Source organism: Camellia sinensis, chromosome 9 (assembly GCF_055761805.1).
Source record: "Camellia sinensis isolate YWXY chromosome 9, ASM5576180v1, whole genome shotgun sequence".
Taxonomy (NCBI): Eukaryota; Viridiplantae; Streptophyta; class Magnoliopsida; order Ericales; family Theaceae; genus Camellia; species Camellia sinensis.
In genome coordinates, this window is record NC_138969.1 from 150,026,435 (window position 1) to 150,098,523 (window position 72,089).

At 40.5% G+C, this 72,089-nt stretch overlaps 1 protein-coding gene and 1 pseudogene across 1 annotated transcript; both read left to right on the top strand.

The window, feature by feature from the left end:
• Positions 1-14,292: 14,292 nt before the first annotated feature.
• Positions 14,293-36,620, top strand: LOC114315517 (trans-resveratrol di-O-methyltransferase-like; annotated as a pseudogene).
• Positions 36,621-62,312: 25,692 nt separating this feature from the next.
• Positions 62,313-67,076, top strand: LOC114315516 (trans-resveratrol di-O-methyltransferase). The gene is made up of 4 exons (XM_028262125.2): positions 62,313-62,782; positions 63,569-63,572; positions 65,647-66,021; positions 66,621-67,076. The coding sequence occupies exons 1-4, from the start codon at positions 62,388-62,390 to the stop codon at positions 66,921-66,923; spliced, it is 1,077 nt and encodes a 358-aa protein (XP_028117926.2). The 5' UTR covers positions 62,313-62,387; the 3' UTR covers positions 66,924-67,076.
• Positions 67,077-72,089: the final 5,013 nt, after the last annotated feature.

The following is a 72,089-nucleotide window of genomic DNA, read 5'->3' on the forward strand; positions in this document are numbered from 1 at the left end:
CGGTCCTGTGAAGACTTGTGTGGAATCGCTCTTGAGATTGTGCTGCCTAGGATCACTCTCAGCCTTAAGATTCAATCCATTTGTTTTCGAACCTTGAACCCATTCAGAACGTTCAACGGTCAACCGCCATGTGAGGCCTGTGTGGCCAGATTCAAAGCAGCCCTCGAACAAGAGGCAAGAAAGTCAGATCAAGAAGATCAGATTTCATCAGAAGAGGCTTGCGAGGCTAGATCAGATGCCCCCCCTCAAACTAGGGGCAAAAATGTCAGATATGCTCGAAGAGCCGAAGATGGATCCCTCAGTAAATCAATACAACAGCCACTCTCCTGGATACGAATGGCTTCAAAACCCTAAAACCATTTGGCATGGACTTGTTACACTTTTACCCTTTGAGAAGCTCGCTGGGCCGAAAACCCGGAAGGGCGACCGAGGCAAAAGTTAGAGCAAGAGAAAAATACAAAAAAAAAAAAGCAAACAAATACAAAAGAAAAGAAAAAAAAATGCAAAAAAAAAATAAGAGAAAAAGAAATGAAAAAAAAAATTGAAAAGAAAAGAAGAACAAAGCTCGCAAGGTCGAAAACCCGCAACGGGCGCCTTGGCAAAAGTTAGAGCCTAAAAAGGAGAGGATAATACCCGAGTGTACCTTACCGGAACTACGTAAGGCTTGATTCCCATGTTTGGGATACGTAGGCAACTTCATTCTGAAGTCCAGCCACAAACACCTCTAAAATCGATTGTGTCCATGTAATGGTTTTGATTGTCTTTGCCTTCTCTGTATCCGAGAGTTCGGTTGTGATCGTCACTCTGAGGATTGATTGCAATGCGCTGCGGTGCCATTCAAACAAGGGGCAACTTTCCGTTGCCAATGCATTGCGGTGCTATTCAAACAAGGGGCAACTTTCTGTTGCCATGCAGCTCTCCTCAAGCAAGGGGCAATTTTCCTTGGGATCTGAGGTCGTGTATCTCAAGAGTAAGTTCCGTGCTCGTTGAGCAGTAGCTGTTTGCAAAAACAATTTTTGAGAATTTTTACTGAGGTTGACTGATCCCTCGAAAATTATTCCATCTTTTCCAAAACTGGACCATTTCTTAGACCCAAAAAAGGAAAATTTTCAGTGCTCATAGCCTGACTTGCATGATTTCAAATCAAAAATTGAACAAGTGTGTTAATCTAACTCTCATTTTGATCAAAATTGTTTTAGAAAGCCAAAACAAAAAATGGTCAAATTGATGAACTAGGGGCACAGTTGAGTCAGGCTTCTTGTCTTTTCCTCGTTGTCAATGCATTTGCCAGAAAGGGCACTCTACCTGCCAAGAAGGGCACAACTGAGGTTAACAATAAAAGGGCTGAAAGCTCTCTCATCCTCCAGGCAATGAGGTATGAAGTCACGTGCGAAGCACGAACCGGAATGGGACAAGATATTCCACTCCCTTATCTGGACAGATCTGATCACGTCCAAACTCCCCAGCAGAGCATCATCAACCGATGTCTGCTACAGATTTGCTACACACCCAATTGTAGCGCAGCCCCTCTGTGGAAGAAACTCACTGTTGCGAACAAGAAGAAGAATCTAGCGGAATGCTAGGGGCAAGAGCCCACAATTTTCTGTTTATCCATCAACTACCCCGGGGAGGGACAAAAAAAAAATGAGAGATTGAAGAATAGAGAGATGTGTGCTGAGAGAAAAAGCGAGGAAAAGGGCTTTTTCAGAAAAATAGAGCTTGAGGGCCGAGTGATGTGAGAATCACAAATGAGAAAGGATGGGAAACAATACCCAGAAAAACAGGCTCCCTGTACACGTCTGGGTGTCGTGTCTTTTTGTTTTATCTCGATTCTTGTTTTGAGTCGTTTCGAGTGTTATTCGATGTGTTTAGGTTGTTTACCTTTTGTTTTCCGTTGTTGAGTCGTAGTGCACTGTGTTCAATCGTAGGCTCAATACCCAGTAGATAACTTATTCTCACTCTTAATTTCAAAAAATTGTGTTGTGCTCGGAGTGCTGTGCCATTCTCCACATTTGTGCAAAACAAGAATTTGTTCTTTCTTAAAAACGCAGGGTTCAACCCAGGTCATGCAAGAACAGTAAAACAAGGACCTATTTGAAGCTATATAGGTTCCAGACTACAAAGCAAAAGAAAAGAGGGAAAACCTAAGCATCTGAGTGTGTTTCACCTTCAGCAAATTCCGTGATCATACTCCAGATGTACCTCTTCAGGCCTTGTCAATGCTCTGAAGAATGAGTGTGCCTCTACTCCGAGCTTAAGCCTGCTTCAAGTCAGAATGGCAATTAAAGCAGCAGCAGATGTTATCTCTTACCAATATAAACAGGGTGTACCCTTTTCAAGCGGAGTGTGTTACAAAACCCTTCGAGTGGTAATTCGGAGGTCGCGTTTGGATTTGGCCTCGTTAAGGCTTGTATTTCCTCATTCGGCATTTTGTTTCAAACGTGCTTTTGAAGTTGAACATTCGTCGCATTGTTATGCACACCATTTCTCGCATCGTTACGCACACCATTCGTTGCATTGTTATGCACATCTATCTAGCATTGTTATGCTCGTTACTTGCATTTTTATGCACATCTATCTAGCATTGTTATGCTCGTTACTTGCATTTTTATGCACATCTATCTAGCATTGTCATGCTCATTACTTGCATTGTTATGCACCTTTTCACTTGCAATTATCATTCTTTCTCCTCGCGCGTGCGACGGGTTAGACCTTCTCTGGTTAAGAGCATTTGGAATACGTTTCAATGCTCACACCATTCCGAAACACCGGGATACGTCCCTACGTTTCTTTTCCTTTCTGAAACACCAGGATACGTCCCTACGTTTCTTCTCTCTTTTCGAAACACCGGGATACGTCCTTACGTTTCTTTTCTCTTCTTTCTGAAACACCGGGATACGTCCCTACGTTTCTATTTCTCCCTTCTTTCTAAACACAAGGATACGTCCCTACGTTTCCCTTTCTCCTTCTTTTCCGCAACACCGGGATGCGTCCCTATGTTTCTCCTACCTTTCCGAAACAACGGGATACGTCCCTATGTTTCTTCCTTCTCTTCGAAACAACGGGATACGTCCCTATGTTTCTCTTTCCATTCCGAAAGAACGGGATACATCCCTATGTTTCTCCTCCTTGTTCGTAACACTGGGATACGTCCCTAATCCTTGGGATACGTCCCTAATCTTTGGGATACGTCCCTAATCCTTGGGATACGTCCCTAATCCTTGGGATACGTCCCTAACCTTTGGGATACGTCCCTAATCCTTGGGATACGTCCCTAATCTTTGGGATACGTCCCTAATCTTTGGGATACGTCCCTAATCCTTGGGATACGTCCCTAATCCTTGGGATACGTCCCTAACCTTTGGGATACGTCCCTAATCCTTGGGATACGTCCCTAATCTTTGGGATACGTCCCTAATCCTTGGGATACGTCCCTAACCCTTGGGATACGTCCCTAATATTTGGGATACATCCCTTCGTTTCTCCCTCTTCAGTTAAAAGCATTCGGAATACGTTCCAATGCTCACCCCATTTCGAAACACCGGGATACGTCCCTATGTTTCTTTCTCTTTTTCCGAAACACCGGGATACGTCCCTATGTTTCTCTCTCCTTTCGAAACACCGGGATACGTCCCTATGTTTCTTTCTCTTTTTCCGAAACACCGGGATACGTCCCTATGTTTCTCACTCCTTCCGAAACACCGGGATACGTCCCTATGTTTCTTTCTCTTTTTTCGAAACACCGGGATACGTCCCTATGTTTCTCTCTCCTTCTGAAACTCCGGGATACGTCCCTATGTTTCTTTCTCTTTTTCCGAAACACCGGGTTACATCCCTATGTTTCTCTCTCCTTCCGAAACTCCGGGATACGTCCCTATGTTTCTCTCTCCTTCCGAAACTCCGGGATATGTCCCTATGTTTCTTTCTCTTTTTCCGAAACACTGGGATACGTCCCTATGTTTCTCTTTTTTCGAAACATCGGGATACGTCCCTATGTTTCTCTCTCCTTCCGAAACTCCGGGATACGTCCCTATGTTTCTTTCTCTTTTTTCGAAACACCGGGATACGTCCCTATGTTTCTCTCTCCTTCCGAAACTCCGGGATACGTCCCTATGTTTCTTTCTCTTTTTTCGAAACACAGGGATACGTCCCTATGTTTCTCTTTTTCCGAAACACCGGGATACGTCCCTACGTTTCTCTCTTCTTTTCGAAATACTGGGATACGTCCCTATGTTTCTTCTCCCTTCTTTCCGAAACACCGGGATACGTCCCTATGTTTCTCCTTCTTTGGTTAAGAGCATTTGGAATACGTTCCGGTGCTTGAACCACTCTGAAACACTGGGATACGTCCCTATGTTTCTTCTCCTTTCCGAAACACCAGGATATGTCCCTATGTTTCTCCCTCTTTGGTTAAGAGCATTCGAAATACGTTCCAATGCTTGAACCATTCTGAAACACCGGGATATATCCCTATGTTTCTCCCTCTTTGGTTAAGAGCATTTGGAATACGTTCCAATGCTTATACATTTCCGAAACACCGGGATACGTCCCTATGTTTCTTGCATGATCATATGTTATGCTCGGCTTTGTGCATTGTCTTGCATTTTGCCCCTGCCCTCGGGCGCATACCTTTATTTGTAGCTTGTATGCTTTTGTCTAAGTCTTCGGCCTTGTCAAAAATGGGTCGTCTCTGGGCTTTAACATTCACTCCCGTCATTTTTATGACTTTCGAGTTCTGTCAAAGAGGGGCAACTGTAGACACCCCATTTTTGACCGTCCTTAAGACTTGGACGTCATCGTTTGAACACTCGATGATTACCCTTGTTTGTGTTCATCTTGAGTTCTTGGAGGTTTTGGCTATGCGCCTTACCTCAGGACCTCTCGACTTGTTTGTTTTGTGTTTGGTTTTGTATCAAACACTTGTGGTTTTGCTTCTGAGGGTGGGAAGTAGCTTGTAGGCCATCCCCACACCTCACCGGCCATGGCTTGAGGCCACCGGCCATTGGTGATGGCCGGTCGGCACTATCGATGGTCGGTCGGCATTGTGTTTGGTCGGCTGGCCACTGTTTCTGATCAATCGGCCACTTTTCCTGGCCGAGACCTTTTCTTGAGGGAGCTTGACCCTTTTGAACCTTTTTTTAGCTTCTCCAAGAATCTTGACCCTTTTTTAGCTTCTCCAAGAAGCTTGACCTTTTTTTAGCTTCTCCAAGAAGCTTGAACCTTTTGACCCTTTTTTAGCTTCTCCAAGAAGCTTGACCTTTTTTAGCTTCTCCAAGAAGCTTGCCCCTTTTTTAGCTTCTCCAAGAAGCTTGACCTTTTTTTAGCTTCTCCAAAAAGCTTGAACCTTTTGACCCTTTTTCAGCTTCTCCAAGAAGCTTGACCCTTTTTTTTAAAGTTTCTTGAAGAAGCTTGAACCTCTTGACCCCTTTGCCTAGCTTCTCCAAGAAGCTTGGCCTTTTTGCTCCAAGCTTCTAAGAGAAGCTTGGCCTTTTTCCTCAAAGCTTCTAAGAGAAGCTTTGCCCCCTTGGTTTCTCTATAAAAAGAGAGCCTCTCCTCCCCTTTTAGGGGTTAGAAAAATCTGATATATATCACATATATATCACTTCCTCTCTATATCTCCCTCTCTCTCTACATTTGGGTGGGTTAGAGGGTCCAAAAGGGTCTAGTTCTTGGCTATTTGAACTACACCTCCTAGCACAACACTTCCATCATCACTTGGAGGTCCTTGGGTCTTGTTTTCAGAGGTTGAGGGTTGCATTTTTGGGTCTAGAGGCTGCTGTCCCCTTTTGGCTACAAAGGTAACCCATTTTCCCTCTTTATTTCCCGTTTTTGCACACCCTTTTAGCCTATCTTGCTTGCTGATTTGAAGTTTGTGTATAACATAAAAAAGTTCTGTTTTTTTTTGTATTTAAGATACTTCATTAAGGTCACTTTTGTGTTTGGGGTCGTTTACCCCCACTTAGGCCTTGTTTGGCCCCATTTTGTGCTATTTTTGGTGAGTTTCGGGACCACCTTGTTTGGGCATCCTCACCACTAAAATCTTGAGGGCTTTCAATGGTGAGGATGGTGGTTTAAGGTCCTAGGAAGGAGAGGGTCATCCCCTCTCCTTGTTGTCTTCAAAAAGTGCCATTTTAGCCTCATGAGTGAGCACCATTTTTAAGTTCATGTTGGCCATGTCTTAAATGTTATTTGTGCCTATTTTTCCATGATATAGCACTGTTTTTACTTGGTTTAGACACACCATGCTTGCTTTGCATACTTGTCTTGTAATGCCATGAAATTGCCTTAACATGTATCTAGCATTTAGACCACTATGCTTACTTGTTTTGACTTAGCTTTGTGAAGCTTTTATGCATGTTTTAGTGTGCTTTAGGTCTGATTTTGGTCGTTCGGGTCATCCATGACTTGCTTTGTATAGCTACCATGCAATCTAGCTTGTATGCTTTGAGTGTTGGCTCCTCTACCATGCTCTATTTGCATCATTTCAGTGGTTTCGCACCATTAGCTATGATATTTCAGTCCTTTCTCTATGCTTGTATGCTTGCATTTGATGCCTTTTTAATGCTTTAAAAGGTTGGTGTTTCGTGCCCCATGTTTCGACCTTTGTGTATGCTTCCTTGTGTAGGCCATTTAGATGCCATCTAAGTGTGTTTTGGGCCTTGTCTCGACCTACATTGGGACTGTTTTGAGTCCCCTCGGCCCTTTGGGACTTGTTTCATATAGCCATGGTTTAAGCCCCTTGGCTTGCCTTGAGTTTTGAACATAATTGCATGCCTTGCTTCCATTGATAGGTTGACTTGGCATCATCCCTCATGTATTTTTCAGAGTTTAATGTGCTTGCCATTTGTCCATAATAGTCTCTTTTAAATGTGTTTAAAAGTTGCTACTTTGTGCTTAAGTGTTGGACCATGTGTGCATGCATGTTTGTATGAACATTCGCCCTCATTTCCATAGCATTTGGCCACTGTTTTGGACCTAGTAGAGAGCTGTCCAAATTAGTTTAAGACCATCCCTTTGGCATGTTGTTGCATGCTATACATGTTTGTATTTTTAGGTACTTAGCCTATTAACATGTAGCATGCTTAAGTGTCATTGCATTTGGCATGCTTCTTGTGTTAAGTCGCTTTGCATATTTACATGTGTTATGCCTTTCATGTTGTTGCATGTGTGTCATTAACATTGATGTTATATGCCTTGCATGCTTACTTGTTTAGTTCATGGCCCATTGCACATGGTTTTGTTGTTTGCATGATCATGTTTCACACTTAGCTCACATGCCTAGGTTGTATTCCATTTGCATGCATGCTTGGCCTCTTGAAATGCTTGTGATAGAGGTTGAGTCCCATTGGTTTGTTCATATGCATTGCATTCCATATAAAAAATGCATAACTTGGTCTCTTGGCCCATCACGCATTGAAATGCGCGATTGATGGTCCAAGAACCAAGGATCATGGCCCTTTGAGTCATAAACATGATAAGGGTGTGATTGGTGCATACATTGCTTGAATTGCATTGCCATGCTCTGCCTTGCCCTCTGTTGCTGTCAATTGCAGATTCTGCAGGAACTTTCTGCCGACCGGCAGTGTTCAGTGCCGACCGGCAATCCTTCCTGAGCCGATAGCTTCATCAACAGCCGATGATTGCACACTACTGCCGGTGGTCATTATACTCAGCCGGTGGTGTCTCCCAATGTCCAGGGAAGCAATCCTGAGACTTTGGCAGTCTTCAAATAGGCAGAGCAGGGAAAACAGAGGCAGCTTGTGTATGGCAGTGTAATTCTGAGCAGGACCGAGCATGCATTGCATTAGGCTCTCTTCCCGAGGCAGTTTATCTGTTTTCCCTAGATTAGTTAATTTGTTAATTAATTAGGTGATTTGTATTATTTAATTAGCTTGTAGGTTAATTATCTGTAATATTTATTCGGTCCCTCCGAGCGAGGGCTAATTTGTAATAAGTGTGGGTGCGTGTGTGCATGTCTTCCAACCCCCACTTCTTTCTCCCTTTTACTTACCCGCTTTGATGGTTAGTATTAGGACACGTTTAATTTAGCATACCTTATGCAATGCATGCGTGCATTCATACATTTGTCTTGCATGCACCAGGCCCGGCGCATCATTCCAACTGCATTTGTATTTCAATTCCAAATTGAATACGTAATTAGTTGTAGCATTTCACATGTCATTATAGATTAGCCGAGCCTATCTTAATCACATTCTGTATGCATTGCATTAGCCACTTTAACATGAACTAGGATCACGCATGTTTGCTAACTAGTTTATTGTTTTGGCACGGAGTACATTGTAAGTATTTATGCTTTAGCATACCGCATGCGTGTGAGTGTTGTCATAACAGCATGATTACCATGAGGCTAGCTGCTTTATGTGATATAACTGCTTGGATGCCTGTGGATGGAGGTTGAATTACCTAAATTGGAATAATGCATTAAAACTGTGAGTTTTAAGCCCACTAGATAGTGGCAAAACCATCTTTTCTAAAGCCCACTTGAGGGTGGCAAAACTTGCATTTTAGCCTACTTGCGAGTAGCAAACCATTTTCAAAACAAACATGCAATGTTTTGTTCCAATTTAGGCGATTTGGTCTATACTTGTTTGCTGTGCGCATAACATAGTAAATCTAGGCTAATAACCGGAATAAGAACACATAATGCTTTCAAAACAAGATATCACGGTTAGTAGAGGCCGATCTTCAGATCGGGCGAGAGGGGGTGCTCATAGCTGACCTTCCCCAATCGTACCCAAGTTCCCGAACCGAGGCAACTCTGGTGATGACGGACATGTGGCCTTCCCCACCGAGTCAGGGTTTCCTAAATTCCCCCATAAAAAAATATTTAGGTGGCGACTCTGTATCTGGCAAAGCAGTCCATGTTTGGCACTTCTTTTCAAAAGATCTGTTTTCTCAAAACGATTTGCCAGATTTGGACTCTTTGGTTCAGATTTAGAACCGTGACACAAATCGAGTCCGAACTGTAGTAGCGAGGCTCGCGGGCGCGTCTACACTTCCTCAAAGGCCAACTTCAAAGCCTCGTCTACTTCGGCTTCAAACTGGTTTGGTGACTCAGCGACCTCAGCTACCTCCGCCTGCTCCAAGTCAGATCTACCCAAACCAAATTGCCTTAAGTTTTTGAAGTTGGTTAAGATGAGGGTCGTAAGAAACTCCTCGCCCCTCGGAACTGGGATGTTTTCTGCCATCGAAAACGTCGTGTACGTTGGCTCATATCGAAGAAAAATGTGGGCCGCCCTCCCTTGTTTCTAAAGGCTCGGACAACCAAAGTATTGGAGTGCGACTTTAATTTCCGCAAGAACGGTGTCGTCGGTTGAAACCAAAACTTTTTTCAAGTCGTTTCCTGCACAAGTAAAACCATGAGACCGCAAAGCTAAAGCCGCGTAAATATAAGAAAAATAAACGCAAGGGGCTGTGGCCACCTGGTTCGCTTCTCCGTCTAGGTATAGGATCTAGGCGGTCCTCTCCTTCATCGAATTCCCAGTTACCTCAGACAACGACCATGATGTCATCGACTCGCTTGCCAGAGCTAGAAAGCATAGTCACTAATTGATGGTCGATGTCCTTGGCGCTAAGGAAATAGCGCCCATGCCTGCCAGAAGACTTGGCCAAGGCATAACAGTGCTGAATAGCAAGTATGCCGAGATTAATCCTAAGGTGACGGTTTAACCCTATAATTCCCATTATGATTCGAAAAAAGTTTACATTAGGTTGGGAAGGGATTAGACCCCAATGGCGAAGGACAGCTCTAAGGAATGGGTGAAGGGGGAAACAGACTCCACCCTCTGCAATTGATAAGAGAGGGAAGACGATTGTGCTTTCATCAGCCCTCTCCATATCAAGGGTGCTGTCTGTCACAAGTGACAGACGGACGTCATCGGGGATGGAAAAATGGCGTCGAAAGCCAGAGACTCGATCCGCAGAAAGGAGGTCTTTCAAATGCTTCACCATTTTTGTCAGTTTATGGAGTACGTTAAATTACAAACAAACCCGGAAAAGGGATTCGAAGTAGAGAGGAAGAGAACTTACGAGAAGCGAAGGAAACAATGAGAGATAAAAGGAGGTTGTAGAGGCGAGTCGGAAGGCACACCAAGAGCTTCAAGTATTCAGAAATGAGTGTGCATTCGAAAAGATAACAAAATTTTAAATCACAAAAAATAAAAGGAGCGTACAAAGGGGCAAGAAGTTGTAATGATGACCAAAAGGCATGTGAGCTTTGACATTCGCATTGGAATGAGGTTAGCCGCTGAATTTTGGCTCTGACTTTTCGAGTTCGAAACCAAACACACCAGCTAACTGTTGTTAGTGGAGTGTTTGGGGGTCAATTGTGGGGGCCGAGTATCAGGGGATGCAAAAAGGCCGAATAAGTGAACTTGGGGAATCGAGATATATACTTTTTGTTCGGCCTCGTCTTATACAAACCCAGAAGTATCCTAATTGGCCGTATAGCCAGTTGAGCAAGGAGCCGAATGAAGAGCATTTTGCAAAAAAAAAGGGGTCGAGTAAATAATTACATGATGGATTAAAGGTGGGCCCAACCCTGAGGTCCAAGAAAAGATATAAATAGAAGGACATCAACCAAAGAGAGGTATGTGAGATCTAGTAAACTTAACGTAAGAAAAAAACAACCAAGAGAGTAGATACTGACTTAACCGTCGGAGTGCTAATTCCGGCACCCCAGACTAGAGTGTTCATTCTTTTTCAGGTGACTAGCTGTGGATCACAAGCGCCCTCCAGGAGTATTTCCAAACTACATCCCCACAAGAACTAAAATTAACAAGGAAATGTACCGTTGTACAATGCACACGATATACAATCTTATTATAAAATTACGTAAATTTTCATGAACTTACATAATTAATCTTATAAAAATCCATAAATTGAACACAAATTCTCTTTAAAAAAATTTCAAATTACTTAAAGAGCAATGCTATATTCCCTAATGATGTGGCAAACAATACTAATCAATTGCGAGAAACGGGGAAAAAGTTACAAGGTTTGGCCTTTTTGGTTGTGTTTTCATTTTCTGAAATATACAAAATTTAGATAAAATTACAACTCATTGCAATTAATAAATATTTTTTGGAAGATAAATTATTCTTAGAAATGGCCAAGTTAGGATAGAGTTGGTTGGAACGAACGAACTAGAGCACTTCGAGAATGAGCAGAACAAGTAAACTCAAAGATCCGAACTAATTTTTTGTTCAAATTGAAGATTTGAAAAGCCAAACTGGGTCAACGTACAATTCAAAAAATGTAGACCAATCACTCCTAAAAATTTGTGAATGTGAGACATGATCCCACATAAAGCAGAACAGACGTGAAGAGTGGTAAAGAGATCTCAACCACCTCCAATGGTCACATTTGAGCATATAAGCACAGTTCACCAACATAGATAGAGGTACACAACAATTCTGACTATTACATTCAAACTTTGTTGCTCAAACTCTTACTAACTTAGGCATCGGAGATTTTTCTGAGTAGCAAAATTAGTTGGGATAAGTTATCTGAAGATTATAATCCCAAAATAACTTTTTCGTTGGAGAAAATTTATGAAGTTTTGCAATAAAAAGTGTTATTCTAGTATAAGTTGTCATACCCCTTCTCTTAAAGACAAAATAATCTCGTATATGTGGATAAAAGTCCCTTTCAGCTATTATTTGTAACATTTAATCACCATACTAAGGAAAGGAAAATGAAATTTATGTCTCTCTTCTATAAAGGGAAGTAAAGTGCATGGCACTGAAGTAAAGAAACGTCAATAAACACAAGGGATTATTTAATCCAATCTCCGCTCTTATCCACAAATCAATCGAAACCTGAATGACTACTCATTCCTAATTTAGGTTCTCATATCTTGAATTGTATTTTACAATTTTTTTTTTGTTGGTATCAATCAGTAAGAGAGTATTTACATTTATACAAATATAAAGACAATTATGTGGAAAATCAACTATTTAACAAAGTCAAACAATATAATTTCACAAATCAAACACCAAGAAGTCCCACTTACAACAGTATTTGGGCCCTAATCAAATCAGCAGTTCTTCAAGCCTACAAGGTGCGCACCTGGTTTTGCCTCTACGTAGTCACTCGAATTTAACAGAGAGTTTGCAATTGAGGGTCATGGCTTGCTTTGTGTTGCGATTGTAGAATCTAAATCTGGAGCCGACGATGCACTGGATAGAGGGGAAGTGATCGGAGGTGAGAGGAAAGGGACTGAGTTAGATGAGGAGCTGTACAGATGAGACCAAAGATTGGGTCTATGGAGAGGAGAAGGAGGGATAATACAATGACAATCATCATGATCACTGCTCCGATTATGTAGCGAAGAGGGCTCGGTGGTTCAATAGCTATCACCATCCTGAACTGAAAACACACACCCAATCACAAACATGTATGTAATTTAACCCTAGACTCCTCCTATTGATCAAACAAGATCTACATCCAAATTCACAGAGAGAGAGAGAGAGAGAGAGAGAGAGAGTTATAGGCATCATTGGTGTTACAGCAAGAAATAGAGATGATGGAATTCCAGTGCTAGTGTAGCGATGGTTGGAAAGCGACCATCTGATTCCCAAATTCAAGTTTGGAAGGGTAAATTGGTCTATTAAAAATTAATGGGATTGAAAGGAGAAAATATTTATCTAGGACTTAATGGATTATAAGTTCACAAAATGGGACTTGTATGTAAATGCCCCTTAATTTTACTATTATTATATTCTTTTGCTAATCGTTACTTTCTATGTAGTTATAATATGCCTGAATAAATAATTATACATCAATTTGACAAATTCTATTACTTTAACTTACTATGTTCTTCTTATCAAAGAACTAAACTAAGTATTAGAAAATATTCATGTATTTATCTTTACAATTATATTATATTATGGCCTCGTTTCTTTTGGGAGATGGAGAAGGGATTGGGATTGAGATGAAAGTGAGATCCACTAATGTTGTTTTTGTTTTTGGAGATGGAAAGGGAATTAAGATGGGTCTCCGGATTAGGATGAACCGTGGAGAGGAGATTGAGATGGAGGTGGAAGAGTTGGTATTAGAAGTTAGTCCTCCTGCTTAGTATTATTATTATTTTTTTGGAACATTAATGTTTAATGTTTTTATTTTTTTGTTAAATAAAAATCATAGTTTTGCTTGTTTTAATATTTTATATTTCTTTTACAGAGTAATAATTTAACAATTCTCACACTAACAATTATCATCAAAGCAAACACAATTTTACTTAATCCCCTCACTATCAATCACCTCATTATCAACCCCCTCCATTCTACCTCTGAAAAAGGGCCCTATAATGCTATGTAATAAATACTACAATACTAATTTTGTAAAAGAAGTAATATGTGACTTAGAGTATCTGATACTTCAAAATTAAGTATCCGATACTCCAAATTTAATGAAAAATTAATTAAGAAGTATCCGATACTTTTAACAAGTATCTGATACGTATCCGTGAGTATCCAAAGATTATCGATATCTGATATGGATATGATACAGAGATATCTCCCTTTTTGAAGTATCCGTCCTTTATAGTGAGAAAAAAGTGAAATGATTATAAATTAAATATGACATTTTGTTTTATTAATTATTTTAATCTATTTTACCATTATTAGCTATTTTAATCAAATAACCTCTAGCCAAAGAAGGCTTATATATATGTTGTGAGAGTACTTGTACTATATTTGATTATGATATAATATAATATGTGATAAGAGGAGAAGAATTATTTTTTCACCAATGATGTGACTAATCCCATGGCTATGGGATTAGGAATACCTATTAGGGTTGTTATTCGTAATCTCCCACTGGTGGAGTAGCAATATCATGACATTATCAAGCCTATCCCTTTTAGCCAATCAAACACAGTGTAGGAACAAGAAAAAAAAATAAAAAATAAATAAAAATTAAGGGGGAGGGGGGGGATTACCTATCAGTGTTAATTTGAGAAAATTATTACATATGTATGGAAAATTTTATAATTTTAATTATTGATATTGATAAAGTTTACCATTAATTTATAATTATTTTTCAAATTCTACACTAATATGAAATTTTTCACAAAAAATAAAATAAAATGAAACCTATTTGGACTCTGCGTTTTATCAATCCCAATCCTCTCCTACTCTACCAAACAAACAAGGCTATAAAGTTCATCATTTCTCTTCATATCCTGCCTAAAATTTGTTCTTCATCAAACACTGTAATACCATTACTCATCCATCCAAGCAAGATCTACAAGGCTAGCTAGCTATCTTCATGGACCTCCATAATGGCCAATTAGAAGCAAGAGAGTTGTTTCAAGCTCAATCCCACATATACAAACATGCATTCAGTTTTGCAAACTCCATGTCACTCAGCTGTGTAGTTTAGCTAGGCATACCAGACATAATTCACAACCACAAAAAACCCATCTCTCTCTCTGACATAGTCTCATCACTCCAATTGCCTCCTGTAGACAACCCATTTTTTACCGTCCTCAAGACTTGGACGTCATCGTTTGAACACTCGATGATCATCCATGTTTGTGTACATTTTGAGTTCTCGGAGGTCTCGGTTGCGCATCTTGCCTCAAGATCTCTCAGCTTGTTTGTTTTTGTGCTTGGTTGTGGACCAAACACTTGTGTTTTTGGCTTCTGAGGAAAGAGGATGGCTTGTTTGCCATCCCCTCAACCCACCAGCCAAGGCTTGAGGCCATCGGCCATGATTCCTTTCCACCGGCCAAATGTATTGGCCGATCGGCACTTTACTTGGTCGGCCGGCCCTTGTGTTGGTCGATCGGCCATTTTTGCTGGCCAAACCCTGTTCATCTGCTTTATGCAGATATTTTATGCCAGCTGGATTAGCTGGCATGCACATTAGTTCCCTTCCATACACGTGTATGGAAGGATTTGCCTCTTGGGTTAGCTTGCTTTGGAAGCTTCGTTATTGAACTTCTATAAAAAAGGGAGCTCCTCCTCATTCCTGAGGGGTTCAAAAATTTGTCTTAGAAAAGATAGATATAGTATTGTTTCTATACTTCCTTGTTTAGTCTTGTTTTGTACTCAAAAGTGTAGTATTGTCTTACTATTGTACACAAACACACACTAGAACACCATCCTCTTGGAGCTGAGGTCCCTTGAGGTTGATTTTAGTGTTCTTGGGTTGGTTTGAACTCAGAAAACCTGCTGGAGCTTTGTTCTTGAAGAGGTTCTACAAGGGTGAGTTCCTTGCTTTAGATACCCCTTTCTTGCTTAAGCTTTTAGCCTATCTTGCTTGTTGTTTTAAGCTTAGTTTATAATTGATAAAAGTTCTGATTTTTAGTGCTTAAGACCTTTGTTTAAGGTCATTTTCGTGTTTGGGATTGTTTCCCCCACTCTTAGGCCTTGCTTTGCCTTATTCTTGTGCTTTATTTTTAAGCTTTGAGATCACCTTGTTTAGGCCTTCTCACCACTAAAATCCAGAGGGATTTCAGTGGTGGGGATGGTGTTTTAAGGTCTCAAATACGAGAGGGCCATCCCCTCTCCTTGTTGTCTTGAATGCTTGCATAAATGGCTTGTGTTGGTGGCTTGTATGCTTAGCTTGTTTTAGATTTATTTCAGTGTGTATTAGGCTTTGTTTTTCCCTAATACATCTCTATTTCAAGTTGGTTTAGACATACCACGCATGCTTCATGTACTTGTCTTGTAATCTCATGATTTGCCTTAACATGCATCATGCTTTAAGCCATGTTTCTAGCATGATTTTGGCTCGACTCCATGAAGCTTTTAGTCTTATTGTAACATGCTTAAGCTCTTATTTGAGTTGTTTTCACCATATACGCCATGCTTTGTATAGCCACCATGAAATCTAGCTTGTAGGCTTTGAGTATTGAATCCTTTGACATGCTTTACTTGGGCCATCTTAGTGGTTTGGCATCACTTCTTCTGTTATTTCAGTCCATATAGTATGCTCAAATACTTGCATTTATCACCTATTCCATGCTTTGGATAGTTTGTGTGTTATGCCTCATGAGTGTATCATTGTGTATGCCACCATGCCTAGGCATTTGGGATGCCATCTAAATGGGTTTTTGGGTCCGTTTTAGCATGTCATATCTCTGATTTTAGTCGCTTGAATCATGCCATGTTTGGTTGTCTTAGGTGTCGTGTAACACCTCTTTGGTAGCCTTGCATGTCTCATGTTGTTGCACCTTGTTGTCGCTTGTTTTGACTTTGGTCATTGCATGTTTTAGGCTCACTTTGGTATGCCTTAGGACTGTCTTAGGTTATGCTTGCCATATGCTCTTTGTCTTGTGTAGCTTTGGTTCAAGTCCCTTCACTAATCTTAGGCTTTAAGCCTTATGCATGCTATGATCATGATTTGTCTATGTGATTTGGCATCACTCCTAACATTATTTCAAAGCATGTAATGTTGTCACATTTGCACGCTTTTCATTCCTTTTAAGTGTTCTTGAAAGTTGCCTTTTATGCCTTAGTCTTTAGGCCAATTGGCATGTATGTTTGTATGTGCATTTGTCCTCATTTCCATTGCACTTTGGCCACCGATTTGGACCTATTTGAGAGCTGTCCATATCAGTTTAAGTCCATCCTTTCCATGTTGTTGCATGCTTGCCTTGCATGTTGTTACATACTTGGCCTATTAATATGTTGTTGCATGTTTAAGTGATATTGTATTTGGCATGCATCTCTTGTTAAGTTGCTTAACATGTTGTTACATGTTTGCCTCACATGTTATTACATGCTTGAATGTTGTCACATGCCTTGTATGTTTGCATGCTCGTTTAGGTCGCATTGCATTTGGCATGTTTGCTACCATTAGCCTTGTATGGCATTGTCATTAACATGCCCATGTGGCATTAGTTTTGCTTGCATGTTTGCATCCCTTGCCTCTTGATCAACCATGATAGAGGTTGGGGTCTTTTATGTGTTTTTATGTACATTTCATTTGACATTAAATGCATACTTGACTCCTTTGGCCACCATGCATTGAAATGCGTGATTGGTGGCCCAAGGGCTGAGAACCACACTCCCTTGAGTTCACAGCATGATAGGGAGGGTGGTCGTGCATACATTGTCTTGTAAATACCTTGCCATGCACTGTCTGTCCTCTGTTGTAGCAAAAACAGGATTCTGCAGGAAGGCATGGTCGGCCGGCCATCTTAAGTGTCGGGTGGCTATTCATCATTGGCCGATGGCTTCACACATGGTCGAGGACCAGTTCCACCTGGCCGATGGCCTCATCTCTTGGTCGATGAACTCTCAGCATGTCCCTAAGGTAGTTCAGAAGTGTCACAAAAGTTGGCACAGTTTCCAGAGGTGTAAGGCAGTGCAGACAGAGGCAATATGTAGCATGGTGATGGATTTCCAAGCAAAGCCGTCCGAATATGCATTTGTCCCTCTTTCCGAGGCTGCTTTACTGCTTTTATAGCTTAATTAATTTGTTTAATTAGTTAAGTATTGCGTAATAATTAATTAGCTAGGGTAGTTGATTAATTAGTTGGTTTGTATTATTTATTTGGACCCTCTGTCGAGAGGGCGAATTTTGTAATAAGTGTGCGTGAGTGTGTGAATGTCTTCCAACCCCACGTCTTTCTCCCTTTTACTTACCTATTTTTGATGGTTAGTTTAAGGTCATTTTCAATTAGCATCCTTATGCTATGCATGTTTGCATCATTCATCTGTCTTGCATGCACTGGGCTAGGCGCATCATGCTAACTACATCGTATTTCAATTCCAACTTGAATACATGTACTAAATCGCATCTCACATGCCATCTTAGATTAGCCGAGCCTATTCTAGCTGCATTTTGCATGCGTTGCATTAGCCATCTTAACATGAATTAGGATCATGTATTGATTGCTAACTAGTTCTTTGTTTTGGCTTGGAGTACACTATGAGTGTTTATGTTTTAGCATGTTGCATGTATGCAAATGTTAACATGAAAGCATGCTTGCCATGAGGCCAATTGCTTATGTGATATAACTGCCTGAATGCCTGTGGGTGAAGGTTGGATTGCTTGAATTGGAATAATTCATCGAAATCCGTGTTTTAGCCTACTTGCGAGTAGCAAAATTCAAAACCATTTCCAAACAAGCGGATATGTGATACTTTGTTCCAAGTTAGGCGATCTAGTCTATACTTGTTTTGCTGTGCGCATCACGTAGTAAAGATTAGGCAATTAACCGAAATAAGAACGCATGTGGTTTCAAAAACTAGATATCATGCTTAGTACAGGCCGATCTTTGATCGGGCGAGCGGGGGTGCTCATAGATGACCTTCCCCAATCGTACCCAAGTTCCTGAGCCGAGGCAACTTTGGTGATAACGAACACGTGGCCTTAGGCACGAGTCAAGGTTTCCTAAATTCCCCCAAAATAAAATATTTAGGTGGCGACTTTGTATTTGGCAAAGCAGTCCATGTTTGGCACTTCTTTCTTAAAAATTAGTTTTCCAAAACGATTTTCCGGATTTGGACTCTTTGGTGATTTATCAATCTCACATCGCACATTGTGAGATCAGATTAAGAACCGTGACATTTTGAGTCCGAACTGTAGCATGAGGCCCCCCGGGGCGCGTCAACAGTTTCTGGCGACTCTGCTGGGGATTTAGAGAACTTGACTCAAACTCATGATATCTTGTTTTGATTATACTTATGTGTTTCTTTGCATTGCATTTGCATTGGTGCGCCTAGGACACCGTGTTTGCCATTTGCTATTCCAGAATAGTTTGCCGGAGGCTGCGTGCCATAAGGCTGACCGGTTACGGGCTCTACCACGATGGGAACACAAACCCCAGTTTTTATCGGGGCACCCTTTTTGACCATTCGACCTAGTGCATATCGGAATCCGTAGTGACCATTCCAAACTAGGACAGGTTGCTTACCCGATTATAGGTTGTTTGAAAGCACTGTGTGCGTAATGAAACCCTAGTTCTTGACGAAACTAGGACAAGGAAACCCTACCCGTCCATAGGGGTGTTTTGGCTCTCACTTGCTTCCTATGTGCTTTTAGAGTGTACCTCTGCAGGAATGCACATATCAGTTCGCAAGTCTGGGTATCGGGCCTGCGGGCATTAATATTTTGAGAATCAGTTATATCTGTGGGTATCAGATCGATTTCGGGACAGTCATTTGGGGAGTAGTGATCAGTGGTCGAATACAGTTATTCAGCTATACTTATGTCTGTTCTGGTGAAACTGGGCTGAGATACCGCCTGTTTTCTCTTTCAGGGGGGGTTCAGAGATTCGGTTCAGAGCAACTAGTATTCTCCTTCACTAAGGCAAGGCAAAAAAGGGGCAGTTGAGGCTCACCAGTTCATCAGATCCATCAGCCACCTGTCATGTCCCCTCTATTCAGTTAAGCAAACCTGCAATGACATAGAATTCGGAGGAAATTATGGTCATGGTAGTGGCACTAAACCAAGGAATCATAATACAGGGCGAGACCGACGCTGAAATGCCGCACCCACCCAGGTCGCCTGCCGCACACCCGATCTGGGAACCCCAGGTGTTTCAAGCACGTGAGCCAACCACATTTGAGTTAATGGGAATGATTGGCGACCTCCAGAGATCTGTGGCTGATCTGGCCTATGGAATGTGATTGAGCTCAGCCAACCTGAAGTTGTCTCAAGCTCCGGCAATGACATGTCAACGACAACTGGGTTTCGCACTGAAATAGCAACCCAAACCTTCCACCAAGCTGAGACGAGTGATAAGGACAAAGCGAAGGTGGACACAGATCCCTATGAACAACTCCAGCAAGCTATTGAGGCCATGAAAGCCAGGGGTTGAATAAGCAACAAGTACTCGCAGTTGTGGCTAAGACTGTGGATGACATTTTCCCTGCTCAGACCGAGAGCAGTTCAAGCCAAAGGGAAAATCGGGATAGGGACCGTTGTGCCAGAACAGTTCCTTCCAATCCTAACCCTGTACTTGGAAAAGATCAGAGAGCCAAGGCAGCACCTGCCGATCCTTTTGCTAGTGCGTCCAGCAAAGGTCTACAGACTTCGAAGTATCTGCCCCGAGGTCGCAAGGTCTTTCATGCCCTCTACATGCCTTTGTCCAAGGCTCTTCGAATCCTCACTGAAAAAGGTCATCTCAAACCTCTTGAGCCTCGGCCTCTCCCAAGTAATCTCCCTCTTTCACATGATGCTACCCAGTGCTGTGCATACCATCAACAAACTGGTCACACCACCGACAACTGCTTCCGACTTCGCCACGAAGTACAAGATCTGATTGACAATGAGGTTATCCTCCCACCAAGCTCAACAAAGTCTATTGTTACTGGGTCAGTGAACCTTGAGGATAATGAAATGTGATCAGGGGATGAACCACCTGCAAGCGGTGCCCATTTTACTTCAGATGTGGCGTGTGGCACGCACTATTTTGAGCATTTGTGAATGCTGGTTTTTGTAGTTTCTGGCTTGGGTGTTGAGTCAGTTCTGTGGTTTTGTTTTAAGTCTGTCTCTTTGTTTTGAGTCAGTCTTTTTTATTAAGGATCTGTCTTGTTATATTGAGTCAGTCATGTTGTATAGGAGTCGGGTGATTTCGGGGGTGTTACCCCGGATATCACTTGCTTGTTTTGTGTTTGTCTTTTCGCTTTCTTTTGAGTCTGTTTCTGCCATGGAGCTAGTTGTGCCAACAGATTTGAATGAAATAGCAGTAATTTTCACACTCTTGTGTTTGCTTCTGCCTTGCGCCAGTTGTGCCAGAAGTTTAAATGAAACGACAGTGCTTTTCACCTACTTCTTCTGTGCCTCAAAATCATTGCATTGACCTAAGTTTTTCAAAAAAAAAAACTTTTTTTTAACAAAAAACGAAGAGGGAAGAATTCCTCAGGTTTTGCAAAATTTGATCAAATTGAGAGGAAGAGCGGCATGCTAAGCCCTTAATGAATGAGATCATGTTTGTTAACGTGAGTACTGAGAAGGATCCTGGCTTGATCCAGATTGGTTCTACACTGTCTGTAGCGCGAGCGATTTGTCGCTTTCTTAAAAAATTTCAAAAAAAATGTTTTGTACGGTCCTGCGAAAACTTGTGTGGAATCGCTCTTAAGATTATGCAGCTTAGGATCGTTCTCAGCCTCGAGACTCGACCCCTTTGCTTTCAAACCTTGAACTTGAATTCAGAATGTTCAACGGTCAACCATAATGTGAGGCATGTGTGACCAGATTCGAAGCAACCCTCGAACAAGAGGCAAGAAAGCTTGATCAAGAAGGTCAGACGCCGTCAGAAGAAAGCTTGCAAAGCTAGATCGGAAGCACCACTCAAATTAGGGGCAAAAGAACTACAGATATGTTCAAAGAGTAAAAAATCGGGACATTCCTCAAGATAACAGAGATCAACAAGAATTCCAAATCCCCGAAGGGAGGAAAGAAGAAAGTTTTTACTGAAGAACAACTGAGTTCCTATCCACAACACTAGGGGCAAATTCAGTCCCCATTGGATGGACTTCTACATCATCAGCGGACAACCGCCACTCTCCTAGATTTAGAGGACTTCGAGATCTCAAAACCATTTGACATGGAAAAAGCTACACTTTTACCCTTGAGAGGCTCGCTGGGCCGGAAACCCGGAAGGGCGACCCAGGCAAAAGTTAGAGCCAAGGAAAAGAAGAAAAGAAAAAAAGATGCAAAAAAAGAAGAACTGAAAATTCTGCAAAACAAAAAAAGAAGACGAAAAAAACAGAAAAGAATTGAAAAGAAAAGAAAAACAAAGCTCGCAAGGTTGAAAACTCGGAAGGGCGGCCTTGGCAAAATATAGAGCATAAAAGGAGAGATTAATACCCGAGTGTACCTTAAACCCGAACTACGTAAGGCTTGATTCCTATGTTTGGGATACGTAGGCAACTTCATTCTGAAGTCCAGCCATAAACACTTCCAAATCGATTGTGCCCATGTAATGGCTCTGATTATCTTTGTCTTCTCTGTATCCAAGAGTTCGGTTGTGATTGCCACCTTGAGAACTGGTTACAGTGTGCTGCGGTACTTTTCAAACAAGGGGCAATTTTCCGTTGCCATTCAATGTGCTGCGGTACTATTCATACAAGGGGCAACTTTCCGTTGCCGTTCAGTGTGCTGCGGTGCTATTTAAACAAGGGGCAACTTTCCATTGCCATGCAGTGCCGTTCAGACAAGGGGAAATTTTCCATTGCTTCCGATTCCAGGTTGTGCACCTCAAGAGTAGGTTTCGTGCTCATTGAGCAGTGGCCGTTTGCAAAATAGTTTTTGAGAATTTTTACTGAGGTTGATTAATTTTCTCAAAAATTGCTCAATTTTTCAAAAACTAGACCATTTCTTGGACCCAAAACAGGAAAATTTTCAATACTCATAACCCAACTTGCATGATTTTGAATCAGAAAAGTTGAACAAGCGTGTTAATCTAACTCTCATTTTGGTTAAAATTGTTTTAGCTAAAAAAACAAAAAATGGTCAAAATAATGAACTAGGGGCACAGTTAGGTTTTCTGTCTTTTCCCCATTATCAATGCACTTGCCAGAAAGGGCATCATACTTGCCGGAAAAAGGCATAACTGAAGCTAACAACAAAAGGGCAGAAAGCTCTCACATCCTCCAAGCAGCGAGGTTTTAAGCCAAGTGCGAAGCACGGATGGAATGGATCAAGATATTCCACTCTCTCATCTAAATAGGTTGGCTCACATCCATACTGGCCAAAGGCGTCATCAACCGCTATCAGTTGCGGATCTGCTGCACATCCAGCCGCGTCACAACCCCTCTGTGGAAAAGTTCACTGTCGTGAGCGGAAGAAAAAGAATCTAGCCGAATGCTAGGGGCGAGAGCTCGCAAATTCTTGTTTGTTTATCAACCACCCAGGGGAGGGATAAAAAATGAGAGATTGAAGAATAGAGAGATGTGCGCTGAGAGAAAAAGTGAGAAAAGGGCTTTTTCAGGAAACAAGAGATTGAGTGTCAGACTGATGTGAGAATCACAAATGAGAAAGGGTGGGAACCCATACCCGAAGGAACTGGCTCCTCGCGCACTGAGAGGTCTCTTACTTTTGTAATACGTCTGAGTGTCGTGTTTGTTGTTTTGTTTATTTCGATTCTTGTTTTGAGTCTTTTCAAGTGTTACTCGATATGTTTAGGTTGTTTACCTTTTGTTTTTCTTTATTGAGTCATTTTGACTGTGGTCAGTTGTAGACTCAATACCCGGTTGAGAACCTTTTTCTCATTTCAATTTCAAAAATGAATCATTTTATGCTCAGAGTACTGTGCCATTCTCCACATTTGTACAAAACAGGATTTGTTCTTCTATAAAACCGTAGGGTTTAACCCAGGTCATGTCAGAACAGTAAAACTAGGACCTATTTGAAGCTATATGGGTTCCGGACTGCGAAGCAAAAGAAAAGAGGGAAAATTCGAAGCATCTGAGTATGTTTCAACTTCTGTATATCCCGTATATTTAGAATAAGCTGTGTACAGAATAAAAAGTGCACTGTGTTATAGGCTGTTTGTTCAGAATGAGCAGTGTTCAGAGTGCGCTGTGTGTTCAGAATGAGCAGTGTGCAGAGTGGGCTGTGTGTTCAGAATGGGTCGTGTGTTTAGAATGAGCAGTGTTCAGAGTGGGCTGTGTGTTCAGAATGGGTCGTGTGTACAGAATAACCTGTGGGTTCAGAATGGGTCGTGTGTACAGAATAAACTGTGTGTTTAGAATGGGTCTTGTGTACAGAATAAACTGTGCGTTCAGAATAAGCAGTGTGCTGTATAAGTTGTGTGTTCAGAGAAACAGAATACTGTGTTGATTATTTCAAAGCCCGAATGGCAATCAGAAGTGCCCTCCCTGAGCATCGTTCCATGCCAGGGGCATCTTGGTTGTGCTTGCGATGAGTTTCTAGGAGATCAATCGTGACGGCGGAAACTAGAGTTCGAATGGTTCTTGCCTAGAATACAAAGGTTTGGAATTTCCAAGACTAAAGTCTGGTTTGAATACCCAGGGGTGTATCCCCGGCTTGAAATCTGTATGGAAGCCCCATAGATTGAGGTATCAAAGCATGTATGCACCTCAATTCGGGATACCGATCCAATCTAGTCTGTCACCCCGTTGAAGAATAATGAAAGTTCTGAATATGATCAAGAAGAAGAGCAGCATCTGTGGTTTCCCTAGCAGATGTTGCTCCTTGCCAGCAATTCAGAACCTTTGAACTGTGAGTTGAGGGTTGGTGTTCGGGGAACACAGGGAGGATCCCCATCAGAATAGAGCAGTTTATCGCCACTCACCCAGTGAGGTGCTTGCTAAAGCGCCGCTACGTTTGTTTATTGCATTCCTTGAATGTCATGCATTGTATTGCATCCTACCTATCAATTTCCTTTTCATTCATGCACAGTATTGTATGTATTGTTCATCCGGAGAAATTCTGGTTCAGTTTTATTGATACTTTTCCTCTCCCACGTGTGCTACACTGAGAGATGCTTTCTTTTCGTCTCTAGCATGTGCTACGCTGGGAGGTTCTTCCCTTTCCCTTGTTCTATGATTAGTCTATGTGTGAAATATGCTGGGAACTTGTGATTGGCACCGCTTCCAATGCCTTTCGGATGTTGATTTTGCGAAGTCACGCCTATTTGCTTATCGAGTTGTTGTACATTTGTTTATCGAGTTGTATTTCGTCCTCTTTAAGTCTTTGTCTTGCTTATCGAGTTGTAGTTACACTTGGTTAGCTTGTCAAGTTCTTTGATTTGCTTATCGAGTTGTTTTTATCGATAATCGGTTCACTACTCGATTATTACGGTGCAAGTGCTTAATTTTCAAACAAAAGTTCAAATCTCATTTACATTGTTGTGTAATACAATGCGATGCATGAAATGTACAAATGTAACATTTTTTGAACAAAACAACTGTTTCATTCCATCATGTCTTTTGCAAAAAGTACATAGGTTTGAGAAAGTAAAACCTGCCTAAGGCAGTACAATGTGCTCAAACTACCAGTAAAAAGAAAAATAAAGCAAAACAAAAAGAGGAGAAAAGCAACAAAGTGTCTGAACAGAGCAAAAGAGAAGAAAAGCAGTAGGATGTCTGGATCAGCATCAGTCATCTCGAGCACGGGAGTCTGTCATGGTCCTCTTCCTGGACGAGGGTCTAGGATCACCACTGCCAGCTCCATATTCTGAATTTGAGCCGTCTCTGGCCTCCCCCTGGGACGATGGCGCCTCCTCGTCAGAATCATCGGGGGAAGGCTTTCGTGAACTGCTCTCAATGCGGGTGCACCTATGTCTGCCTCGGCTGTGGATGGTCATCCTCTACCTGGCTCCCCCTCTTCCTCGAGCAGGAACAGATGTTCCAGCTAGAGTGCCTCCCGCGGCCGAAATCTGAAAGGGGGCCTGAAAAGGACCAAGGGCAAATGCATTAGTTATGCTACGCAAAGCAGGGTATGAATGCCGAATATAGTGTATGATTGTAGTGTGTGAATCCTGTGAGCAGTATATCGATACAAAATGCAATGTAGGAGTACAGTGTATGAATGCCGTGAGCAACACTGTGAACAGTATGTGGGTTACAATGTATCAGTGCCGTGAGTGCTATGAATCAAGTGCCGTGTTGATAGTGTGATGCATCAGATTATATATGAAGCTGCTCGTGCAGAGTTTGAGACTGGAGTTGAGAGAACTTACAGGAATATTGTAGATGGTCAATAAGTCGATGCACCGCTGCAACATCCCTACCGCTGAGGCTATCAACTCTAAGGACTGGCGAGTGTACTCGACAGAAGCCTGCAAAAGGGTTGAAGTCATTAGTATTTTGCGGGATATCAAATGAATTGAAATGACTGTACAAAATGCGAAGTGTGGTAATACATACCGAGGTCGAGCAATAGACTCCGACAAGCTCATAATCAGCCAGAGGAGGAGCGAAGGGAATCTGATAAGTCTCTCCACCCTGTCCTCGGCATGTGATCATCGTGGGCAGCTCTGGCCATCTAGCTCCCTGCCCTCTCCGAGACCCACTCCTGCCTTGGGCCTGAGATGCCCGCGATGCTCCTGCTCTCGCCACTGGCATTGCTGGTCTCTCTCTCTCAACTTGGCCGGCACCGGTCAGAGGCCGCATAATATAGGTCTGGACGTACTCCGAATAGTCGCCCTCGTCTACAAAGCGCTCATGGCTCCAGCCGATAGTGTAACTCATCATCTCCGCTAAGGTATACCTCTCGGTATACCTCACGTGGGTAGGAGGAGGCGCTGGAACTGGCTGCTCTGGCATGCCCAAGGTCTGCCGCAATAAGCGCTCCCTGAAGTACCAAACACGGCAGACGGGGCCCTCCAGCAGAATCCTGAATCAGGCAGTCTCCTGAGCACCCGCATATCGATCCGTCACCGCATCGGGCAACACCGCCCACGGCTGCCAGGTGATCTGCAAATGGCAGGATATGCAGTTTATTATCTGTTATTGAAAGTACATTATAAGGCAAACCTTAAATGAACTATAAAGTTTAACATACCTCGGCTGCGGTGATGGTTTCAAAGTAGCGGCGGAAAAAAATGAAGGACTCCCGCGGTCTCCGCTCGCATCTCACGTCAAAGCGGTGGGAAAATAGGACCATGGGGGCATCTCCTCGTCTGGTACTGGGGTAAGCCTAGGGAAGTAGGCGTACACCCACAGCTACAGAGTGTAACAGAGCAAACATGAGTAGGCTTATCAGATAAAGTAGTATACAGAATGAAGCAGAAGTCAGGGGACATGGTGCAGTGTATTGTGCAATGTATGCAGTGTGTTATGTAGCGTGTACAGTATACAGCCAGCGTTAAGCAAGTTGCATGCGCACAGTGTGTATGGTGTACAAATAATGAAAAGTAGAATTGAAAAGGCAGAAGGGGAATGTGTACCTCCCAGGCTCGCCAATAACCTCCAAGCAACTGCCCGCTGCAGCGGGACGATGAGCTCATATAACCGTAGAGAGTGGCCAAGCCGACGCCACCCCAGTCATAAAGGCAGATCTGCGTCATGTCTACAAGCGCACTCAGCAGATAGAGGGCGACGGTGTTTGCCCGGTCGGTGAAAAGCGTGGTCCCTAGCAGAAACATGATAAAACCGCGAGCGTACTGCTCCTCCTCCTCCCGGGTAGTAGGCGCCTGGATCCAAAAGTGGTCCTCGAACCATGAGTACCTCACGAATCCTGCCCAGGCAAAAGGTAGCTGAGTGCCGAGCAAATATAGCTGAGTGGTGTCCCACTCGTCCATGTCTGTATCAAAGGGGATCGGATCACCCCCTACTCTGATGTCTGTGAGCATGGAGAAGTCAAAGGGAGTCATCGTCATCTCCCCGGTGGCAGAAAGGTGGAGGGAGTCGGGGGTGTCCCACCACCTCTCCACCAGAGCAGCAAGAAGGGGCCTACTCGTAGTGAGGCGCGAGAGTCCCATGCAGAAGGTCCCAAAGCCGGCCCGATCAACAATCTGGCGGACTGTGTCAGGTAGCTCCATATACTATCCTCAGGCCATGATGTTTCCATACCCTCGGAAGGCATAGGAATCTCCCTGTGATTAAAAAAAAAAAAACAACAACAACAACAACAACAAACAGTTGCGAAGCAATGTTAGAAATACAATGTTTGGAAACGTGCAAAATTGATGAGATACAGTGTGTGTACATATGTCTGAATGCCTTCAGAACCTAGGAAAATGAAGTGTGTGTGCATATGTCTGAATACCTTCAGAATTTGGGAAAGTGCAGTGTGTGTGTGCCTGTGTTTACGTTCAAGATCAATGAAAATGCAGTGTGTGTGCATATGTTCAAGTTTAAACAGATATCGGGTGTGAGTGTGCTCACAATGAACTACAACATGTGATATATCGGTGTATCTGAGTCAAGCAGTTAAAGAACAAAATCGACTATTGTAGTTATGTGTTCTACATTATGAAAAATGAAACAGAGAAGGGTGTACCTCAGAAGCGCCGTAGGACAGATGTGACTCTGGCTCGCGTAGCAGATGCTCTAGTGGCGCACCTCGCGCATAGCTCCTGAAATGACGGAGGCTGTCAAGAGGAAGCACGTGTATCGCCGGCCTATAGGTCGCCGGATCGAACGATAGGATGTGGAGAGGTAGGAGCTCAACCTCAGGGTCCACGTCCATCTCCGGAGGACTCCCACCCTATGGAATGTCGTCTGCCATCTCAAAACGAGTGTGAAAAGGGCCGAGAATGTGAAAAACGGGCCAGAATGTGAAAAGTCAACCCAAAAGTCAACCCCGAGAGGGTGAAAAATGGGAGAAAAGTTGGAGTGTGGGAAAAGGCACAAAGGTCGAGGTAAGCTCGGGGGAAACAAGCCCCAAGTGGTGGAAATCGAGAAAGATACACCGAAAACCGAGTTGTGCTCGGTTTAAAGTCTGTGAAACGGGAAAGGTTTCGCGAATTGAACAACGAAAAAGGCTCGAAAATGCGACAAAGACTCGGATCGAAGGTTAGAAAATCACCTAGAGAGAGAGAAAAGGGATTTTCGAGCTAGGTGGAAGTGAAAATATAGGGTTTGAGGCCCTATATTTAAAGACCCGTGGCTAAAAGACAAAACTTCGCCAAAACTGCCATTTTTGGCCCGTCGGCCAAACTGTTAGCCGATCGGCTAAGTATTTGGCCGATGAGCTTATTTTGTGGCCGATGGATGGCTGTTGGCCTCCCTTTGTGGCCGATGTACCTCCTACACCCTTGTTTGGGTCAGATATGATTGGTTGGGACCTCCATTCTTCAAGACAGTGCAAGAAAATAGACTGTTGAAGCTCAACTGGCTTCCGTGTTCGCCTCGAATCGTGTCTTCTGTGTGCGATGCTCGGTATGCGTAAGGTGTATCCTTTTGTATCTTGCGGGATTCGGAAATTTCTTTAAATACCTTGCATTATAATGTTTTGTCTTGCTTGTGGTAATCACCACCGATTGCATTGTTATGCACAACTCTATGCGTTACGGCGCACACCACACTTGCATTGTTATGAACATCCCTTATGCGTTGCCACGCACGTCATGCTCACATTGTCATGCACATCCTGTGGGTCGCATTGTCTTGCACCCCTTCATCCGCGTTGTTTCACATGTCCCATTGGCATCATCATACACCTTATCATATTATATGCATTGACATACATATCTTACAAGCATTGTCATGCATTTCAGTTCATGCATTGCCATGCATATCCCAAAAGCATTGTCATGCATTTTAATTCGTGCATTGTCATGCATTTCAATTCGTGCATTGTCGTGCATTTCGGTTCGAGCATAGCCATGCATTCCCTTTCAAGCATTGTCATACCCATTACGTGCATTGTCATGCATCCCCCCCCCCCAATGCATTGCACCTTATCATATTATATGCATTGACATGCATATCTTACGAGCATTGTCATGCATCTCAATTCGTGTCATGCATTTCAATTCATGCATTGTCATGCATTTCAGTTCATGCATTGCCATGCATATCCCACATGCATTGTCATGTATTTCAGTTCATGCATTGTTGTGCATTTCGGTTCGATCATAGCCATGCATTTCAGTTCAAGCATTGTCATGCCCATTACGTGCATTGTCATGCATCCCCCCCATGCGTTGTATCGCACATTTGTCACACATTGTACACGTTGTCGCGTGTGCTTTACTTACATGTGTTCAAGTTTCTCTTATTTCACACATTGTATGCGTTGTCGCACATGCTTTACTTACATGTGTTTATTCCCTGCTTTACACATTGTATGCGTTGCCGCACATGCTTTACTTGCATGTGTCTACATCTTGCTTCACACATTGTATGCGTTGTCGCGCATGCTTTACTTACATGTGTTTATTCCCTGCTTTACACATTGTATGCGTTGCCGCACATGCTTTACTTACATGTGTCTACATCTTGCTTCACACATTGTATGCGTTGTCGCACATGCTTTACTTACATGTGTTTATTCCCTGCTTTACACATTGTATGCGTTGTTGCGTGTACTTTACTTACATGTGTCTGTGTCTTGCTTCACACATTGTACACGTTGTCGCGTGTGCTTTACTTGTGTTCAAGTTCCTCTTATTTCACACATTGTACGCGTTGTCGCATGTGCTTTACTTACATGTGTTCAAGTTCCTCTTATTTCACACATTGTACGCGTTGTCGCATGTGCTTTACTTACATATGTTCAAGTTCCTCCTATTTCACACATTGTACACGTTGTCGCGTGTGCTTTACTTACATGTGTACATTTCATTCCTTGCTATACACATTTCTCGCGTTGTCGCATGTGCTTTACTTACATGTGTTTATGCTTATTTCCACATTGTTACATGTTGTCGCATGTGCTTTACTTACATATGTACATTTCACTCCTTGCTATACACATTGCTCGCGTTGTCACGTGTGCTTTACTTACATGTGTTTATGCTTATTTCCACGTTGTTACACACATTGCTTGCGTTATTGCGCATGCTTTACTTACATGTATTTATGCATCCTCAATTGCATTGTTGTGCATCCTACTCGGCTTGCGTTGTCGCGCATGCCTTCCTAGCATTGTTATGCTTATTTCAAATTGCATTGTTATGCATCCTACTCGGCTTGCGTTGTCACGCATGCGCTCCTCGCATTGACATACTCCCTTCCGCTTTGTCATGCATCACACTTAGGTTGCGTCATCATGCACCCCTTCACCCGCGTTGTCGCGCATTTTTCACTTGCATTGCTATGCATGTTTCTAACAATATTGTACCTGTTAAGTTTTCTTTCTTTTCCAGGCACGATATTGTATGTACGGTTCATATGAAGCTGGCGAGACCAAACGAACCGCACGGCATTGTATTCTCTGCGTGAGACGTAGAGAGAATTGTATAATTCTCTTACATCCTTTCTGCATGTAATGTAGTTAGATTTGTATTTGCCTGCTTAAAACTGTTGCATGTTTTGCTTCGTTACAGCTTTCTTTGCATGATCATAAGTTATGCTCGGCTTTGTGCATTGTTCTTGCATCTTGCCCTAGCCTCCGTGTGCATATCTTTATCTGTATTTTGTATGCTTTGTCTAAAGTCTTCGGCCTTGTCAAAAATGGGTCGTCTCTGGGCTTTGACATTCACTCCCGTCATTGTTATGACTTTTGAGCTCTGTTAAAGAGGGGCAATTGTAGACACCCCATTTTTTACCGTCCTCAAGACTTGGATGTCATCGTTTGAACACCCGATGATCATCCATGTTTGCGTCCGTTTTGAGTTCTCGGAGGTCTCGGTTGCGCGTCTTGCCTCAAGATCTCTTAACTTGTTTGTTTTTGTGCTTGGTTGTGGACCAAACACTTGTGTTTTTGGCTTCTGAGGAAAGAGGGTGGCTTGTTTGCCATCCCCTCAACCCACCGGCCAAGGCTTGAGGCCATCGACCATGATTCTTTTCCACCGGCCAAATGCATTGGCCAACCGGCACTTTATTTGGTCGGCCGACCCTTGTGTTGGTCGATCGGCCATTTTTGCTGGCCGAACCCTGTTCATCTGCTTTATGCAGATATTTTATGCCAGCTGGATTAGCTGGCATGCACATTTGCTCCCTTCCATACACGTGTATGGAGGGATTTGCCTCTTGGTTTAGCTTGCTTTGGAAGCTTTGTTATTGAACTTCTATAAAGAGGGAACTCCTCCTCCCTCCTGAGGGGTTCAGAAATTTGTCTTAGCAAAGATAGATATAGTATTGTATCTATACATCCTTGTTTAGTCTTGTTTTGTACTCAAAAGTGTAGTATTGTCTTACTATTGTACACAAACACACACTAGAACACCATCCTCTTGGAGCTGAGGTCCCTTGAGGTTGATTTTAGTGTTCTTGGGTTGGTTTGAACTCAGAAAACCTGCTGGAGCTTTGTTCTTAAAAAGGTTCTACAAGGGTGAGTTCCTTCCTTTAAATACCCCTTTCTTGCTTAAGCTTTTAGCCTATCTTGCTTATTGTTTCCCCCACTCTTGGGCCTTGCTTGGCCTTATTCTTGTGCTTTATTTTTAAGCTTTGAGATCACCTTGTTTAGGCCTTCTCACCACTAAAATCCAGAGGGATTTCAGTGGTGGGGATGGTGTTTTAAGGTCTCAAATAGGAGAGGGCCATCCCCTCTCCTTGTTGTCTTGAATGCTTGCATAAATGACTTGTGCTGGTGGCTTGTATGCTTAGCTTGTTTTAGCTTTATTTCAGTGTGTATTAGGCTTTGTTTTTCCCTAATGCATCTCTGTTTCAAGTTGGTTAAGACATACCATGCATGCTTCATGTACTTGTCTTGTAATCTCATGATTTGCCTTAACATGCATCATGCTTTAAGCCATGTTTCTAGCATGATTTTGGCTCGACTCCATGAAGCTTTTAGTCTTGTTGTAACATGCTTAAGCTCTGATTTGAGTTGTTTTCACCATATACGCCATGCTTTGTATAGCCACCATGAAATCTAGCTGTAGGCTTTGAGTATTGAATCCTTTGACATGCTTTACTTGGGCCATCTTAGTGGTTTGGCATCACTTCTTCTGTTATTTCAGTCCATATAGTATGCTCAAATACTTGCATTTATCACCTATTCCATGCTTTGGATAGTTTGTGTGTTATGCCTCATGAGTGTGTCATTGTGTATGCCACCATGCCTAGGCATTTGGGATGCCATCTAAATGGGTTTTTGGGTCCGTTTTAGCATGTCATTTCTCTGATTTTAGTCGCTTGAATCATGCCATGTTTGGTTGTCTTAGGTGTAGTGTAACACCTCTTTGGTAGCGTTGCATGTCTCATGTTGTTGCCCCTTGTTGTAGCTTGTTTTGGCTTTGGTCATTGCATGTTTTAGGCTCACTTTGGTATGCCTTAGGACTGTTTTAGGTTATGCTTGCCATATGCTCTTTGTCTTGTGTAGCTTTGGTTCAAGTCCCTTCACTAAACTTAGGCTTTAAGCCTTGTGCATGCTATGATCATGATTTGTCTATGTGATTTGGCATCACTCCTAACATTATTTCAGAGCATGTAATGTTGTCACATTTGCACGCTTTTCATTCCTTTTAAGTGTTCTTGAAAGTTGCCTTTTATGCCTTAGTCTTTAGGCCAATTGGCATGTATGTTTGTATGTGCATTTGTCTTCATTTCCATTGCACTTTGGCCACTGATTTGGACCTATTTGAGAGCTGTCCATATCGGTTTAAGTCCATCCTTTGCATATTGTTGCATGCTTGCCTTGCATGTTGTTACATACTTGGCCTATTAATATGTTGTTACTTGTTTAAGTGATATTACATTTGGCATGCATCTCTTGTTAAGTCTCTTAACATGTTGTTACATGTTTGCCTCACATGTTATTACATGCTTGAATGTTGTCACATGCCTTATATGTTTGCATGCTCGTTTAGGTCGCATTGCATTTGGCATGTTTGTTATCATTAGCCTTGTATGGCATTGTCATTAACATGCCCATGTGGCATTAGTTTTGCTTGCATGTTTGCATCCCTTGCCTCTTGATCAACCATGATAGAGGTTGGGGTCTTTTATGTGTTTTTATGTACATTTCATTTGACATTAAATGCATACTTGACTCTTTTGGCCACCATGCATTGAAATGCGTGATTGGTGGCCCAAGGGCCGAGAGCCACAGTCCCTTGAGTTCACAGCATGATAGGGAGGGTGGTCGTGCATACATTGTCTTTTAAATACCTTGCCATGCACTATCTATCCTCTGCTGTAGCAAAAACAAGATTCTGCAGGAAGGCATGGTTGGTCGGCCATCTTAAGTGCCGGCCGGCTATTCATCGTTGACCGATGGCTTCACACATGGTCGAGGACCAGTTCCACCTGGCCGATGGCCTCATCTCTTGGTCGATGAACTCTCAGCATGTCCCCAAGGTAGTTCAGAAGTGTCACAGAAGTTGGCACAGTTTCCAGAGGTGAGAGCATTGCAGACCGAGGCAATATATAGCATGGTGATGGATTTCCGAGCAAAGCCGTCCGAGCATGCATTTGTTCCTCTTCCCGTGGCTACTTTACTGCTTTCATAGCTTAATTAATTTGTTTAATTAGTTAAGTATTGTGTAATAATTAATTAGCTAGGGTAGTTGATTAATTAGTTGGTTTGTATTATTTATTCGAACCCTCTGTCGAGAGGGCGAATTTTGTAATAAGTGTGCGTGAGTGTGTGAATGTCTTCTAATCCCACGTCTTTCTCCCTTTTACTTACCTACTTTTGATGGTTAGTTTAAGGTCATTTTCAATTAGCATCCTTATGCTATGCATGTTTGCATCATTCATCTGTCTTGCATGCACCGGGCTCGGCGCATTATGCTAACTACATCGTATTTCAATTCCAACTTGAATACATGTACTAAATCGCATCTCACATGCCATCTTAGATTAGCCGAGCCTATTCTAGCTGCATTTTGCATGCGTTGCATTAGCCATCTTAACATGAATTAGGATCATGCATTGATTGCTAACTAGTTCTTTGTTTTGGCTTGGAGTACACTGTGAGTGTTTATGTTTTAGCATGTTGCATGTATGCGAATGTTAACATGAAAGCATGCTTGCCATGAGGCTAATTGCTTATGTGATATAACTTCCTGAATGCATGTGGGTGAAGGTTGGATTGCTTGAATTGGAATAATTCATCAAAATCCGTGTTTAGCCTACTTGCGAGTAGCAAAATTCAAAACCATTTCCAAGCAAGCGAATATGTGATACTTTGTTCCAAGTTAGGCGATCTAGTCTATACTTGTTTTGCTGTGCGCATCACGTAGTAAAGATTAGGCAATTAACCGGAATAAGAACACATGTGTTTTCAAAAACTTGACATCATGCTTAGTACAGGCCGATCTTTGATCGAGCGAGTGGGGGTGCTCATAGATGACCTTCCCCAATCGTACCCAAGTTCTCGAGCCGAGGCAACTTTGGTGATGACGGACATGTGGCCTTAGGCACGAGCCAGGGTTTCCTAAATTACCCTAAAATAAAATATTTAGGTGGCGACTCTGTATCTGGCAAAGCAGTCCATGTTTGACACTTCTTTCTTAAAAATCAGTTTTTCAAAATGATTTGCCGAATTTGGACTCTTTGGTGATTTATCAATCTCACATCGCACATTGTGAGATCAGATTAAGAACCGTGACATTTTGAGTCCGAACTGTAGCATGAGGCCCCCCGGGGCGCGTCTACACCTCCCTCAAAAATCAATGCTCTCCACAGGCTCATGTCCTTGTTAACTCACTTGAGTTTCTTAGCCACAACAAAACTTGATCCAAATCATGGAGATCAAGAAGGGTATGTCCTCACTCCATCATCTAGGCTTCTCATCAAAAGTGAATTACCCAATTTGTCACCATTTGTCCAAGCCACGGTCGATCCGGTTATGGTCGCTCCATGGCAGTTTTTGGTAGATTGGTTCAGAGGCAATGAAGAAACAACATTTGAGACTGCACATGGGTTTGGCATCTGGGAGTTTTGCGACAAAATCCAGAAATTCAATAACCTATTTAATGAAGGAATGGCTAGTGACTCAAGAATGATGGGCTTGGTTATTAGGAACTGTGAGGCAGTGTTTGGAGGGTTGAATTCATTGGTTGATGTAGGGGGTGGCACCGGTATCATCGCTCTGATCATTTCTGAGGCATTTCCTAGTATAAAATGCGCAGTTTTCAATCTCCCACATGTTGTTGAGAACTTGCCAGAGGGGAAGAACTTGAACTATGTTGGAGGTGACATGTTTCAGTCTTTCCTATCAGCGGATGCCTTTTTCTTCAAGGTAGGTAATTCTTTTCTGGATTATTTCCAATGTTTCGATATGGAAATCAAGTAAATTTTAGGAATTGCAACATATATGTTGGCCAATTTCTGTCTTTTTGTTTAATTTGATATTGAGTTACTTGAGTTGATCGATCAAATAGCCAAGTTCTAAAGAGAAATCATTATTAAGGATTCAAGGCCATACATATTTTTTTTTTTTTGATAACGCAGGTATCTCCAACCCTCTGGTTTTCCGGGAAGCCAGGACTAATCCTGCGAGGTAAGTAGCCCGGAGGAAGCCGTGTACCCTTTTCGAACTGCTGCAAGCGCTCACCCAGTGGGGAATCGAACTACTGCAAGGCCATACATATTGATATATAGAACTACTATTTATTTGCTGAATAGGGTAAAGTTCGCACAATTTAGGAGAATTCTAGCACATAGCTTTATTTATTTATTTTTATTTTTTTATAATTAAACAAAAACAAGAAAACTAAAAGGGAAACTTAACGTAAAGAACAAATATCAAGCATTTGTTTCAAAATTATTCTGAGAAACATTCTAAAACACTTGATGTTCATGCAAGTATTGTAAATTTAAGGCAATCAATTGAACTAGAATATACTTTTGGACTTGAAAATGGCAGTGTGTTTTGCATAATTGGAGCGATAAGGACTGCGTAAAGATATTGAAGAGATGTAGAGAAGCTATTCCAAGCAGGGAAGGAGGGAAGGTTATCATCATAGACATTGTGGTAGATGGGGACAAAGATGAACATGACATTACTGAGACAAAGCTTGTTTGTGACATATTCATGATGGTTTTGGCGACTGGAAGAGAAAGAAGTGAGAAAGAGTGGGAAAAGATTTTCTTGGAGGCTGGCTTTAGCACTACAAGATCACACCCATCTTTGGTTTAAGGTCCCTCATTGAGGCATATCCTTAAATTATGTGGGGAAAATTTCATTTTACCTTCTTATAGTTTGGCCCTTCTGTAAATTATCTCCTATGATTTAGAAATAATCACATAAACTATTTATGATTTGTAAACTGAAGTGTACTCTTTTTTACCTAACTTAATGTTAAGTGTGGAAACACATACTAGGATGAAAATAGTACACGGAGGTTAAAGTGAACTTTGTCTCATAAAAAAATGATGGAAATGTTTACGATTTGCACAATGAAGTTACTTATGTATAAGTGTATTTTAGTTTTTTTTACCTAAGCTTTTACTACTAAAAAATGCACGTTGCGACCATTACAAGCCGTTGCAAAAAATAGAAATACAGTCGCAAAATACTTTTTGAGACAGCCATGCGACGGCAAATGGAGGACACAAATGTGAGGGTGACAAATACTTTTTATGACGGTAAAGTGTCGGTCACAAATTATTTGCAACCGCCTAACCTACTTATTGCATCTGCTATTTTGCTGTGGCGAAAAACAAAAAAAAAAAAGAATACTTACTATGTTTTAGCGACTATCTTGTTATTGTTACAACTAATTATTTATTATAAAAAATATATATGCATTAATTACAATAAAATGATCAATTGTAAGCACCACAAATTTATTTTTTTAAAAAAAAAATAACTTACCAACACCAATACATCTCATAATGGTAAAAAAATTATTGCTGCAACAATTTATCTATATATTGCGACTAAAAAAAATCTACAAAGAAAAAAAAAATTAGAAAAATTAGAAATCAGTCATTTGGAAACCTAATAATCTTATCAACACACAATGTTTACCCAATCTCCAACTAAAAGCGAAACACCTAAACAGTAACCATGACAAGTAGTTGGACTATGAATTTCTACATAAGCTTTGTACCAACCAAAGAAATGGTCCGCCCTTTTGAATTCTTATCAAAGCACAAGCTGCAAGCAAGCAGGCCGATTTCTCTCTAGCATACATGAACACCCGCTGATTTATCACAAATTAACTGGACACTAAAATGATTTTCATTAAAATAAAATACAAAATGCAATAAGATTTCATAATAATTGATAGAGATGTAGTGGTCCATGGCATTATGATTGGTGGAGAAGGTATGGTATTATGATTTTGTATTGGGTGATCGTGGAATATGAGATCACATAATGAATGATAATTGGTGAAAGAATATGGACACTGTACACGAGACCGAACGTCCCGGGAAAATCCCGTTTTGTTCATTAGGCTCACTACAGTTCGGACTCAAATGTCACGGTTCTTAATCTGATCTTGCAAAGTGTAATGCGAGATTGATAAATCACCAAAGAGTCCAAATCCGGCATATCATTTTGAAAAACTAATTTTTAGAAAGAAGCGCCAAACGTGGACTGCTTTGCCAGATATAGAGTCGCCACCTAAATATTTTATTTTTGGAAAATTTAGGAAACCCTGACTCGTGCCTAAGGCCACGTCTCCATCATCACCAAAGTTGTCTCGGCTCGGGAACTTGGGTACAAGAGGGGAAGGTCATGCAATGAGCACCCCCGCTCGCCCGATCAAAGATCAGCCTTTACAAACATGATATCTTGTTTTTGAAAACACATGTGCTCTTATTCCAGTTATTAACCTAGAATTACTATGTGATGCGCAAAACATACAAGTATAGACTGGATCGCCTAAGTTGGAACAAAACATCTCATGTTTATTTTTGAAAGCGGTTTGCTACTCGCAAGTAGGCTAAAATACAGATTTTGCCACCCTCAAGTGGGCTTAGAAAACATGGTGTTTTTCCACTCTCAAGTAGGCTTAAAACTCGCAATCAATGAATTGTTCCAATTCAAGTAATCCAACATTCACTCACAGGCATTCAGGGAGTTATATCACATAAGCAGTTATCCTCATGGCAAGCGTGCTATCATGGAAGTCACTCACACACATGCAAGGATGCTAAAACATAAACACTTACCAAGTACTCCGAGCCAAAACAAAAGCTATGTTAGAAATCAATGCATGATCCTAGCTATGACAAGAATGCCTAATGCAACACATACAAAATGCAACTAAGATAGGCTCGGCTATTCTAAAATGTCATGTGAAATGCAATTTGATACATGTATTCAAACAGGAATTGAAATACAATGCAGTTAGTGTGATGCGCCGAGCCCGGTGCATGCAAGACAGATGAATGGATACAAACGTGCGAGCATAAGGATGCTAATTGAAACATGTCCGAAAACTAACCATCGTAAGCTGGTAAATAAAAGGGAGAAAGAAATGGGGGTAAGAAGACATGCGTCACACACACGCACACTTATTTACAACATTGCCCTCTCGGAGGAGGGTCCAAATGAATAATACCGAACCGACTAGCTAATCTAAGCTAATCTAATTAAACTAGTTATTACACAACATAATGAATAACAAGCTACAGCTAATTATTACACAACTCTAACTAATTAACAAATTACCTAAGTTAGCAATTAAACTATATGATGTAGGCTGCCTCAGCTCTGCTTTGGGTGACAAAGGATGCATGCATGCTCGAGTCGCCTTGTTCGGAAATCCCTCGCGACACCCAAACTTGCCTCGATCTGCAATTGATCTCAGAACACTGCACAAAGCTCCAGAAAGCTGAAACTCCACCAAGGGAACCTATGGGAAGGCTGCCGACCAGATATTGGCCTTGGAGACCACCGGCCAACCTGTTTTTGTGGTGAAAACCAGAAAAAGTGATCGGCCCGCCACTTTATCTGGTCGGCCGACCAGTTTTTGCTGTTGATTTTTGGTTTTCTGCAATAAAGGGCAAGAAAGGGGCATGGCAAAGTATTTGCAGCACATGTGTGCACAACCATCCTCCCTATCATTACATGAGCTCAAGGGAGTATAGTTCTCGATCCTCGGGCCATCAATCACGCATCTCGATGCATGATGGCCGAGGAGCCGAATTGCACAACTCAATATGAAATGAATGCACACACAAACACCTAAAGCCTAAAACTCCATCATGTATAGTCAAGAGTGTCGGCGACCGGGAATTGAGGCACGTTTCATCACTTCGTGTATGAAACGTCCCTCGTTTCCCATGTTTGGACTAACACCTATTCCAAACACAAATGCAAAACAAGCATGGCATACACAATGCGACTCAAGCATGCACCTCAATGCAATACAACTTAGACATGCAAACATGCAAGGGACAAATATGCTAGTCATAATGCAATGTAACACAAGCATGCAAATAACATGAGCATGCAAACAACAATATGGCATACACAATGCAAACAACATGGCATCCATAATGCAATGTAACATGGCATACACAATGCTCAATGGACTTAAACCGAATATGGGTAGACCTCAGTCATGCCCAAAACAGAGGCCATAATGATGAAACTAAGGCACAAAATGGCAAGGCAAGCATGCTCAATGCAATGGCCCATTGGCTAGGCATAAGAGCACAACTCTCAAGAGTGCTCAAGGAGTGACAAATGTGGAAGTGTAACAACACTAAAAGCTCTGAAATCAAGTGTGAAATGATGCCAAATCATTCAAACAACACAAGTAAAGCATGCAATAGGGCTTATGGTACAAAGCCATTGAAGGGACTACACGAAAGGGCATGAAATACATGGCACAAATGATTAAACCAACCATGGACAAAGCTCAAATAGGTCTAAACAAAGACCAAAACATGCTGAGATGAGAGCTCAAGGACCTAGGTAAGATGGCATACATGCTAGGCCGCAAAAAAGGCAACAATGCACAACACTCAAGGGCATTCAAAGCATGAATGAAGTGGGAACATGGCAATGCTAAATGCTCTAAAATGAAGTATTAAATGATGCCAAATCATCTAAATAGCTCAAAGATAGCATGCATGAGTCAACAAAACACGAAACTAGCAAGGCCAATTGCACTACAGCTCTACAAAGCTTGAAGGATATGGCAGAGGCAACCCAAAAAAGTCCTAGATCATGCCAAAATAATACTAAAACATGCATGGAAGAAAGCCAAAACAAGCTAGCATGAAGGGCATAAGGCATGGTGCATACAAAGCAAATAAGGTGGATTACACTACACCTATTAAGACCAAGCATGGGATGACTTAAGCAACAAAAATCAGAGTTATACCATAGCAAAATAACCCAAACAAGCACTGAAATGATGGCTCGCAAGCTAAGGCATGAAGGCATAGGCAATGACCCATGTTAAGGCATAAAGGGGCCAATCCTCCAATGCATTGAATGAGTGATAAATGCATGTGCATGAGCATGAAACATGGACTGAATCATATAATAAATGATGCCAAATCATTCAAATAGTCCAAGTAAAGCATGCTAGTGGACTTGATACACAAAGCTAACAAGCTAAAATGCACTATAGCTATACAAAGCATGGCATGCATGACCAAGACAACACAAATCAGACCTTAAACATGGTAAATCATGAACAAAATCTTCTTTAAGTTAAGCCTAAAGCATGCTAGAATGATATGTTACAACATGATGCATGTTAGGCTATTTCATAGAATTGCACCACAAGTGCATGGGGCATGCAAGAGGTGACCAAACCAAACCCTAACAGAGGTATGACATGGAAAAACATCACCAAAAACATGCTGAGATGGACTCAAATCGAGCTAGAATAACATGCTACTTCATGAAGCATACAAAGCTAGTTTGAGGGATTTACACTACAAGTGCATAAGGCATGCATGGAGTGACCAAGACAAGTCAAAATAGATCTAAGGCATGCTGAAATAACCCCAAATACATGCTAAGATATGGTCAACACACACTTAACAATGGTGCTCAAATATGAGGCAAATATGACAAGTATTAAAGACAACAAGGAGAGGGGATGACCCTCTCCTTCTTGGGACCTCAAAACATCATCCCCACCACTAAAATCCCTCTGGATTTCAGTGGTGAGAAGGCCAAAACAAGGTGGTTCCAAAGCTCACAAAAGAGGCACAAAAACAAGGCCAAACAAGGCCTAAAATGGGGTAAAAAACCCCAAACGAAAAAGTGACCTTAAACAAACTTTTTAAGCATGAAAAAATACAACTTTTTCCAGGTAAGAGGTAAGCTTAAAACAGTATGAAAATAAGGCTAAAATCTTAAGCAAAAATGGGAGATGTAAGGGTTGGAAACTCACCCTTGATGACCCTCTTCAAGGTTGCAACTCCAGCAACCTCTTTGAGTTCAAACCAGTCCAAAAACTCCAGAAACAACTCCTACGTCCCTCAGCAACAAAAGGATGATGTTTGGATAGGAGGTTGTGCGCACAAAAGTGTGAAGAATGGTCACTTTAAGGCATAAAACAAGAGGGAAATGGAGGATTATAGATATAAATGATATGTATAGCTCAAACACAAAATTCTTAACCCTAAGAAGGGAGAAAGGCCTTCCCTCTTATAGAGAAATAACTCTTAAGCTTCTTGGACAAGCTAAGAGCTTGTTTAAATCCCTCTATACACGTGTATGGAGGATACAGTCTGTGCCCTCCAGCTGGCACAGTTGGCATCCATTCAGTCTGAAAAAATAGAAGGAAAGCTGCCGACTAGAAAAGATGGTCGGCCTGCTACTTTTAGTGGTCGGCCGACCACCCAAAGTGGTCTCCCAAAAAAAAAGTGGTCGGCCAGGGGAATTGGTGGTCTTCACACTGAAAGCAAGCCAATAGTGGGGTGGAAACCAGAAAATGTGCCCCAAAGACCAAGAAAACCAGTTTTCCAACCAGAAAATCGGCTGGCGGGGAGAAAAGTGGTTTCCAAGGATAAAAGCTGGTCCCCCACCCTTGTACCACTCCCCAAACAATGAAAGTAAGGTTTGTACCCAAGACAAACCAAAACAGGTGCAAGACGAGGGTTCGGAAGGCAAGACGCGCAGCTGGGAGCCTCGAAAACCAGCTGCCGAGCATCGAAAGTGGCGTATGACCACAAAAGTGGTCTCCTGGGCCACAATGTCCCCATAGACAGAGGAAAACGAGGTGTGTTCCAAAAACCATGCCAAACGGGGAATGTTAAGCGGTCCCGAGCCAAGGCGCACGGCCGACGGCTCCGAAAACTGAAAACTAGTCTCCAAATGGGAACAATAGCCTACGACCACGAAAAGTAGCCTACGACCACTGAGAGATGGTCTACAAGACCTCTCCTTCCCTCCGGCAAGAGAGAACAAAACTTGGTCCACAAACCGAGTCAAAGCACAAAGAGTTCAGAGGCCCGAAGGCAAGGCTCTCAGCCGAAACTCCAGAAACTCGAAACGAGCACAACATGCGTAATCACCGAGCGCTCAATGGATGATGTCTGAGTCTTAAGGTCGGTCAAAAATGGGGTATCTACAGTTGCCCCTCTTTGACAGAACTCGAAAGTCATAAGTGACGGGAGTGAATGTCAAAACCCAGAGACGAACCATTTTGGACAAGGTCGAAGACTTGGATAAACAGGCAAGATAAACAAAGAGATGTGCCCGCAGGCAGGGGCAAAATGCAAGAGACATGCACGAGGCCGAACATAACTTATGATCATGCAAAGAGAGCTGTAATGAAGTAATTATACACAATAAATGCGACAGTTTTAAGCAAGTGAATAAAAACCAAACTACATTACATGCAAAAAGGATGTAAGAAGATTATGCAATCTTAGCGAGCATGTACGATAGATACACAAAAGTGAACGAAGTGTGATAGATACACAGAGTGAGTAAGTATGTGTGATAGATACACAAAGTGAGCATAGCGTGATAGATACACAAAGTGAGCGTGTGATAGATACACATAGGGAGCGTGTGATAGATACACAAAAAGTGTGCATAAAGTGTGATAGATACACTAAATGAACAAAGTATGATAGATACACTAAAGGTGAACACAAAGTACGATAGATGCACTAAATGAACAAGTGTGATGGATACACAATAGGTCAACACGAAGTGTGATAGATGCACTAAGTGAACAAGTGTGATGGATACATAAAAGGTGAACACAAAGTGTGATAGATGTACTGAGTGAACAAGTGTGATGGATACACAATAGGTGAACACGAAGTGTGATAGATGCACTAAGTGAACAAGTGTGATGGATACACAATAGGTGAACATGAAGTGTGATAGATGCACTAAGTGAACAAGTGTGATAGACACACTAAAGTAAATGAAGTGTGATGGATACACTAAGGTGAACACAAAGTGTGATAGATGCACTTAGTGAACAAGTGTGATGGATACACAAAAGTAAATGAAGTGTGATGGATACACTAAGGTGAATGAAGTGTGATAGATACACTAAGTGAACAAGTGTGATGGATACACAATAGGTGAACACGAAGTGTGATAGATGCACTAAGTGAACAAGTGTGATGGATACACAAAAGGTAAACACAAAGTGTGATAGATGCACTTAGTGAACAAGTGTGATGGATACACAATAGGTGAACACGAAGTGTGATAGATGCACTAAGTGAACAAGTGTGATGGATACACAATAGGTGAACACGAAGTGTGATAGATGCACTAAGTGAACAAGTGTGATGGATACACAAAAGGTGAACACAAAGTGTGATAGATGCACTAAGTGAACAAGTGTGATGGATACACAATAGGTGAACACGAAGTGTGATAGATGCACTAAGTGAACAAGTGTGTTAGATACACTAAAGGTGAACACGAAGTGTGGTAGATGCACTAAGTGAACAAGTGTGATAGATACACTAAAGTAAATGAAGTGTGATGGATACACTAAGGTGAACACAAAGTGTGATAGATGCACTTAGTGAACAAGTGTGATGGATACACAAAAGTAAATGAAGTGTGATGGATAGACTAAGGTCAATGAAGTGTGATAGATAAACTAAGGTCAATGACCTTAAACGGAACTTCTTTGAATGAACCGTACATACAATATCGCCTGGTTGCGCCAGTTTCAAATGAACCGTACATACAATAACGTGCATGAATGAGAAAGAAACTTGATAGGTACAATGCAATACAACGTATGACGTTTAAGGAATGCAATAAACGAACCTAGCGGCGCTTTAGAAAGCACCTCATGGGGTGAGTGGCGATGAACCGCTCTACTCTGACGGGGATCTCCCCTCGTGCTCTTCGAACACTTACCTTCAACTTACAGTACAAAGGCTTTGAAATACTGACAAGGGTCCTTCACGTAGAACACTTTGGATGCTGCCTTTCTTCATGATCATATTCACAACTTTCCCTATTCTCTAACGGGGTGACAGACTAGGTTAGTTCAGTATCCAGAATTGAGGTGCATACACGCTATCTCAACCTATGGGGCTTCCATACAGATTTCAAGCTGAGGACACGCCTCTGGGTATTTAAACCAGACTTTAGTCTCGAAAATCCCGAACCTTTGCGTTCTAGGCAACAGCCATTCGAACCCTAGTTTCCACCATTACAGTTGGTCTCCTAGGAACTCACTGCGAACACAATCAAGATGCCTTTCGCAGGGAATGGTACTTAGGGAGAGCACTTTTGATCGCCATTCTAGCTTGAAGCAGACTTGATCTTGAGCTTGAGGTAGAGGCACACTCATACTTCGGAGCATTGGCAAGACCTGAAAAGGTACACACAGAATGCAATCTCGGAACTTACTGAAGTTGAAACAAACTCAGATACCCGACATTTTCCCTCTTTTATTTTGCTTTGCAGTCTGGAACCTATATGGCTTCAGATAGGTCCTGGTTTTACTGTTCCCGCATGACTTGGGTTGAACCCTACGGTTTTACGAAAGAACGAATCTTGTTTTGCACAGATGTGGAGAACGACACGGCACTCAGAGCGCAAAACGATTTTATTTTTGAAATTGAGAGATGAGTTGTTGACCGGGGTATTGAGCCTACGACTGAACACAGCGCACTACGACTCAACAACAGAAAACAAAAGGTAAACAACCTAAATACATCAAGTAACACTCGAAACGACTCAAAACAAGAATCAAGATAAAACAAAAAAGACACGACACTCAGACATGCACAGGGAGCCTGTTTCTTTGGGTATTGTTTCCCACCCTTTCTCATTTGTGATTCTCACATCACTCGGCCCTCAGACTCTGTTTTTTCTCTGAAAAAGCCCTTTTCCTCACTTTTCCTCTGAGCGCACATCTCTTTATTCTTCAATCTCTCATTTTTTATGGCTCCCCTGGGTGGTTGATGGATAAACAAGAAGTTGCGGACTCTTACCCCTAGCATTCTGCTAGATTCTCTTTCTTCTGCTCACAACAGTGAACTTCCCCCACAGCGGGGTTGTGATGCTGCTGGATGTGCAGCAGATCTGCAATTGACATTGGTTGACGATGCTTTACTGGGGAGTTTGGACGTGATTAGATCTGTCGAGATGAGGGAATAGAATATCCTGCTCCATTCCAGTTTGTGCTTCGCACTTAGCTTGGTACCTCGCTGCTTGGAGGATGAGAGAGCTTTCAGCCCTTTGTTGTTATCTTCAGTTGTGCCCTTTTCTGGCGAGTAGAGTGCCCTTTCTGGAAAATATATTGACAGCGGGGAAAAGACTGGAAGCCTGATTCAACTGTGCCCCTAGATCATCATTTTGACCATTTTTTTGTTTTGGCTTTTTACTAAAACGATTTTTATCAATATGAGAGTTAGATTAACACACTTGTTCGATTTTCTGATTTGAAATCATGCAAGTTAGGTTATGAGCACTGAAAATTTTCCTTTTCGGGTCCAAGAAAATGGTCCAGTTTTGGAAAAATGAAATAATTTTCGAGAGAATTAGTCAACCTCAGTAAAAATTCTCAAAAACTATTTTTGCAAATGGCCACTGCTTGACCAATGTAGAATTGACTCTTGAAATGCACAACCTCAGATCCAAAAACAATGGAAAATTGCCCCTTGTCTGAAGGACACTGCACAGCAACAAAAAGTTCCCCCTTGTTTGAGTAGCACCGCATCACACTGTATGGCAACGGAGAGTTGCCCCTTGTTTGAATAGTACCACAGCGCACTGTAACCAGTTCTCATGGTGAAGGTCACAACCGAACTCTTGGATACAAAAATGAAAAAGATGACCCGTTCAATCTCATAGGTAGGACAGTTGAATTCGAAGTGTTTTATGGCTGGACTTCATAATGAAGTTGCCTACGTATCCCAAACATGGGAATCAAGCCTTACGTAGTTCGGGATAAGGTACACTCGGGTATTAACCTCTCCTTTTGCGCTCTAACTTTTGCCAAGGTCGCCCTTCCGAGTTTTCAACCTTGCGAGCTATGTTCCTTTTTTCTTTTCAATTCTTTTCATTTCTTTTCTACTTTTTTCTTTTTCATCTTTTCCTTTCATTTTCTTCATTTTTCTTCTTTTTCTTTTTTTTTTTTTCATTCTTTGCATTTTTCTTTTTTTTGTTCTTTTTCTTGCTCTAACTTTTGCCTAGGTCGCCCTTCCAGGTTTTCGACCCAGCGAGCCTCTCAAGGGTAAAAGTGTAGCTTTGTCCATGTCAAATGGTTTTGAGATCCTGAAGTCATCTGAATCTAGGAGAATGGCTGTTGTTCGCTGACGATGCAGGAGTCCATCCAATGGGGGGTTGAATTTGCCCCTAGTGTTGTGGATAGGAACTCGGTTATCCTTCAGCAATACTTTCTTCTTTCCTCCGCTCTGGGATTTGGCATTCTTGCTGATGTTTGTTAGCTTGAGAAACATCCCAAATTTTTTTGACTCTTCGAGCACCTTTGACATTTTTGCCCCTAGTTCAAGGGGTGCTTCTGATCTAGCTTTGCAAGCTTCTTTTGACGACATCTGATCTTCTTGATCTGACTTTCCTGCCCCTAGTTCAAGGGCTGCTTCGAATCTGGCCACACAGGCCTCACATTGTAGTTAATCGTTGAACATTCTGAATTCAAGTTCAAGGTTTGAAAGTGAGGGGTCGAGTCTCGGGGCAGAGAGCAATCCTAAGCTGCACAATCTCAAGAGCGATTCCACACAGGTCTTCGCAGGACCACGCAAAAGATTTTTTCAAATTTTTAAGAAAGTGACTAGTCGCTCGCACTGAAGACAGTGCGGAACCAATCTGGATCAAGCCAGGATCCTTCTCAGTACTCATATTAACAAACATGATCTCATTCATTAAGGGATTAGCACGCCTCTCTTTCCCTCAATTGATCAAATTTTGCAAATCCTGAGGAATTCCTTCCTCTTCGTTTTCATCACAATATTCAAAAAGGTTTTGAAAAACTTGGGTCGATGTAATGACTTAAAGGCACAAAAAAGTAGGTGAAAAGCACTGTCGTTTCATTCAAGTTTGCTGGCACAACAGGCTCACAGTAGAAACAAGCACAAAAGCATGAAAACCACTGCTGTTTCAATTAGATCTTCTGGTGTAACTGGCTCCTCGGCAGAAACAGACTCAAAAGAAAACGAAAAGACAAACACAAAACAAAATAGTGATATCCGAGGTAACGCCCCCGGGATCACCCGACTCTAACAAAACAGGACTGACTCGATACAACAAGACAGACCCAACTGACTCAGTATGAAAAGACTGACTCTATACAACAGGACAGACTCTAAACGACATAACAAAACTGACTCAATACCGGAGTCAGAAAGTACAAAAACCAGCATTCACAAATGCTCAAAACAGTGCGTGCCATACGCCACATCTGGAGTAAACTAAGTGCCGCTCACAGGTGGTTCATCCCCTGATCACATATTCGTACTATCCCCCAAGTTCATTGATCCAGTGGTGATAGACTTTGCTGAGCTGGTGCGGCGATGACCTTGTTGTCAAACAGATCTTGTATATCATGACGAAGGCGAAAACAACTGTCAACGTCATGACTGGTTTGTTGATGATAGGCACAGTATTTAGTCTGGTCATGCTTTGGAGGGATAGGATCGAGTAGAGGCCGTTGTTCCAACGGTTTTAGATATCCTTTCCAGAGTAAGACCTCTAGAGCCTTTGACAAAGGCATATAAAGTGGGTTAAAAACCCTCTTGACACGAGGTGGATATATGGTTTTTTGTGAGCTACTTTCGGACGCACCGGTGAATGGGGTAGCTGTTTTTTATGCGGTGGTGGTGACCGTGCCCACTTCAGAAGATCTTGCAGCTGCATCACTACTGGTGGTCGCGTTCGAACTGCGGAAAAATGCCCTCCTGGGCTGCTCCTTCTCCTGGTCAATGAGGCCCTACTTCATAGCGTCCTCGATCTATACCCTAATCTCATGTAGATCTGCAAAGGTGGGGAGGGGGAGGACGATCATCTTCTGCATAAGCTTGGGCTGGAGGTTGCGCACAACCATCCGAATCTGATCTTTGTCAACAGGCCTGATGGTCATCATCGAGGCCTTAGCCCCCTACCGGGTTACAAAATCGGAGAAACTCTCATTCGGTTCTTGCCTAGTGGTCTCAAGATCATGGGTTGTAATCTCGATCTGCGTGTTATAGGAGTGTTGAGCTATGAAGGCCTCAGCCATCTCCTCCCAATTCCTCTAGTTTTGCATACCAAATAGTCGCTACACTCGACAGGGTCCGGCCAAACAAGGAAAGCTTTTGTAATCTGGAGAGGCCCATCGGCCTTAGTATGTCTGAAAACAGCCGCAGATGCACCATAGGATCTCCAGACCCGTCAAAGCAGTCTATGTATGGCATCTTAAATCGGTCTGGCAGCGTCACGGCCGAGCCGGTGTACCCATCCTCAATATCCGGAATGGACTTCACACCCTGGGACTTCTTGAATAGCTTTTCAAGCTTGCTCACTTTCAATGCTGTGGGATCCACCTCGAACACAAAGGGAGAATCTGGTAGGTTGGTCTGCGCTTTGCATAGCTAGGGTAGGATCAGGGGCAGAGCCGGCTCTATTGGAATGTCCGTATCATCCTGGACGTTAACTGCCTCCCTGAGTATAGGAACTCTTGGTGGGGGAGGAGCCTGGTGTGAAGCAGATGCTCCAGTCTGCTGCTGTAGCCTGATAATTACCTCTGCATGTTGGGCCATGACCTCAGCCTGCTGTTTGGAAAATTCTGCTTGACGAGCAGCGACCTGCTGAATGGTTTTCATACTCTCCTAGAGCTGACGCATCATCTCTTCCATTCCCACCATACTGCCCTAATCTAACTGATCTATCGGTATATCTGTCTTTATGGTAAAATCAGATATCTCAACCCAACTGCACACAGGTGAGATGGATAATGACTGCTGATCTGAAGACTGTTGAACTGATGATCAGTGCCTGACTGGCTTTTTTACCTTGCCTCTAGCGAAGGAACACTGATTTGCCCTTGAACTGAATCTCTGACCTAACAAAGTCTATCAGCACAAGTTCAATGTACCGGGGGATATTGGAGCCTTCTGAAGCTATGGTTCCAAGACTACCCCCTAGCAAAAGAGAAAACAGGCAGCATCTCAGCCTAATTTCACCAGAACAGACGTGGGCATAGCTGAATGACTCCACTCTCTACTGGATTCTGCCCAAAATTCTTCCCTGTAAACTGATACCCTATGGTAAAACTAATTCTCCCAAATACTGATGCCCTCAGGCCTGATACCCAGACTTGCAACTGATACATGCATTCCTGTAGAGACGCACTCTAAAAGCACACAGCAAGTGAGAGCCAAAACATCCCTATGTTAGGGTAGGGTTTCCCTGTCCTATTTTGTCAGGAGCTAAGGTTTCACTACGCACGCAGCGGTTTCAAAACAACCTACAATCGGGTAAGCAACCTGTCCTAGTTTGGAATAGTCACTATGGATTCCGAATATGCACTAGGTCGAATGGTCAAAAGGGTGCCCCGGTGAAAATCGGGATTTGTGTTCCCATCGTGGTAGAACCCGTAACCGGTCAGCCTTATGGCTCGCTTCTCAAAGCGAGCCTCCGGCAAACCGTTCAGGAATAGTAGGCGACAAACACGGTGTCCTAGGCGCACCAATGCACATGCAATGCAAAGAGACACATAAGTGTAATCAAAACAACACATCATGAGTTCGAGTCAAGTTCTCTAAATCCCCAGCAGAGTCGCCATAAATTGTAGACACGCCCAAACGTCCAGGGAAAATCCCGTTTTGTTCATTAGGCTCACTACAGTTCAGACTCAAATGTCACGGTTCTTAATCTGATCTTGCAAAGTGCAATGCGAGATTGATAACTCACCAAAGAGTCCAAATCCGGCAAATCATTTTGAAAAACTGATTTTTAGAAAGAAGTGTCAAACGTGGACTACTTTGCCAAATACAGAGTCGCCATCTAAATATTTTATTTTTGGAAAATTTAGAAAACCCTGACTCGTGCCTAAGGCCACGTGTCCATCATCACCAAAGTTGCCTTGGCTCGAGAACTTGGGTACGAGAGGGGAACGTCATGCAATGAGCACCCCCGCTCGCCCGATCAAAGATCAGCCTTTTCTAACATGATATCTTGTTTTTGAAAACGCATGTGCTCTTATTCTAGTTATTAACCTAGAATTACTATGTGATGCGCACAACATACAAGTATAGACTGGATCGCCTAAGTTGGAACAAAACATCTCATGTTTGTTTTTGAAAGCAGTTTGCTACTTGCAAGTAGGTTAAAATGCGAATTTTGCCACCCTCAAGTGGGCTTAGAAAACATGGTGTTTTGCCACTCTCAAGTGCGCTTAAAACTCGCAATCAATGAATTGTTACAATTCAAGTAATCCAACCTTCACCCACAGGCATTCAGGCAATTATATCACATAAGCAGTTAGCCTCATGGCAAGCGTGCTATCATGGCAGTCACTCACACACATGCAAAGATGCTAAAGCATAAACACTCACCGAGTACTCCGAGCCAAAACAAAAGCTATGTTAGAAATCAATGCATGATCCTAGCTATGACAAGAATGCCTAATGCAACACATACAAAATGCAACTAAGATAGGCTCGGCTATTCTAAAATGTCATGTGAAATGCAATTTGATACATGTATTCAAACAGGAATTGAAATACAATGCAGTTATTGTGATGCGCCAAGCCCGGTACATGCAAGACAGATGAATGGATGGAAACATGCGAGCATAAGGATGCTAATTGAAACATGTCCTAAAACTAACCATCGTAAGCTGGTAAATAAAAGGGAGAAAGAAATAGGGGTTGGAAGACATGCGTCACACACATGCACACTTATTTACAACATTGCCCTCTCGAAGGAGGGTCCGAATGAATAATACAGAACCAACTAGCTAATCTAAGCTAATCTAATTAAACTAGTTATTACACAACATAATGAATAACAAGCTACAGCTAATTATTACACAACTCTAACTAATTAAAAAATTAACTAAGTTAGCAATTAAACTATATGATGTAGGCTGCCTCAACTCTGCTTTGGATGACAAAGGATGCATGCATGCTCGAGTCGCCTTGTTTGGAAATCCCTCGCAACGCCCCGACGTGCCTCTGTTTGCAATTGATATCAAAACACTGCACAAAGCTCCAGAAAGCTGAAACTCCACCAAGGGAACCTGTGGGAAGGCTGCCAACCAGATATTAGCCTTGGAGACCACCGGGCAACCAGTTTTTGTGGTGAAAACCAGAAAAAGTGGTCAGCCCGCCACTTTATCTGGTCGGCCGGCCAATTTTTGCTGCCGATTTTTGGTTTTTTGCAACAGAGGGCAAGAAAGGGGCATGGCAAAGTATTTGCAACATATGTGTGCACAACCATCCTCCCTATCATTACATGAGCGCAAGGGAGTATAGTTCTCAATCCTCAGGCCATCAATCACGTATCTCGATGCATGATAGCTGAGGAGCCGAATTGCGCAACTCAATATGAAATGAATGCACACACAAACACCTAAAGCCTAGAACTTCATCATGTATAGTCAAGAGTGTCAGCGACCGGGAATTGAGGCACGTTTCATCACTTCAAGTCTGAAACACCCTCGTTTCCCGTGTTTGAACTAACACCTATTCCAAACATAAATGCAAAGCAAGCATGGCATACACAATGCGACTCAAGCATGCACCTCAATGCAATACAACTTAGACATGCAAACATGCAAGGGACAAATATGCTAGTCATAATGCAATACAACACAAGCATGCAAACAACATGAGCATGCAAACAACAATATGGCATACACAATGCAAACAACATGGCATACACAATGCAATGTAACATGGCATACACAATGCTCAATGGACTTAAACCAAATATGGGTAGATCTCAGTCATGCCCAAAACAGAGGCCATAATGATGAAACTAAGGCACAAAAGGGCAAGGCAAGCATGCTCAATGCAATGGCCCATTGGCTAGGCATAAGAGTACAACTTTCAAGAGTGCTCAAGGAGTGACAAATGTGGAAGTGTAACAACACTAAAGGCTCTAAAATCAAGTGTGAAATGATGCCAAATCATTCAAACAACACAAGTAAAGCATGCAAAAGGGCCTAAGGCACAAAGCCATTGAAGGGACTACACAAAGGGGCATGCAATACATGGCACAAATGATTAAACCAACCATGGACAAAGCTCAAATAGGTCTAAACAAAGACCAAAACATGCTGAGATGAGAGCTCAAGGACCTAGGCAAGATGGCATACATGCTAGGCCGCAAATAAGGCAACAATGCACAACACTCAAGGGCATTCAAAGCATGAACAAAGTGGGAACATGGCAATGCTAAATGCTCTAAAATGAAGTATTAAATGATGCCAACTCATCTAAATATCTCAAAGATAGCATGCATGAGTCAACAAAACACGAAACTAGCAAGGCCAATTTCACTACAGCTATACAAAGCTTGAAGGATATGGCAAAGGCAACCCAAAAAAGTCCTAGGTCATGCCAAAATGATACTAAAACATGCATGGAAGAAAGCCAAAACGAGCTAGCATGAAGAGCATAAGGCATGGTGCATACAAGGCAAATAAAGTGGATTACACTACACCTATTAAGACCAAGCATGGGATGACTTAAGCAACAAAAATCAGAGTTATATCATGGCAAAATAACCCCAAATAAGCACTGAAATGATGGCTCACAAGCTAAGGCATGAAGGCATAGGCAATGACCCATGTTAAGGCATAAAGGGGCTAACCCTCCAACGCATTGAATGAGTGATAAATGCAAGTGCAGGAGCATGAAATATGGACTGAAATCATATAATAAATGATGCCAAATCATTCAAATAGTCCAAGTAAAGCATGCTAGTGGACTTGATACACAAAGCTAACAAGCTAGAATGCACTATAGTTATACAAATCATGGCATGCATGACCAAGACAACACAAATCAGACCTTAAACATGGTAAATCATGAACAAAATCTTCTTTAAGTTAAGCCTAAAGCATGCTAGAATGATATGTTACAACATGATGCATGTTAGGCTATTTCATGAAATTGCACCACAAGTGCATAAGGCATGCAAGAGGTGACCAAACCAAACCCTAATAGAGGTATGACATGGAAAAACATTGCCAAAAACATGCTGAGATGGACTTAAATCGAGCTAGAATAACAAGCTACTTCATGCAGCATACAAAGCTAGTTTGAGGGATTTACACTACAAGTGTATAAGGCATGCAAGGAGTGACCAAGACAAGTCAAAACAGATCCAAGGCATGCTGAAATAACCCCAAATACATGCTAAGATATGGTCAACACACACTTAACAAAGGTGCCTCATATTGGGACCTCAAAACACCATCCTCACCACTGAAATCCCTCTAGATTTCAATGGTGAGAAGGCCAAAACAAGGTGGTCCCAAAGCTCACAAAAGAGGCACAAAATCAAGGCCTAAAAGGGGGTAAACAACCCCAAACGAAAAAGTGACCTTAAACAAACTTTTTAAGCATGAAAAAACAGAACTTTTTCCAGTGAAGAGCTAAGCTTAAAACAATATGCAAATAAGGCTAAAATCTTAAGCAAAAATGGGGGATTTAAGGGTTGGAAACTCACCCTTGATGACCCTCTTCAAGGCTGCAACTCCAGCAACCTCTTTGAGTTCAAACTAGTCCAAAAACTCCAGAAACAACTCCTAGGTGCCTCAGCAACAAAAGGATAATGTTTGGATAGGAGGTTGTATGCACAAAAGTGTGAAGAATGGTCACTTTAAGGCACAAAACAAGAGGGAAATGGAGGATTATAGATATAGATGATATGTATAGCTCAAACACAAAATTCTCAACCCTAAGAAGGGAGAGAGGCCTTCCCTCTTATAGAGAAACAACTCTCAAGCTTCTTGGACAAGCTAACAGCTTGTTTAAATCCCTCCATACACGACAAGCTAAGAGCTTGTTTAAATCCCTCCATACACGTGTATGGAGGATACAGTCTGTGCCCTCTAGCTGGCATAGCTGGCATCCATTCAGTCTGACAAAACAGAAGGAAAGCTGCTGACTAGAAAAGGTGGTCGGCCTGCTACTTTTAGTGGTCAGCCGACCACCCAAAGTGGTCTCCCAAAAAAAAAGTAGTCGGCCTGGGGAATTGGTGATCTCCACGCTGAAAGCAAGCCAATGGTGGGGTAGGAAACCAGAACATGTGGCCCAAAGACCAATAAAATCAGATTTCCGACCAGAAAATCGGCTGGCAGGGAGAAAAGTGGTTTCCAAGGATAAAAGCTGGTCTCCCACCCTTGTACCACTCCCCAAACAAGGAAAGTAAGGTTTGTACCCAAGACAAACCAAAACGGGTGCAAGACGAGGGTTCGGGAGGCAAGACGCGCGGTCGGGAGCCCCAAAAACCAGCTGCCGAGCATCGAAAGTGGCGTATGACCACAAAACTGGTCTCTCGGGCCACAGTGTCCCCCTAGACAGAGGAAACGAGGTGTGTTCCAAAAATCGTGCCAAACGGAGAATGTTAAGCGGTCCCGAGCTCAGGCGCACGGCCGACGGCTTCGAAAATTAGAAACTAGTCTCCAAATGGGAACAATAGCCTACGACCACGAAAAGTAGCCTACGACCACTGAGAGATGGTCTACAAGACCTCTCCCTCCCTTCGGGAAGAGAGAACAAAACTTGGTCCGCAAACCGAGTCAAAGCACAAAGAGTTCAGAGGCCCGGAGGCAAGGCTCTCAGCCGAAACTCCGGAAACTCGAAACGAGCACAACATGCGCAATCACCGAGCGCTCAATCGATGATGTCTGAGTCTTAAGGTCGGTCAAAAATGGGGTGTCTACAGACACGTGATACTCCGAAAATATTTAATAATTTTTCGTTATGTTAATACAAAAGAATAGAGGGGAAATACATTGTTTACAGCAATGAGGGTAAAGATGTCATTTTGCATTTTTTGTTAACAGTATTAGTAGTGCACTTTAATTCAAAACCATATGGGTGGCATTTGCATATTTTTAAAACACAGCAGGGTAAAGTGCTCTTGAGTAATATCACATGAGTGTAAAGTGAATTTTGCCCTTAATTTTAATTCAATGCATGGCACTATTATTAAAAGAAAAATGATGATGTGGCCAAAATGAAAGCAAAAAAATGACTAAGGTGATTTGTAATACAAAAATATTAGGGATACATAAAAAAATTGTCAAAAAATTTACCAAACCACCCATATGAGTGTGAGTATTTGATAATTTTTTAATAAAAAATTTGAAATCTCTAACATCATTGTTCATTAAAATAGATTGATGTTTGACGCCCACAAAGCCTTGTACAAATTAGAGTTAAATAGGTTTGAAGAGCAGTACTCTTATTTTGTGCTTAGATTATAAATTTATATAGCAATTGGGAAATGAATAAAGAAAAATTATATGAAATGTAAATAAAATATAACTATATTTTACAAATTTTTTAAATTTTATTTTTCAAATTCCTACCCAAATCTATAATCCAACGTATATCGTATCTAAATCATGAATTTGGGTAGAGTATGAATTTAAAAAAAAAATTGAAATTAAATGTATTATCTTTTTAAATTTCTACTCAAATCTATAATATAAACACAAGTTTATTAAATCTCAAGAAAGAATTCTAAATCTTAGCACATAATATTAAAAGTGAAAATTACACCTCGGTGGCAAATTTACAAAATATTTACATATTAATGAAAAAAATTATAAATTCAATTATTAATGTTTATAAATTTCACCATTGATTTAAAACTATTTTTTAAAAAGAATGGGCTACGTTGTAATTCTCTCATATTAAAATGCATCATCTCTTTCGCATCAGCTGGCCATAACTTTCACTCTCATTTTTTTCTCATCACTACAAGAAAAATCACCTTTGGCGACTAAATTTTTAGTCGACTAAATTTTTAGTCGCCAAAAGTCCATTTTTAGTCGCCAAAAGTCGCCTTTTTACCTTCCCCGACTAAATTTTTTAGTCGCCGGTTTTGTCGCGAATAAACGGTCGCAGAAGGTTTTGGCGACTAAAAAGGTTTTAGTCGGCAAAAAGACAGATCTTTAGCGACCAAAGTTTTGGTCGCCAATACTCAATTCCACTGTATAAAATTATACATTTGACGACTAATCTTTTAGTCGCCAATAGTTGATGGAACGCCGACCAAACTGTTTAGTCGCCAAAACAAATACTTTTGGCGACCAATAGTTTAGTCGCCAAAGGTTGTTCGGTGGGAAAAAAAAAAAAAAAAAAAAAAAAAGAGCTAACTTTTCTGCTTTTTCTGAGATTTGAACCACCAACCTTCTACCTCTTAAACCTTTAGCAACACACTCCTTAACACACTCCTTCCACTATACCACTACAACATCACATGAATATATATGCAATATATATTATTTATATACTATATTGACCCATACTAATATAAAACTATATATATAAATATAATTATTTTTATGCAATATAATTTATGTAAAAAATAAATTATTTACTAAAAAAAATTGAAGCCACTTTCGGCGACTAAATATATTGTTTAGTCGCCAATAATGTAATTTTGGGCTACTAAAATATTTTTTAGTAGCTAAATAAATAAGTTCCGGCTGAAAGGTTTAGTCGCCAAAAACGTCCCCTTTTGGCTACTAAACTGAACTTTAGTCGCCAATTGCCTGTTTTTAGCTACTAAATTTTTTTTAGTAGCCAAAAAGCTTCACTTTCAGCGACCAAACTGTTTTTAGTCGCCAAAACACGTAGAATCGGCGACCAAACTGTTTTTTAGTCGCCAAAACCTATACTTTTGGCTACTAAATTATTTTAGTCGCCAAAAACCGTCACTTTTGGCTACTAAAAAACTTTTCATCGCTAAAACCCATACATTTGGCGACTAAATCTGTTTTTAGTCGCCAATAACTATACATTTGGCTACTAAACTCTTTTAGTCGCCAAAAGTCACTAATTCCATTTTAGTCGCCAATTGTGCTACTTTCAAAGACGAAAATTTGGTTTTTAGTCGCCAAAACTGCTTTTCCTTGTAGTGTATGGGATTAGCTTCTTCCAGTCTCAAATAGAACTGGAGAGGTGTTATTCGGCTTATTGAATTCACTTTTAGGTTTCATTTCGATAATTTAAACTGTTCATATTTTAAAATTTATTGAATACATCATCTTTATAAGAAATTAACTCGATCAAATAACAAAACTATATATTCAAATAAATTTTGTATAAAAAATAAAATAAAATAAAATACATACATAATTTATTCAAACAAGAGGTTTCGTTAACCGCATGTTTTGGACTTTTTTGTTTTGCTTTTTTGGAACTGATGTTTCGGACTCATCAGTGGACTTGAGTATCGGTCCTCTTATTTCATAATACAAATGGGGGATGGTCATTGGATCTTCAAATAAAATAAAATAAAAAAGGGGACCAATCACACCCCACTGGGGCCTGGGGCCACCCCAGTGGGCGTCTGAAGCTTTTTCCTTAATATAAAAATTTATTTAGGTTTAGTTTGGCATCTTTAAAAAAAAGTCAAAAAGTTAAAAAGTTACTATCTTATTTAAGTCCCATCATATTATTTAAGTCACATTACCTCTATTACATCACTTCAAACCCAACTCATATTTTATAAAAAGTCAAAAAATATATTTATTTAGAACATCTCAAACAACCCCTTAGTTGGTGTGAGAATTGACAAGTATCCCCTCATTGACTCTCCACCTTAAGTCTTTATTTGATGAGCTATTGGGTCTATTTTTATGCTCAATTTCAATGATCTAAATCGTTCATATTTTAGAATTTATCATATAAATCATACATGTAAAATATCAAATTGATCGAATATCGGAAGAACTAAAAATAGTTTATTAAAAAAAGTTAATAAACAGTTTTATTGTTTAATAAAACTTTTAGGTCACATAGTTTTTGATATCCGATTGACTTAATTTTTTACAAGTATGATATACATGACAAATTTTAAAATGTGAACGGTTCGGTAGATCAAAATTAGACCTAAAAGTTGGCCCAATGATCCATCAAGTAGGAAGTTAAGTAGGAGAGTCAAGGAGGGGATCCTTACTCGTGATAATTTGTTATTTTGAAAAATTAGTAAAAGTTGACTTTTTGCTTTTTTTAGTCTATTTTATCTTTTTGTGGATAAAAAATGTAAGAGATAATATAACCTAAAATGAGTAAAAAGCTAAAAACTAACTCTTTTTTTTTTTTCTTCCCAAAAGACCCCAATATCACTTATCTTCATATGCTGGCTACAATTTATTCTTGTTAAACACTCCCTTACAAAAATGGTATGAACCCAAAAAAAAAAAAAACAAAAAAAAGAATGTATATATATTTACAAAAATACTCAAAAAAGGCAATATATAATTCAAATTTATTTTAAATATAAATCTCATTATATAAAATTAAATTTAGACTACACATTACTTTTCAATATAAAATTTTAAATATTTTTTTTATGGGTCCTACTTTTTTACACTCCCGCACCATTAGTCATCAATAAAAGTCAATGTTGGAGGCTTCATGGATCTTTTTTACACTCCCGCACCATTTTTGATTTTTTGATTTTTTTAGCTATTTTAGTCTGGGCTAAAAAGCTTAGTTTGGGAAAAGCTTTTTGGCTTTTTTGACTTTTTTTGTGAGAGAAGAGTGTAATGATTATGGGTTTGATGTGATGTTTTGTTTGTTGTGACTAAAATAGCCTATTTTATTTTTTGTGACTAAAATAGCCAAAAAAAACCTAAAAACCTTCTTCCCAAACGGTATTTTATATTTTAGCTTATCAAATTCAGATCAAATTATACTGACATAAGTTCATTTTTTTATCACATGAAATGACGAGAGAACGAAAGTTAATACTTTATTCATAAAGTAAAATTATAGGTTTCAATATGCAATTTTATTTCAAAGTAAAAGCTACTCAACTATTATACAAATAATGAAATCACATGTTGAATTTGTAATATCAAATTTTCTTATATGAAATTAAAAGTTCAACTTCATCATTGCCTCGTTTGGGAACAGGTTTTTTTAATAATTTTTTGACTTTTTGACTAAAATGTGATATAAAAAAAATTAATATGTTTTGGATGACTTTTTAGCTTTTTACGAAAAGATGTGCAAAAAATAGAGAAAAAAAAATCTTTGAATTTTTTGTATGAATTGTTGGCTTTTTAATTTTTTTAGTGACTTTTTGACTTTTTAAGTAAAATAGTCACTTGCCAAACGAGTTGTTAAAACAAGAGTGCCTGACTCAAATGAATGGTTTTACATTTGAAATTGCTGGATAGCTGACCATTTTGAGCATGTTTTCTATCCTTGTTTTAAGTTCAAATTTAATAATTTTTAAGAAGTTTTGAAAGCTCCTTTTATCCAATTTTAGAATAAAGTTTTTGTCATTTTATCTAAATTATTGGAAAATTTGTTCAAAAGTCCTTTAATATGATTTGATAATGGAAAAGAACACACTATCAATTCTTAATTGATAAGGTCTTCAATTTTTAAATTCTAATGAATGAAGCCAGTAAATTTATTATATGTGTAATATTAACAACAAAAAAATGCCTACGATGGAGCTTTTTTTCAGTACTAATTATTGATATTATTTTCTCAAGCTAATTTAATATCAAACTATTAGTTTAAAGTCATATATGTGTGATAATGTCTGTATACATATATCTATTATCTTAAAGTTAATTTTTGTAATGGATCTATTATATCAATTCTACTTTAACCACTTTTTTTTTTTTTTTTTGGCCCCCATAAACAATCTATTAATTTAAGCAAACATGCCCACCTTATTGTTGTTTTTTAAATATTTTATATCCCCAACTCTTTGATAACCCTTTTGTATATAGTTTATCTTTCAAGTCGTAAGTCTTACTGATGAAGGGCATCTTTAAATAAGAATTATTTTTCTTGCTAGACAGGCTGGGCAGCCGCGAAGGAGTTGATTATTTTTCTTACTAGACAGGCTAGGCAGGCGCAGGCAGTCGTACCATCAATCTTAAATTTTTTCCTACACATTTTATTTATAAAATTTTTTATTACACATTTTTTTATAAAAAGATAAAAAGTTAATCCAAATATCTATCTTTTTTCCCTCAATTTTTTAGTTCAAAAAGATAAAAAGTGCACTTATTTAATACACCCCAAACAGCCTCCTATTATATATATATATATATATATATTGCACATGCTAGACCAGACATCTTTGATGAAGCATGTGATAACTTGATAGAGAAATAAATTGACTTAGGCCCTGTTTGGTACAACTTTTTTTCAATTTATTTCAGCTTTCAGCTTAATTTAAGCTATTTTGATGTGTTTGGTTTAACTTAACAATGCAGCTTATAGGTTTTTGTAAGTCAGAAATCAGCTTATTCTTTGAGTGGGGCAGGAAAAACTTAATTTATAAGTCAGAAATCAACTTATGTTCATAGTTATAAGCTATAAGCTGTTAAAGCATAAGTTATTAACACTTTTCCACGGCTCTACCAAACAGGACCTTAGTCGTATATGACTTGAAAGTCTAACAACTTCAATTATTTGATTGCTGAAATTGTCAAAAAGTTCGTACTAGGCTCCAAAGTTAGGAGAGGTTCATTGGTACTCTTGGATATTCTTATAGCCTAAAATTTATAAAATTTAAGTTTTAAAGTAAATAATAATAATAATAATAATAATAATAGTAAAATAATTCATGATAAATGGAATCTCGAGCTGAGTCTTCAATTTTAAGTTCAATGTTCACTTTTCAGTTCCATCTCTTTCTCTCTCATTCTTAAGGTTAGGATTCGTAATATGTAAAATAGATGATGAGATATATATTGTGAGAGTACTTGTACTATGCTTAATTTTGATATGATAAAATATGTGATAAGAGGACAATAATTATTTTTGACCATTAAATGATGTGATATGATTAATCTCATGGCTATAAGATTAGGAATACTATTAGGCCATGTTTATTTGGATGGACATGAGTTTGGGATTGGACTAATAGTCCAACAAAACAAACAAGGCTATAAAGTTCACCATTTCTCTTCATATATATCCTGCTAAAAATTTGTTCTTCGTCAAACACACTAAACCATTACTCATCCATCCAAGTGATATGTTCATTATTTTGCCATAGGAATAAGTCATGCATGAAAATAGCAACCTCTCCGACTAGCAACCTCTCTGCCTCAAGAATAGGATTTAGTTGTAGTGTTTTCAATAAATGGTTGTAACCTCTTCCACGTTCTGTGCCACAACCTTCTGCATTATTATTTCAAGTTGTTAATTTCCTGTAGCTAGTGTTCTCTTTTGGCTCATAAATAGCCTGGGAACTGTGGAATAAAGATATAGAGAATTAATATCCCAAACCTCTTTCTTCTTAGTCTCTGTTCTTCTTCTTCTTCTTCTTGGCCATTCACTGGCTGTTCATATACAAATTACACATCACCAAGCAAGGCCTACAAGGCCAGCTTAGCTATCTTCATGGATCTCCACAATGACCAATTAGGAGCAAGAGAGTTGTTTCAAGCTCAATCCCACATATACAAACATGCATTCAGTTTTGCAAACTCCATGTCACTCAGCTGTGCAGTTCAGCTAGGCATACCAGATATAATTCACAACCACAAAAAACCCATCTCTCTCCCTGACTTAGTCTCATCTCTCCAATTGCCTCCCTCAAAAACCAATTCTCTCCACAGAATCATGTCCTTGTTAATTCACTTGGGGTTTTTTGCTACAATGAAAATTGATCCAAATCATGGAGATCAAGAAGGGTATGTCCTCACTCCATCATCTAAGCTTCTCATCAAAAGTGAAATGGCCAATTTGTCACCATTTGTCCAAGCCATGGTCGATCCGGTTTTGGTCACCCCATGGCTGTTAAAATTTAGCTTCACCTACCTTCACTACCTACCTTCACCTACTACACCTACCACTTCACCTACTCGCCTTCACCTACTTCTATATATATGAATCATTGTAAACACAACACATATCAATCAATAATACATCTATTTTTACATGGTATCAGAGCAAGGTTAAGAATTTAGTGATTCCGCTTCACCGGCGGGCGGCAGCCTCGCCTTGGCCGTCCGCCGGACAAACCCAAATTTTCTAATTCTCTCTCTCTTTCCTCAACAAACTGATTCATCACCCAACCCGTGAAGCAACGGTCCAGATTCACCCAAACCATCAAGATTACTCCTACGACCCACGTCGCAACATCGCTGGAAATCGTCGAGATTAACAAACCGACCCGAGTTGGCCGAGTCAGACAGGGACACGACTCGGAGGATCTCTTCGAAGACCGACTCATCGCAAGGTAGAACCAAGCGCCCCTGCTGCGGCTCATTTGCCTCCTTCTCCATCTTCCGAATATGACGCGTCGCCTGAAAACCATCCATTTCAGGCATCTGAATATCCATGAAGCAAGCATCGAAATTATGCGGTAACTCAAGCAACGCAAGAGCAGCTTTGCCGCTCTCGGCACACTCGACATCAGCTCCAAACTTCTTGAGTGCACCAGCAGCAACTCTACGGTTTACCCTATTGTCCTCAACAACCAAAATTTTCTTGCCACAAAGCAAGCTTTTAAGGAACACAGATCCATTAACTGTGTCTTTCCCTTGTGTCTTCTTCCCCGTTCCTAACACCTGTTGAAGGCACGCTGCCACCATACTCGCTCTCAAAGGTTTCATGATCACTGTATCTGCAAAACCCACTTGCTTTGCTTTTTCTCATCAGCTAGCCACGTGATCCCACTCACCAATGCACTTTAAACTCTCTCTCCACTCAAGCACACCCACTCTTCTTTTCTTTAAACATAAAACTCAAACTCATTCACCCCCACACCATTCTAATATATTATAATATATCATACTACGTACTATCCACTCACAGATTCACACACCCACTATCTCTTACAATAATTTATCATTTTTTTTTTCACCCACTATATTTTAATATGTAAACATATACATATATATACATTGACTTCAATTTCTTTTCTTTTTTCTCTTTTCTTTTCTTTTCTATCTCTCATATATATTATTATTATTATTATTATTATTAACCAAAAAAAAAAACAAAACAAAAAAAAAACAAAAAAAAAACAAAAAAACAAAAAAAAAAACCGAACAACCCATTGCAGGTTTTCACAATACCGTGGGCCACGAAACTTTTTTTCATTATTATTTCTTTGCACAAAAAAAAACAAAAAAAAAAACAAAACAAAACAAAAAAACAAAGGACAGAAGAAGAAAACGAACTGCACACCAAACTCATTTTATTCATGTCGGGGCTCACCCCGATCACCATTTTACACACAAAAAAAAAAACAAAAAAAAAACCACAAACAACAAGATATGTTTTCTTTACTGCAGACGGCCACCCACCGCCCTCACTTCTTCGCCTCTTCCGCCGGTCTCTTCTTCTTGCCTCCGTCCTGGGCGGCCCTTGCCGGTGTTGCCTCCGTGCTTCCTAGGCCACCAAGCAAGTTGTCTCCTGCCTGCTCCTCCACTGCAGCATATGGCGGCCCTCCAAATCGGAACATCACGGTGGCCTTCCGCTTCAGCTCCTTATTTTCCGCCTTCAGCACACTTATCTCTGCTCGCGCATCCTTATACATGCGTTGGAGCAGAGCCAGTTGGGCGTTTAACTGCTGCACCTCATTTGTCCTACTCTGCAGCCGGTGCGACAAGTTTGTGACTGCAGTCATGGTTTCCACACATGACTTCAATGTATACTGATTGGCTTCAATATCAGTTTGCACCGCCATTTTTTGCTCCACAGACCGCATCGGAAAGTTCAACGGAGCAAAACCAGAGATGTTTGGTTGAGGTTCACTGGCCACCGCACCAGTTATTTCTCTTGTGGCCTCGTTCAGTTCTGGAAAGAGCGTAAGCAGACCACGGGAAGAGGAGGCCATGTTCTGGGTAGCTGGACGGGAAGAAGAGGCCATGTTATGGGTTGCTGAGTGTTTCAGAGAAGGGTTGGTTACAGAGTGTTTACAAAGTGTTTCAGACTGCAAATATTCAGAGGTTTCAGAGTGTTTACAACCTCCGCCTCCGCTTCGGTTTATAACGACCATGACGAAGAGGCCGACACGCGCACTGTCGATCACGTGCATCACCGCGTGTCTGGCGCGCCTTTTGATGGCTCGTCTTTTGATGCAGTGGGCACGCCTTTTGATGGCACGCCTTTTGAAAGATTGGGCACACCTTTTGAGGGTGCACCTTTTACAACGGTCCGACATGACCCCATAAACTGTCCTGACATTGATTCCGGTTAGCATACAGTGTCCTCTACAACGTTATGACACCACCATACAGTGTCCTCTACAACGTTATGACACCACCATCCAGTGTCCTCTACAACGTTATGACACCCCCATACAGTGTCTTCTACCACGTTATGACACCACCATCCAGTGTCCTCTACCACGTTATGACACCACCATTCAGTGTCTTCACCAACGGTCTGACACGACCATACAGTGTCTCCTATCCTCTTTTATTTTTATGTATTTTCTTGTTTTGTTCCTCTCTCCAAACTCAAGTTGGTTAGTTTCTATCCTCCTTGAGTTTGCGGGGGGCTGTTAAAATTTACCTTCACCTACCTTCACTACCTACCTTCACCTACTACACCTACCACTTCACCTACTCCCCTTCACCTACTTCTATATATATGAATCATTGTAAACACAACACATATCAATCAATATCTATTTTTACAATGGCAGTTTTTGGGAGATTGGTTTAGAAGCAATGAAGAAACAGCATTTGAGACTGCACATGGGGTTGCCATGTGGGAGTTTTGTGACAAAAACCCAAAATTCAATAACATTTTCAATGAAGCAATGGGCAGTGACTCAAGAATGATGAGCTTGGTGGTTAGAGACTGTGAGGCAGTGTTTGGAGGACTGAATTCATTGGTTGATGTAGGGGGTGGTACCGGTATCAATGCTCGGATCATTTCCAAGGCGTTTCCTGGTATAAAATGCACTGTTTTTGGTCTTCCACATGTTGTTGAGAACTTGCCAGAGGAGAAGAACTTGAACTATGTTGGGGGCAATATGTTTAAGTCTTTCCCATCCGCGGATGCCATTTTCTTCAAGGTATGCAATTTTTTGAATTCTTAGTTCCAGTGATTGAATCTGGTAATTAAGCAAATTTTAGGATTTGCATCATATATGTAGGGCAATTCCTCTCTCATCAAGTTATTTCAGTAAATTTCTGTCTTTTATTTATTTTTATTTTTTTGTGTTTTGGATTTAATTTGATGTTGAGTTGCTTCAGTATAGATTGATCAAATAGCCGAATTCTAAAGAGAAATCATTTTTGATGATCCAAGATCGTACATATTGATCTATAGAACTGTTATTTATTTGTTGAACGGACATATTGATTGACGAAATCACAATTACACTTAACAATAAAACTATCTGAAAAGGTCATATACGTCAAAGAACTTTAAGGAAAAACACGGAAACCATAAGTTAAGGAGATGGCTGCATGTGCTCTGATTCATTATTTGGGCCATTTTATCCAATTCCTCGGTACTGACAATCGATACTAGAAAAACAGTTTTCATGTATTTGTCGCTGAATTATTCTGAGAAGTATTCTATAAAGCAATTAATGTTCATATAATAAGCAAAGTAAACTTTAAGATAATCAATTGAACGTGAATGTGTTTTTGGACTTGAAAATGGCAGTGTGTTTTGCACAATTGGAGTGACGAGAACTGCGTAAAGATACTGAAGAGATGCAGAGAAGCTATTCCAAGCAAGGAAGATGGAGGAAAGGTTATCATCATAGACATGGTGGTAGATGGGGACAGAGATGAACATGACATTGCTGAGACAAAGCTTGTTTTTGACATATTGATGATGGTTTTGGTCACTGGAAGAGAAAGAAGTGAGAAAGAATGGGAAAAGATTTTCTTAGAGGCTGGCTTTAGTCACTACAAGATCACACCCATCTTTGGTTTAAGGTCCCTCATTGAGATATATCCTTAAATTATGTAAGGTAAATTTCATTTTACCTCCTCGTAGTTTGACTCATTTGCAAATAACATTTATATGGTTTGTAAACTGAAATATATCGCTTTCCACCTAACTTAATGTTAAGTAAATGCCAAGATGAAAATAGTACATCAAGGTTAAAGTGAATTTTGTCTCATAAAAAAATGACGAAAATGTCCATGTTTTACGCAATGAGATTACTTATGTATAAGGATTTTTTTTTTTTTTTAAATCTAGCTTTTAATGGGTCCAACGGTACTCTTTAGTCTACAAATCATAGGGAATTATGTTCTTATAAATGATAAGGGTTGTGCGCAAATAGGTTAAGCCATGAGGGACTAAAGTGAAATTTGTTCAATTATGCATTGTGAAACCTATATGACTCCTATAATAATTCTTGTTCTGTAAACTTGTTCTGGACTGTAAAATATATGCTCATTGCTCTGTTTCCTTTGTTTCCACATCTCTTTTAAACTCTAATTGCATTGGTGTCGGGTTTTTGGTCCGGTTCTAAGATGAACAGTTCTAAAAAAAATTGGGACCGAGCCGCGCCGAACCATTAGAACCTATGGAAATGAGCAAGAACCAAACCAAAGAAAAAGGTTCGGTTCCATGGTTATGGGCAATCCAATATTAATCAATTTCCACAACTCAATTTCAAAAATTAATCAATTTAAGCAATTCAATATACAAAATGCATTTGAAGTTACCAATTCAAAAATTGCAATCAAAACACTCAAAATAGTTAACAACCCAATTGAAATGTTCATATATATACACATATAGTCTTACTATATTGAACGGTTTGATTAGGTTCCAAGCTGGAAATGGTAGGCTCAAACCGTGAATCGTTGTTCATTTTTTAGAACCACCATTCCATCATAGGTTTGGACCGATTGTATGGATTGGTAAGGCTCCAATTTGTTTGTTTTTTTTTTTAACACTTTTTTTTAGATGGTGGAAAACAAAAACTAGAAAGTAATAACCTCAACGCTAGCTAACGCCACCAAGAAGGGTGGGACTTCTCCCATCCGATGATGGAATCAGAATTTTATTACCTAAGGGGCCAAAAGAAAAAATAAAATAAAATAAAATTCATTATATATACAAACATACATGTATGTACAATATGCTATATAATTATATATACATAGAAAAAAAAAATTAAATGCCACAAAAGTAATTTCTAGTAGGATGAAGAAATTTTTTTTTTGTACAAAATAGAAAGAGAATGCAAAATAGAAGAATAATGAGATATATAGTTTTTATATTGGGGAGCCATTTTATGTATAAAATAATATATATATATATATATATTTTTAAAGTCATGTAACAAACAATATTTTTCACAGAAATAACAAAATCATGGCCCCTCATAATCTTCTCTTAATTCCATCTCTACTTCCATGCAAACTTCTTGATGAGGAGAGTGCCAGGCTAACTTAACCAAACCATCTGCCAACTGATTACCTTGACTTAGGAAGCATAGATACGGATACGACACGATACGGATACGGTGATATGACAAAACCTAAAAAAATAGGATACCGGTACGGCTAGGATACGTTTGTGAAAAATATAATTTTTAAAATTATTAATAGTGAGTTACACATAAGTCAAAGAACGTTGAGAAACCACAATGTAATTTTATAATGCAAAATACTAATATTTAAGAATTTTGTATTAATTTAAGCTGATAACTTGTTTACTTTTAAAATTTTTAATAGGTCTTGCAAATATTTCATTTCAATATAAAGTTTAATATATTTATATTACAATAATAGAACAATTCACAATTTGTTCCTATGCTTTTTCCTTTGGCACTAGTGAAAAATATTATATTCAAGTTTACTTGCTTATTTATTTATTGATATTTAATTTTATCATTATTATATTCTCTTGTTAATTCTTACTTTCTATATAATTATAGGGGACATGCATGAAATAATTAGGATACATCAATTTAATAAATTCTATTATTTAATTTACTATGCTCTTCTTATCGAAAAACTTAACAAAGTATTAAAAAAAATATTCTTATATTTATATTTGTAATTATATTATATTATATTACTATGTAAGAAATGTTACAATTCTAATTTCATAAAATAAGTAAACATGACTTGGAGTATCTGATATTTCAAAATTAATAAAAAAATAATTAAGAAGTATCCGATATTTTTAATAAATATCCGATACGTATCCGCGAGTATTTAAAGAGTATCGATATCCGATACGGATACGATACAAATACGTCATTTTATTTGAAGTATCCGTGCTTCATAGACCTTGACGGCTCACATGCGAAGCTTTGAAGCGTCAAAACGATCTACTCTTACAGCAAGCTGCACTATATGACCACAATCCGACAGCGATGTGACTGGACCTTGGAATGCCTTAATAATGTTCAAAGAGTCTCCTTCCAAGTGAATGTCATGAATCCCCAAATCTGCCGCCAAATCCAATGCCTTGTCTGCAGCATATGCTTTCACACAGTCCACCCCTTAAAGAAAAGGATTCTGATCTGCCATATATGCAATCACCTCATCCATACTATAACGGACTACTACACCGACACCACTTGCCCGAAGCTCCTTGAACACTGCACCATCAAAATTGATCTTGAACCAGCCCACGTCCGGAGGTTGCCATTTGATGTCCGTCCCACTTTGTCTCCGGCCTGTTACTGCGGTCTGCACTTGAACACAATCACTGAGAAGATTACACACCATCACTACAAAAATTTAAGTTTCAGAGACTAAAATTTAGGGACGAAATTATTTTTTAAAAACCAAATATTTTTGTTACGAAAAGTGTCGTTATTATATTTTTAGCAACAAAAATTAGAAATTAGTGATGAATTATTATCTTTTTGGGACTAAATTTTTTGTCTCAAAAAATAAATTATTTTGAGACCAAATTATTTCGTTCTTAAAAGTGTATTTATTAGTGACATTTTCAAAATTTTATTACTAAAATCCTTGTTTTAGATTTTTCGGAACGATCTTTTAACGACTATTCTCATGATAATAAAAATTAGTCCTTAAATGTCTTTTGTAACAAAATTTTTACTTTTAGAGATCAAAATATTTAATCTCTAAATTTCTTATATGTTGTAGCACTATCTTCAATGGATCTATGCAAATAATAGCCCGATCTTACCGAATACACACCACCTCTTATAATAATGCCACACAAACTCGTCAGAGGGAAAGATTGGACATATTGGAATTTGCCTGATGGCCTCTACATCCAACTCGAAAAAATAATGCCGGATCACATCCATATCCCAACACTTCCGATCTCGATCAATTAAACAACTAAACGTGGCCTAGGCACCCATTTATCTCCAAACACTAGAATGTTCGCCCCATTACCATCCCTCCATCTCACCCCAGCCTCAAGAAGAGGTTTCGCATGCATAATGCTCCTCCAGGTGTATGACGGATTTATTCCCAACTCAGCCCTTAGAAATGACGAGCTCGGAAAATATTTGGCTTCTATCATTTTGCCCAAGACAGTTTGGATGTTGGACCAGCCACCATCTGTTTGGCTAACATAGCAAAACCTGCTACCCCGTTTGGCTAGCAATGGCTCTATTAGGCATGTCATAATTTGTAGATATAAATTTTGAAACATTATGCCTGTTTGGTAACGTTTACGTTTTTATTTTATATTTACAAAAATTTTATAAACTGGTTTTTGTTTATTTTTAGAAAAACATAAACTACAAACGCGTTTGGTTTAGATAAAATATTTAAAAATATAAAAAAGAATGAGAAATGACAAGTGGTGGCGGGTGGTGGGTGATGACGAGTGGTGATGGCGGAAGACAATGTTGAAAAATGATAGCGGGTGGTAGTGGCGGAAGACGGTGGTGGAAAATGGTGGCAGGTAGTGGGTGATGGTAGCAGAAGACGGTGGTGGAAAGTGGGGGCAAGTGGCGGGTGGGTGGGTGGTGGTGGCGGAAGACTGTGGTGGAAAGTGGTGGCAAGTAGCGGGTGGTGGCGGCGGAAGACGGTGGTGGAAAGTGGTGGCAAGTGGCGGGTGGTGGCGGCGGAAGACAGCGATGGAAAGTGGTGACGGGTGAGTGGATGGTGGTGGTAGTTAGGTGGTGGATGGCGGGTGGTGGGTGGGTGGGTAGGTAGGTAACAGTGGTGGGTGGTGGTGGCAGGTAGGTGGCAGGTGGTGGTGGCGGGTGGGTGGCAGGTGAGTGGTGGGTGGTGGTGGTGGCGGGGGTGGGTAGTGGTGTCGAGTGGCTGGCAGGTGGGCGGGGGTGGTGGTGGCAGGTGGGTGGTGAGTGGTGACTGGCAGGTGGTGGTGGGTAGGTGGTGGTGGCGAAAGACGGTGGTAGAAAATGGTGGCGGGTGGTGGCTAGTGTTGGGTGGTAAAACAAAAAAAACTCAAAACGTAAACTCATTTTTTGAGTTTATATTTTTTGGCCAAATTTATAAACTGAGACCACTGATTTATAAATCAAAAATTTACCAAACAAGTTTTTATTTGGGTTTTTAAAATTTTTGTAAATATAAACTGAAAACTGAAAACATAAGTGTTACCAAACCCCACCTAACATATTTTAAAATTCATGTTATAAATGTTTACTGTTTAGTTTTTGAACTAAACGATATTGATTATTTGAAAAGTAGATTTCTATTTTCAATCTGTATTCCAAATTGTTAATTGCACATTTTATTTAAATGAAACCTCCAATTAATACAAAACAAGATCATTAAGAGAAAATAATACAAGAAAAAGTAATATTTTATTGAAATTATTGTGAGTTTTAAACCCTTGAATACAAAGTACAATTCTTAAATTTAGAATCCTTTTTCTATTAATCACCATTATGCGTTTATAGCGTAGCCTCTTGAGTTTTCAGGGTTTCTCCTCTTCTTTCTTGTGAAGATTTCTTTAACTTGTGATTTATCTCTCTCTCTCTCTCTCTAAATTTTGATTTTTGATTTTTCAGTCCCCTTTTTGCGTGATGATCCCTCATATTTATAGAGGTTATCCAGATGATAAGAGGGTCTTATCCTCAATTTGAATTTTAAATTGAATGATAATGCCATTTCAATTTTGAATGATAGCGCCATTTGAATTTAGATGTAACCATATTGAATTAATCATATATATCTAATTAGTGGTATTGATCCTTTG

Coding starts and splice junctions, on each gene's coding strand:
- LOC114315516 (XM_028262125.2), top strand. CDS start 62,388: ATGGATCTCCACAATGACCAATTAGGAGCAAGAGAGTTGTTTCAAGCT. Junction 66,022..66,620: donor CGGATGCCATTTTCTTCAAG/GTATGCAATTTT, acceptor TGAAAATGGCAG/TGTGTTTTGCACAATTGGAG.